Genomic DNA, 72089 nt, shown 5'->3' on the forward strand with positions numbered 1-72089 from the left:
CTTCAGGATATTCTTGACCACTGTCCAGTGTTCCTTGCCGGGATTACTTTGGTACCTTCCTACCAAACTCACGACAAGGTTTACATCAGGTCTGGTACATAGCATGGCATACATAATAGATCCTATGGCTGAGGCATAGGGGATGACGCTCATCTCTTCTTTATCTTTTGCCGTGGTCGGGCATTGAGCCGAGCTCAATCTCACATCTTGCAGTACAGGCAAGAACCCTTTATTGGACTGATCCATTTTGAACTTCTTCAAAATCTTATCAAGGTATGTGCTTTGTGAAAGACCTATGAGGCGTCTCGATCTATCCCTATAGATCTTGATGCCTAATATATAAGCAGCTTATCCAAGGTCCTTCATTGAAAAACACTTATTCAAGTAGGCCTTAATGCTGTCCAAGAATTCTATATCATTTCCCATCAAAAGTATGTCATCTACATATAATATGAGAAATGCTACCGAGCTTCCACTCACTTTCTTGTAAACGCAGGCTTCTCCATAAGTCTGCATAAACCCAAACGCTTTGATCATCTCATCAAAGCGAATGTTCCAACTCCGAGATGCTTGCACCAGCCCATAAATGGATCGCTGGAGCTTGCATACTTTTTTAGCATTCTTAGGATCGACAAAACCCTCTGGCTGCATCATATACAGTTCTTCCTTAAGATGCCCGTTAAGGAATGCCGTTTTGACGTCCATCTGCCATATCTCATAATCATAGTATGCGGCAATTGCTAACATGATTCGGACGGACTTAAGCTTCGCTACGGGAGAGAAAGTCTCATCGTAGTCAATCCCTTGAACTTGCCGATAACCCTTAGCGACAAGTCGAGCTTTATAGATGGTGACATTACCATCCGCATCCGTCTTCTTCTTAAAGATCCATTTGTTTTCCATCGCTCGCCGATCATCGGGCAAGTCAGTCAAAGTCCATACTTTGTTTTCATACATGGATTCTATCTCGGATTTCATGGCTTCTAGCCATTTGTTGGAATCTGGGCCCGCCATCGCTTCTTCATAGTTTGAAGGTTCATCGTTGTCTGACAACATGATTTCCAGGACAGGGTTGCCGTACCACTCTGGTGCGGAACGTGTCCTTGTGGACCTACGAAGTTCAGTAGCAACTTGATCCGAAGTACCTTGATCATCATCATTAATTTCCTCTCTAGTCGGTGTAGGCACCACAGGAACATTTTCCTGAGCTGCACTACCTTCCGGTTCAAGAGGTAGTACTTCATCGAGTTCTACTTTCCTCCCACTTACTCCTTTCGAGAGAAACTCCTTTTCTAGAAAGGATCTGTTCTTGGCAACAAAGATCTTGCCTTCGGATCTTAAGTAGAAGGTATACCCAATGGTTTCCTTAGGGTATCCTATGAAGATGCATTTTTTCGACTTGGGTTCGAGCTTTTCAGGTTGAAGTTTCTTGACATAAGCATCGCATCCCCAAACTTTTAGAAATGACAGCTTAGGTTTCTTCCCAAACCATAATTCATACGGTGTCGTCTCAACGGATTTAGACGGTGCCCTATTTAAAGTGAATGTAGCTGTCTCTAGAGCGTATCCCCAAAATGATAGCGGTAAATCAGTAAGAGACATCATAGATCGCACCATATCCAATAGAGTGCGATTACGACGTTCGGACACACCGTTACGCTGAGGTGTTCCAGGCGGCATGAGTTGTGAAACGATTCCACATTTTCTTAAGTGTGTACCAAATTCGTGACTTAAATATTCTCCTCCACGATCCGATCGTAAGAACTTTATCTTTCGGTCACGTTGATTCTCTACTTCATTCTGAAATTCCTTGAACTTTTCAAAGGTCCCAGACTTGTGTTTCATCAAGTAGACATACCCATATCTACTTAAGTCATCAGTGAGAGTGAGAACATAACGATATCCTCCGCGAGCCTCAACGCTCATTGGACCGCACACATCAGTATGTATGATTTCCAATAAGTTGGTTGCTCGCTCCATTGTTCCGGAGAACGGAGTCTTGGTCATTTTGCCCATGAGGCATGGTTCGTATGTGTCAAATGATTCATAATCTAGAGACTCTAAAAGTCCATCAGCATGGAGCTTCTTCATGCGCTTAACACCAATGTGACCAAGGCGGCAGTGCCACAAGTATGTGGGACTATCGTTATCAACTTTACATCTTTTGGTATTCACACTATGAATATGTGTGACATTACGCTCGAGATTCATTAAGAATAAACCATTGACCATCGGGGCATGACCATAAAACATATCTCTCATATAAATAGAACAACCATTATTCTCGGATTTAAATGAGTAGCCATCTCGTATCAAACGAGATCCAGATACAATGTTCATGCTCAAACTTGGCACTAAATAACAATTATTGAGGTTTAAAACTAATCCCGTGGGCAAATGTAGAGGTAGCGTGCCGACGGCGATCACATCGACCTTGGAACCATTCCCGACGCGCATCGTCACCTCGTCCTTCGCCAGTCTCCGCTTATTCCGCAGCTCCTGCTGTGAGTTACAAATGTGAGCAACGGCACCGGTATCAAATACCCAGGAGTTACTACGAGTACTGGTAAGGTACACATCAATTACATGTATATCAAATATACCTTTAGTGTTGCCGGCCTTCTTGTCCGCTAAGTATTTGGGGCAGTTCCGCTTCCAGTGACCCTTCCCCTTGCAATAAAAGCACTCAGTCTCAGGCTTGGGTCCATTCTTTTACTTCTTCCCGGCAACTGGCTTACCGGGCACGGCAACATCTTTGCCGTCCTTCTTGAAGTTCTTCTTACCCTTGCCCTTCTTGAACTTAGTGGTCTTATTGACCATCAACACTTGATGTTCTTTCTTGATTTCAACCTCTGCTGACTTCAGCATTGAGAATACTTCAGGAATGGTCTTCACCATCCCCTGCATATTGTAGTTCAGCACGAAGCTCTTGTAGCTTGGTGGGAGCGACTGAAGGATTCTGTCAATGACCGCCTCGTCCGGGAGGTTGATCTCCAACTGGGACAGGCGGTTGTGCAACCCAGACATTTTGAGTATGTGCTCACTGACAGAACTGTTTTCCTCCATCTTACAACTATAGAACTTGTCGGAGACTTCATATCTCTCGACCCGGGCATGAGCTTGGAAAACCATTTTCAGCTCCTCGAACATCTCATATGCTCCGTGCTTCTCAAAACGCTTTTGAGCCCCGGTTCTAAGCTGTAAAGCATGCCGCACTGAACGAGGGAGTAATCATCAGCACGTGATTGCCAAGTGTCCATAACGTCTTGGTTCTATGGGATGGGTGCTTCACCTAGCGGTGCATCTAGGACATAATCTTTCTTGGCTGCTATGAGGATGATCCTCAGGTTCCGGACCTAGTCCGAATAGTTGCTGCCATCATCTTTCAGCTTGGTTTTCTCTAGGAACGCGTTGAAGTTCATGTTGACATGAGCGTTGGCCATTTGATCTACAAGACATATTTTGCAAAAGTTTTAGACTAAGTTCATGATAATTAAGTCCATCTAATCAAATTATTTAATGAACTCCCACTCAGATTAGACATCCCTCTAGTCATCTAAGTGTTACATGATCCGAGTCGACTAAGCCGTGTCCGATCATCACGTGAGACGGACTAGTCATCATCGGTGAACATCTCCATGTTGATCGTATCTTCCATACGACTCATGTTCGACCTTTCGGTCTCTGTGTTCCGAGGCCATGTCTGTACATGCTAGGCTCGTCAAGTTAACCCTAAGTGTTCTGCATGTGTAAATCTGTCTTACACCCGTTGTATGTGAACATAAGGATCTATCACACCCGATCATCACGTGGTGCTTCGAAACGACGAACTTTAGCAACAGTGCACAGTTAGGGGGAACACTTTCTTGAAATTATTATAAGGGATCATCTTATTTACTACCACTGTTCTAAGTAAACAAGATGCACAAAACATAATAAACATCACATGCAATTATATAGTAGTGACATGATATGGCCAATATCATATAGCTCCTTCGATCTCCATCTTCGGGGCTCCATGATCATCTTCGTCACCGGCATGACACCATGATCTCCATCATCATGATCTCCATCATTGTGTCTTCATGAAGTTGTCACGCCAACGACTACTTCTACTTCTATGGCTAACGCGTTTAGCAATAAAGTAAAGTAATTTACATGGCGTTCTTCAACGACACGCGGGTCATACAAAAAATAAAGACAACTCCTATGGCTCCTGCCGGTTGTCATACTCATCGACATGCAAGTCGTGATTCCTATTACAAGAACATGATCTCATACATCACAATATGTCATTCATCATTCATTACAACTTCTGGCCATATCACATCACATAACAATTGCTGCAAAAACAAGTTAGATGTCCTCTAATTGTTGTTGCATCTTTTACGTGGCTGCAATTGGGTTCTAGCAAGAACGTTTTCTTACCTACGAATAACCACAACGTGATCTTATCAACTTCTATTTACCCTTCATAAGGACCCTTTTCGTCGAATCCGGTCCAACTAAAGTGGGAGAGACAGACACCCGCCAGCCACCTTATGCAACTAGTGCATGTCAGTTAGTGGAACCGGTCTCACGTAAGCGTACGTGTAAGGTTGGTCCGGGCCGCTTCATCCCACAATACCGCTGAAGCAAGATAAGACTAGTAGCGGCAAGCAAGTTGACAAGATCTACGCCCACAATAAAATTGTGTTCTACTCGTGCAATAGAGAACTACGCATAGACCTAGCTCATGATGCCACTGTTGGGGAACGTTGCAGAAAATTAAAAAAATTCCTATGGTTTCACCAAGATCCATCTATGAGTTCATCTAAGCAACGAGTCATGGGAGAGAGATTGCATCTACATACCACTTTGTAGATCGCGCGGAAGCGTTCAAAAGAACAGGGTTGAAGTAGTCGTTCTCGTCGTGATCCTATCACCGGAGATCCTAGCGCCGAACGGACGGCACCTCCGCGTTCAACACACGTACGGTCAGCGTGACGTCTCCTCCGTCTTGATCCAGCAAGGGGGAAGGAGAGGTTGATGATGATAGCTCCAGCAGCATCACAACGGCGTGGTGATGGTGGAACAACAGCACTCCGGCAGGGCTTCGCCAAGCACGTGATGGAGGAGGAAGAGGTGTAGCAGGGGTAGGGAGGCGCCAGAACTTCAGGGTGCGGCTGCCCCCTCCCCCCTCCCTTTATATAGGCCCCCAGGGGGGCGCCGGCCCTAGGAGATCCAATCTCCCAAGGGGGCGGCGGCCAAGGGGGTGGAGTACCCCCCAAGTCAAGTGGGGCGCCCCCCCCCCCCACCCTAGGGTTTCAACCCTAGGCGCAGGGGGTGGGCCAAGGGGGGCGCACCAGCCCACTATGGGCTGGTTCCCCTCCCCACTTTGGCCCTTGGGGCCCTCCAGGATGGGTGGCCCCACCCGGTGGACCCCCGGGACCCTTCCGGTGGTCCCGGTACAATACCGGGTGACCCCGAAACTTTCCCGATGGCCGAAACATCACTTCCTATATAGTTTTCTTTACCTCCGAACCATTCCGAAACTCCTCGTGACGTCCGGGATCTCATCCGGGACTCCGAACAACATTCGGTTTGCTGCATACTCATATTCATACAACCCTAGCGTCACCGAACCTTAAGTGTGTAGACCCTACGGGTTCGGGAGACATGCAGACATGACCGAGACGGCTCTCCGATCAATAAACAATAGCGGGATCTGGATACCCATGTTGGTTCCCACATACTCCTCGATGATCTCATCGGATGAACCACGATGTCAAGGGTTCATGCAACCCCGTATACTATCCCTTTGTCAGACGGTATGTTACTTGCCCGAGACTCGATCATCGGTATCCCAATGCCTCGTTCAGTCTCGTTACCGGCAAGTCACTTTACTCGTACCGTAATGCATGATCCCGTGACCAGACACTTGGTCACTTTGAGCTCATTATGATGATGCATTACCGAGTGGGCCCAGAGATACCTCTCCGTCATACGGAGTGACAAATCCCAGTCTCGATCCATGTCAACCCAACAGACACTTTCGGAGATACCTGTAGTGCACCTTTATAGTCACCCAGTTATGTTGTGACGTTTGGTACACCCAAAGCACTCTTACGGTATCCGGGAGTTACACGATCTCATGGTCTAAGGAAGAGATACTTGACATTGAAAAAGCTCTAGCAAAACGAACTACACGATCTTGTGCTATGCTTAGGATTGGGTCTTGTCCATCACGTCATTCTCCTAATGACGTGATCCCGTTGTTAATGACATCTAATGTCCATAGTCAGGAAACCATGACTATCTGTTGACCAACGAGCTAGTCAACTAGAGGCTTACTAGGGACGTATTGTGGTCTATGTATTCACACGTGTATTACGATTTCCGGATAATACAATTATAGCATGAATAAAAGACAATTATCATGAACAAGGAAATATAATAATAATCCTTTTATTATTGCCTCTAGGGCATATTTCCAACAATTGCCTCCTGTAGTGCTTCCTTGCCCCTGCCCCTGATTCTGTGGCTTCTAACCAGCATTTTGAGCATTTTGCTTCCCCCGTTTCTGGCCTCCCTATCCATATTTCTGGTGCTACTCAGCAAAACCCTCAAATGATTCTTGCTCATGCAGCTGGTTTCCTCCCCCACTGCCCAGGGCCTCCACGCCATTGCGGCATCTGTGGGGGAGGTGGATAGTACGCTCCAAGGAACCATGGCGGCGGGATCTGCTGACCTCCAGGGAAACCAAATCCGAACTGAAACTAGAGTGGAGGAGGACCGAATTGCGGATCGAATTGCTGCTAGTTACTTTCCTGATGGGGATCAGCTTGTTTGCTTCTAGGGTTTCCACCTTTTCCTCTTCCTCTTCCTCTCCCCTGGTTGTCCGCCATAGCTTGGATCTTCGAACGGAGCTCTGGGTCGATCTCGACGCGGGTGGCTGTTTGAGAGGGGTCGAGCAGATCAGAAGCGGCGGCGAGGTGGTAGTCATCGACGGTGATGGAGTGGGTGGAGTGAATGTGGCTGCGGAGGCGGCTTTTCTCGATCTAGACCAAGAGTTGGGGTTTGGTTTCCTCCCCCACTGTCAGCCACAGCTGACAAAAATACTCCCTCGCAGCCAAGTCCTCTTCCTCTTTTGCCCCTAAATCCAAGTCAGCAACGCCTGCAAACTTGCGGTCCCTGACAGGTAGGGTCGGCCTGGCAGCATAACAAGGGAAATCCCCCACGGTGACCACAGGCCCGACATCCCGGCGAACTGCTCCCGGCTCCGACGGGCGCAGAGCTCGATGCTTCTCCGAGAACTCGATGCGGCGGCGTGCTAAATGTTCCCCAGCGCATCGAAGAGGAGTCGCGAATTCGAACCTGAAGCTTTTCCCTACCGAGCTTGGTGATTGAGGCATGGTGGATTCGCAGCTCCGCGGTGAAATCATCATGGAAGAGGATTCTGCAGCGACCAAAACGCCCTCCATTTCGCCCTCTGTTGCGGCAGGTGTTACACTGCTTCTGCCTGTGCCCATCTAATCACCTCCTCCGGGGAGGCGGTCGACCCCGGCAGCATGCAGGCCATCTCGTCCTCCGATGCCTCCACACAAATCCTCACGACTAATTTCCTCAGTGAGTCTCTGCTCCCCGGCCGCCGCATCGACCTCGCCATCCTTGCACTGTGCTCCTCCTCCATCGCCCTCTCCTCCGCCGAAATCTCCCCCTCGCTGATGCGACATCTCAGATCTGGGATTCTATGATGCCCTCTCATCAGCGTGGGAGGGGGACAGAACGGTGGGTGGCGGCGAGGTGTTGGAGACGAGAGGTGGAGACGCGGGGCCTGAGCGCGGCGACGGCGAGCGAAGCGGTGGGGACTGCCGTGGCGGAGCGCGGCGACAGCGGTGGTGGCGGTGGTAGGTGGAGGTGGAGGTGGAGCTCATTTCAAAATCTCCTCGGCATCACCATGACCGGTTACCACCTTTACCTCGCCCTCGGCCACCCAGCGACGCCCGCGTTGGCCGTCTCCCGTCGCAAAAGTCGTCGTGTGTGTCGTCGGCTCATCCTATAGCTTTTAAAATCGTTGGTCACCGGTTGAAACTTTTCAATATAATTGGGACGCGTTTCGTTGCCCGCATATAGGCCAACCAGGCCCGCCCGAGAAGAATCTGGCCTGTTTGGTTGGCTGCGTTTTCTGTTGGGTCTGCATCGCACGAAGTTTAAAGCGCCTTTGGACCTGGCTCGCTGGAAACACTCAGACCTCTGTTGCAAAAAAAATATCTTGCAAAAATTTCTGCAACATGACTCGTGTTACAGAAATTTCATGCAACATGACCTATGTTGCAATGATAAAAGGATGACGCTCAGTCGCTCAATTTGTCAGATCAGTTGCAATTTCTTTTTTAAAACAAGGCCAAAAACTGTAACTGAGCTTTTGCTGCAAAAATAATTATTTTACCATGTTGACCTATGTTGCAAAAAAATTCGAGAGAAAAAAAAATGCAACTTGACCTATGTTGCAAAAATTTCTGTAACATGACCCATGTTGCAGAAATTTTTCACAACACAACCTGTATTGCAATAATAGAGGATGACACTCAGTCAATAAATCTGTCTGATCCTACGGCTCGCGAGGCGGCGGATCCGACGCGTAGAGTTGTCCGATAAAATAATCATTTGAACCAAAGTCTTTACGAGACTCCGGCTCCGAGTCAAACATGATTTTTCTTTCTTTTTGGTGGGGCCATGGGGTCATATAAGGAGTCCGAGAGAAACAAAATCCTTGCAAATTTGGCGTCCCGAAACTGACGAGTTTTCGTTCACCCTAAACGCCACGAAAGGCCACCGAATCGCCTCCTCCCTCTAGAGGTACTGCCCGCTTGCCGCGCCGGCTCCGGCTCCGGCGCCGAGTTCCCCTCACGTCCAAATCTCTAGTCCTGCTCGCCGCCTCTTTTTGACCCAACGCGGCAAGACGAGGTGAGGGATCCGCCGGCCATCCGCCCGGCACAGGGGCAGTCTGCGCGTTGGTCAGGGGAGATTCTCCGATTCACCGTCGCTATCGAATCGCGCCACCCCCGAGGTTCTTCCCATCTCACCCCGCCTTTGTTCATGTGTACATTAGCTACTTCCAGATTTTATCCAGGGCTCTCAGAAAACTACTTAAGAGTAGAGTGCTCTAGCGAATTGGTTGAAGGTCTGTTCTGTCCGATTCAGTCTGTAGCATCCGCTAATTTCCAGCGCTCAGATTGAACTTTCCTGCTTATTTTAATTTGAACTGCGAAAACATCTTATATTTAGGAATTTGAACTGGACGAGGATCCCTGACATATGTCAGGGTGCCATTCGACCGGTGGCATGTGGGCCCACATGTCAGTGGCCCAATGGCACGTGCCATACGTCAGGGAGCTGGATCCTGTAGAACTAGCAAGCTGGCCCATGCATTTGCGTGGCTAGACTTACTATTGGTCTTATTTCTCTACCAGTCTTTTTTCATTTAATTTGATGAGATATTAGCATCATGTAGCACACTTATAGCTTAATTTATTAAATGTCTATCTTTATAAAACATGATTAAATTTTGATACAAATCTATGTTTCTGTGTAAAGTTGTTGGTATCCATCCTGATGTGTGGGAACAAAAGTTCTAGAGAACCAGGGTCTCTAGTTTCCCCTGTTCTACTCCTTGTTATCCCTCCACACTTATGTTTGCACCAATATATATTTAGGATTTTTCACAGAGAAAATTCTAAAAAATTGCCGATTCATATCCAAACCTTTTGATCGGTTCCACCATCCACCTCATTACTGGGCTTGTATCGCAAAAAAAATTTATTAGTACATGTTATATATACAAACATGATAAAACTAATATAAAAATCAAAGTTTCTTTGTGAAGTTGTTTGTATCAATCTTGATGTGTGAGAACAGATGACTGAAACAACCATGTCTCTAGCTTCATCTATTCCACTCCTTCTGACCCCTCTACATTTATTTTTGCATGGTATAATTTTAGGATTTTCACCGAAAATTCTAAAAATTGATGACTATACATCCAAACCTTTAGATTCCACCATCCACCTAATCACTGGGTGTATTGGAATTATTTTATCTTGTTAGTACATGTCATATATATATGATTGCACGTCTTCTTGTTGTCGTAATGTAATTTTCTATATAGCTTTCGGATCTGAACCAACATATCATTGTTGACGATGTTTCAAAACTAAATCGACCTATTATGTAACTGACATGAATGGATCTTCGCACCTTTTTCTTAACCACTATCTGTATCCGTACTTCACCTGTGTCTTATATTTCTAATTTGTAATAAGCGCTTGGCGGAGCTACGCTGGGGCGAAGCCCAGCTGAAAATAGTTAAGGAAGACAGAAAAACTGGGCTAAAGACCAGGTGTTATGTGTAATTTCTGAGCCTGGCCTACCCAACAATTGGCCGTAGCTCCGCCACTGTTTGCAAGTATTTGCCGGTACTGGTAAAATGATGTTTTCAATTTTATTTTCATATTCGCATTGATATGGCATTTTAACTATTGGAGAAGTTAGTAGCCCAAATGTGCATCTCAAGGGAACACCATTGGTATTTGCTGAAAATTATGTGTTTAATGCAAAGCCATATAATTCCATGCCGATCTTGATATTTCTCCTCTTGACCAGTCTCTATTTTCCACGGCCAAAACATGTTTTCCAGCTCCCACATTACCATTGATTATTATTTAAAATGAAATAAAAAGACTGCAGTGAAAGGTGTGTCTTGGTAAACATGATCAAATTCTATAAAAATTTATATTAAGTTATCATTATTGTAGAAGACATCTGAGTGGGAACAACATGTCACTATTGGGCACCAAGTCTAGTTTCCCTACCATGCAAAACCATATAATTTTGAACTAATCTCCAAATTTTCCTCTTTTACTACTTTTCATCCATTGTTGTTTGTGTTTCCACTTATAATTTCTGAGAAACTTTCCACCAAGGATTAAATCTAAGCATTGATATCTCATACATAAACTTTCTGTTCTCTTTTTTGCCCGCCTCATCACTATGAGTGTTTGAATTGTGTTTTCCTGATTGGATAATCATGCCCCCATGGTCTTATTCTAGTTGTCTATATATGTAGCCTGGTCATCCGAGGCAAATAAATTGATAACAGACATTTTCTCATGCTCAATTTTTGGCATAGGTTCTTCTTTTTGTGACTATGCTGTTTTATATCAAATTATATTTTAATCAACTGGCAAGCAGATTGCTCCTTTATTTGAAGTTTTGCTTCCTGAATACTCCGTATATGCTCAATTTTATATTTAAAGACCATTGCTAAATTACGATGAAAACTGATTTGCTAACTTATTTCATTTATTTCAAATTTCATATATAGCACGTCTCTTCTATATCATGCTTCCTTGACGTACCTGCAGTGCTCTGCTTGCTACCGTGTTTTTTTGGGGCGGGTGGCTGTCCTATTTACAGTTTTTTTGTTGTCGCATGACCTATCATTCTATTTACGGCCAGTCTTTGCCTAGTTCTTTTTTTCCCAATTGCCTAGTCTGTATTTGTCGTGTCATACGTACTGTGAGCTAGAATTTCCATTACACTAATCGATTGTTCCTCACCCACAGATATCTGGTAAGAAATTGGGTTTCATCATGGAGCAGGATGCCCTGCTGGCTTCTTCCCAGCAAGCGAAGCTACCCTTGGCTCTGTTTATTTTTGAAAGCAACAAGAAGAAGCAGCTCCTGTTTGACCCCTCCACCAAGAAGATCCGTGGCATAATCAGCGTGGCGTTCGCAGATGCCACCTGCGTGTTCGAAAATGGCGGGTGGCTGCTCATGCTCCAGCACAAGCAACATGGTTTCCAGGAGCAGCAAGAGCAGACCATCTTCCTTGTGCATGCCAGCACCGGCAGGCGGCTGGAGCTGCCGGCGTGCCCTTCTGTCATTGACGGGCTCTTCGTTTTCTACGTCGGCTCCAGTGAGGTGCCTCTGGTTGTCGTGTGCATTGAGACCATCTCCGGGGTCCCAACCGTCTATGTTGCCTGCCCTGGGGACATATACTGGAGCGTCTACAAGAACATTGAGGATGGCTCCCACCTACCGCTGGATCCACACAGACGCATCAAGTGCACCCTCATTATCGATGCCGTCTTGCTCGGGAAGCAGGCCGTCTGCGTCGACTACCATGGGAAGATCCTGATCTTCGACGTCACGGAGATGAGCTGGAGGAGGACCGCTCTTTCAAAGGGGTGGAACGAAAGGGATGCTCACTTCCTTGTGGCATCCAGTGAAGAAGTTGTGCTCATCTCGTGCCGTCGCTTTCGTGGACGGTTCTGCGACTTCAAATTCTTCAAGCTGGATGCTGAAGCACTGGAGTGGTCACCTCTAGATGACACGGAGCTTGATGGTTGCAGCTGGTTTCTGTACAGAGGTCGCTCCATCCTTGCGAGGGAGGAAGGCAAGAGGAAAGTCTACACCTTCTATCCAAGCCAGTGGGGTGGCTCGACACCGATCGACGCCGACAGCTCGAGGAAGAGGAAGGTAGCCCATATGAAGTCATTGTCTTCCAGAGAGAAGTCGGTTACGAATATATTCATGCATGATTTAGAAGACGGCGTCGTCAGGACGGTTCTCCCGGCTTCAATTGTGACTGAGGAACGGCATTGGCTCCGGTCTAGTGTCTTTGGTGGACCATTTCAGTAATCGTATGTAATAAAATATGTTGTCTCAAGTTACATTACTAAACTTGAGTACCAACACAAACTTGCAAATAGGAAGATTTTATTGTTTTGCTTTGGAAAAGCAGGTTCAACAACATTGATTGATGTACAGTTACTCTTATCACAAGTTCACAAAGTCTTGCAAGCTGCAAAATTAAGCAAGGCTGAGACAACCAACACAATAAAGATTACATGAGGCACGCATGCTTCACTAATCCTGTTGCTAGACCAACCACCATTAAATCCTGTATATCATCTCAAGTGGATGCACCCAAAGGCCAGAGACTCCCCTTTCTCTGCACGCTGAAGTGAAGAACCTTGTAGTCATAGATAACCTACAAAAAAGTTGAAAACTTCAATCATGTTTAAAACAGAAATCATCACTACGGCACTTCCAAATTGGATGCAAATGCGGGAAATGAAACCAAACCTTCTGATAAAATCTGTCATTCTATTGGCTATCTTTGTATGTAATTTTCGAAGGTAAAGCGAGAAGGGAGAATACATGAATATCAGCAAAAGGAAAGATGGTCCGGACCTCCACCGCAAATCTTGAAAGTCAACACTGATGGTGCCTTTCTGAAGGAATCAAATTCTGGAGGCTGGGGCTTTGTTATCAGGAACAATTTTAGTATGGTAATAGCAGCTGGAGTCTCATGCCGTTAACACAGCCATCCAGATGGGCTGCCACCGAGTGATTGTGAAAACTGAATCTGTGCAAGTGAAGACAGCGGTGAGCAATGAAGACTATGATCTTTCTGCATTATGAGCTATCTTCAAAGATATTAAGTTTCAACTGAGAGTGGATTTCAATGATGTAACTGTTGTATCTTATCCTTGGACTTGTAATTTAGTTGCACATTGTTTAGCTGCGTATGATGCTAAACTAGGAGTTGCCAAATGCGAGATTTGGCTCGGCCAGTATCCAGACCTTGTAAATGACGATGTTGTTGGCTACTTGTCCAGCCCTTGTACTTAATGGAATGCATCGTGTTCCCTTCAAAAAAAAAAATGGATGCACATATCCACCCAGATTTGGGCCCTAAGCTTTCGGTTCAGCCCAGCTAACTAATTAGGGCCTGTTCGGTTTGCAGGGAGCTCCTAGTCCGCGCCTTAAGCGCCGGCTAGCAGAACCGGCGCCCACGCGGCCTCCAAGTTGGGCCGGCCCAGGAAACGCTTCGTACGCAGAAAACCCCCCAAAAAAGTGGGAGACCTCCTATACGCCGCCCGTGTGCGTCCGAACGTCGCGGCTTCGCTGAAGCGGTGCGCACACGGGCCGGCCCAGTTATCAAGCGGTGAGCAAAAATTCGGAAAAAATAGAAGCGCTCATGCGGTATCGAGCTTCCGACCTCACGGTTGATTGTAGCGAGGCTAGCCAGCCGGGCTAGCGACCTCGAACGACATAATCACAGCGCCACGCTAAAAGTAGAAAGGACAGCGGCAAATCTTCAAACATCTTTACAATATACGTTGAACAATTTTTTGAATACGGTGAAACTTTTTGTAAAAATACACTGAACAAATTTAAAATATACAAATGAACATTTTATAGTATAGATTGAACAATTTCCTAATATACGATGAACAAAATTTAAATACACAACGAACATTTTCTAATATATGTTGAACAATTTAATAATATACAATGAACATTTCTTTAATACATGATGAACATTTCGATAATGCAATGTGAACTATTTCATAATATACGATGCACATTTTCTTAATACGATGAAGATTTTTGTAATATGCGGTGAACTTTTTATATAATACGCAATAAAGAGAAGAAGAACAGAAACAGAAAATAAAAATAAAACGTAAAAGAAAGAAAAATGATAAGAAAAAAGGAACTAAAAAAATCGGAACAAAACAACTGAAAAACAGCCACAAGAGTGAAAACTCTGCAAGCCAAAAACGAAAAAAAAAACCCGAAGAAACAAGGAAACAGCAGCGAAACCAAAATCCGTACAAGGGCCGGCCCAACTGGTGACTCTCTTCAGCGAAGGCTCATCCTTTTGACGCCTGCGGGCGTCAAATAGGATCCCGAACAAAATTTAAATACACAACGAACATTTTCTAATATATGTTGAACAATTTAATAATATACAATGAACATTTCTTTAATACATGATGAACATTTTGATAATGCAATGTGAACTATTTCATAATATACGATGCACATTTTCTTAATACGATGAAGATTTTTGTAATATGCGGTGAACTTTTTATATAATACGCAATAAAGAGAAGAAGAACAGAAACAGAAAATAAAAATAAAACGTAAAAGAAAGAAAAATGATAAGAAAAAAGGAACTAAAAAAATCGGAACAAAACAACTGAAAACCAGCCACAAGAGTGAAAACTCTGCAAGCCAAAAACGAAAAAAAAACCCGAAGAAACAAGGAAACAGCAGCGAAACCAAAATCCGTACAAGGGCCGGCCCAACTGGTGACTCTCTTCAGCGAAGGCTCATCCTTTTGACGCCTGCGGGCATCAAATAGGATCCCGCAAAAAGTGGATACCTCAGGATTCGAAGTCAGCCAGCTCGCTACACGTCCACACCTCGCTAAACACTCGACCTACCGGCCGTGAGTGCTTAGATTCAGCGCGAAACAGGGAAATAACATTGTCATGACGCTATTTGTTGCACATAAAAATCGCATCAATTTTTTGGGAACAAAAAAAATTATGGCTAGAAAAGGTTCATGGATTTTGAAAATAAGTTCATCAATTTTTAAAAAGGTTCATAGAAAATGAAAAAAAAATCATGGATTTTCAACAAAAATCTACAAATTTGAAAAAGGTTCATCTACATGAGAAAAGTTCATTAAATTCGAAAAAAGTTCACTGAATTTGGAAAAAAAGTTCATCAAAATTTGAAAAAAGTTCACTAAGTTAGAAAAAACTTCTTTGAAATTGAAAAAAAGTTCAATGAAAATTGAAAAAAGTTCATTGAAATTGAAAAAAGTTCAGTGAAATTGAAAAAAATTCATCAAATTTGAAAAAAGTTCATTGAAATTGAGAAAAGTTCAGCGGATTTGAAACAAATTCACTGATTTGAAGAAAAGGTTCAAGAATAATAAAAATAAATCATCGAGGCAGGAAGAATAAAAAGACAAACGAAAAACGAAAACGAAAACGATAAAGCAAAAAGGAAGGGAAAAGTAAAAGGATAGATGAAAAGCCATGAAAGCATGCCAGTCAGCACGTCTAGCTGCGTGGCACGGTGGTAGCTGCATGTAAACTCGAACGGGAGGTCTGGAGTTCGATTCCCGTCGGCGATCGCTCCTATTTTTTGCCTCTACCAAACGGAAAGGAAACATGTGAAGAAATAATAGGAATGTAACCAGGAGAAGGAATGGCGAATCTTATTTGGCGCTTTTTTTAGAAGAATTCTATTTGGCGCTTATGCGCCCGCTCGCAAACTGGCGCCTGCAGGGCGCGGCTAGTTGAGCCTGGCCCATCTTCCGGTTTCTTTCTAGAAAAAGCTGATAAAAAGTTAGCGTTGACGCAGCAACCACTCGGACAACAACACGCCTGTGATAGTTTACTTCGTTTTCCTGTTTTTACTAGTAAGCATGCACGTGCAATGCACGTCCTAATTAATATATATACTTAGTCAAAGATATTAAAACTTCTAAATTTCAAATTTTTTGTGAAACAACATAGCTATCTTTTTTTTACATCAAAACAACATAGCTACCTCATTCAAGTGGAAGGAAACATTATAATCATCAATCATATACATATACATTTTTTCTTGGGCGACGTATCTGGTGAAAATCCATGATCAGTGAATATGAAAACTTCTATGTAGAGCATTGGATCGGCAATGATGGTGGCATATCACATGTGGGCATCCTAACCATCCACTTAAGCATGTTTTGGCTAATTTTTTTTAAATAATACATTTTTTTATTAATTTTTATAAATATTACGCTGGGTAAATTTTTTTCAAAAATAATACACCATCGGCCCGCTGCAGGCCGACTGGGCCTAGTCAGCCCACAGCAGGCCGATTGGATTCCAATCGGCCTACAGCTGGCCGACTGGCCCCTGTCGGCCCACTGTGGGCTGATTGGGTCCTGCCGGCCCACTGTGGGCTGACTGGAGCTAATTGGCCCGCTGTGGGCTAATTGTTTCTGCAAAAAAATAGGCATAAAAATATGTGTTTAAAAAAATGTTAATTATGTAATTAAAAAATGTTAAACGTGTATAAAAAAATGTTCTTGATGTATAAAAAAAATGTAAAATATATATGCAAAAATGTTGACATAAAAAGTATGTTTTAAAAAGTGTTAATCATGTATTTAAAAATTGTTAAATATGTGTATAAAAATGTTCCTGTTTATACAAAAAATATAGAATGTGTATGAAAAAAAGTTGGCACCAAAAAATTATGTTGGTGAGTTGGTGACAAAAAATAAATCAAGGTTGTGAAAAAAATATGATTGGTTGCTCTTTTTGTATGGAACTGGAACATTTTTTTCAAACATATTTTTTTGGTGTCAACTTTTTTTCATACACATTCTATATTTTTTTTATAGATAAGGAACATTTTTTATACACACATTTAACAATTTTTAATCATGTATTTGAAAAAATGTCAGCTTTTCAAACATATTTTTCAAACATAATTTTTTGGTATCAACTTTTTTTCATACACATTCTATATTTTTTGTATAAATAAGGAACATTTTTTATACACACATTTAACAATTTTTAAATACATGCTTAACACTTTTCAAAACATATTTTTTATGTCAACATTTTTGCATATATATTGTACATTTTTGGTATACATGAGGAACATTTTTTATACACGTTTAACATTTTTTAATTACATGATTAACATTTTTTTAAACATATATTTTATGCCAATTAGCTCCAGTCGGCCCACAGTGGGCCGACAGGATGCAATCAGCCCATAGTGGGCCGACAGGGGCCAGTCGGCCAGCTGTAGGCCGACTGGATTCCAATTGGCCTGATGTGGGCCGACTAGGCCCAGTCGGCCTGCAGCGGGCCGACGGTGTATTATTTTTGAAATTTTTTTATCCGGCATAATATTTATGAAAATTAATAAAAAAATGTATTATTTAAAAAAATAGCCATGTTTTGTAGATAACCCCTCTTAATAATTATAAGTAAATTATTTGCACATATGTTTCTACTTTGTAGAAGTTGTCGCGCCACTGCCGAAGGGAGTCGAAGCAGTCGAAGGGAGCGCCAGTGCCACATGGAGGTGTGTCGGCAGCTAGCCTACCTTCTAACGTCATGGAAAGATGCCCCGGAGGAGTTGGGCGAGCCGGTTGCCGAAGCTGATGCGAGCTAAGAGCGCAGCTACCCCGACGCGACGGCCGCGGCTCTGCCCACGTGATGGTGTCCACTCACTCGCAGAAGAATCCATTGCACCCTACATGCTTGTTTCATACTCCATTCGTTCCTAAATATAGGTTTTTCTAGATATTTCAATAAGTGACTACATACGGAGTAAAATGAGTGAATCCACTCTAAAATATGTCTATATACATCCGTATGTGATAGTCCATTTAAAATTTCTAAAAAGACTTATATTTAGAAACGGAGGGAGTAATATTCATGGGTCAATCTCTCAACACGTTATAGCTACATTGAATTTTCCTAGCTCTTCAGAGCTAGTGCAAGCGTCTGAACTGGGGCCTTGGGGGGTCTCCTGAATTTGTATGCACTGAGCTCTTTTGATTTGTTAAAAGTGACAATTACAGTGCATTTTGTTGGAGCCTTTTCACATCTTTGATTTGGAGTGAAACATAAAGATAGAAAGGAAGCTAAATCATTCATCTTGCAAAGAGATGATTCACATGAATTAAATACCCTTAGTGTAAGAGGAATAGAGGGGAGATGATTGGCATAACGCAGTGGATGATATTATTAAGCATCGAGGGTGAGTACATATTGAGTACAAGACTTAAAGGACAAAACTCCTACAAGAGATGCAATGGAAAAAATTCTTATCTAATCCCGGACAATCCCTAACTATCAAATATATCTCTAACACTTGGTTTGATAAAATAAGCTTTGACAACATACTACAGTTCTTTCAAATTGAAGGTTTAACAGGGCCACGTGTCTCTCCCGAGAGAATGTTGAAGCTCTAGGCAACATTTCAAAGTTAAGGTTTCAACTAATAATAATCAAAATGAATATGTCGAAAGCACAAGAAATTCACATATGTTTATAATTACATCAAGTATTTCACTTAAATTGATAAATTACAAAGAATGTAAGCTGATAAACTATGAATTTCCATGTCTTCTTCAATAGAGAAAATCACTATAGATCCAAAGTTTACATACCTTTAAATAAATAATCTTTTAAAGCCATATGAACCCAACTAAAAGAACACCATGACTGGCATAGCTTGAATCTTTGCTTAGTCCCAGAGAAGAAAATTTTGCAAAGGCTACAGTGAGAGCGATCAATATCCCCTTATGTAAGAAAAAGAAACTTGCAACTTCACGCGGCCAACACACATATGAAATACACCCATGAGCCAATTCAAAAATAGTGTACATGTAAATATAGTGTACATGTTAGATTGAGATTTTTTTTAAATAGTCACTAACCAAATCATCATCTAATGTTGACAACATGTAAGCATCTGCAGGAGCTACCACAGGTCCATCATGCATTTATCTATTTGGAAGGACAAGGCCAGCAGTAGCATAACACAAAGCATGGATTGGATCATGGGTTTTGCCAACTGAAATTTCAGCCAATCTGCAATCAGTATACATATAAGCAAGAAATCGATGGAATTAACACTTTTGAAATAGAAGAATTATGGTAGACAAATAGGAACCCATTTTAACATCTCGTACCAGCCTGTTGATTGAAAAAGGATGATCTGCAGTCAGTACAGTAGATCATGAGTTTATCTTCTATCTTTGCATATTCGTGTTAAAGAGAGAAGAATAAGAAATGATAATGTAGGTAAAAGAAAGAATTTTTATTGTAGGTGACCATAAAATAGCATTCTTCTGTTTTGTACTAAGAATATACCCCCTCCATAAAGAAATATAAGAGTGTTTAGATCACTAAAAATCTAAACACTCTTATATTTCTTTACAGGGGGAGTACTAATCAAGCAAACAGTGGTAGGAATTTCATTAAGTCTGTGAATCCCTCCATTACCCATAAGCAGAACATACCCAAGTATGGAGTGAAAACCTGTGTGAAAAATGTGAGACTTGCTTTCTAAACTACTAAAAATCTAAGCAAAAGTATAAAGGAGCCAAAGTAACAATCAGATTTCCCTACATTGATTATCCAGAAATGTAACATTATTTGTTGTAAAAAAACAGAAAAATAGAAATGGCGGTGTTTTCGTTCCTACAGAAATGGTATTAAATGTATGACTTGTTCTCACACCAGACAAAATCCATGTACTACATGTTGGTGTTTCTTGAGTTATCACCAACTTTCATTGCATTTTACTACAAATCATGCACACTACATACATGTATAGAAGAAAGCAAACCTACTTTTAGGTGTTGAATATTTCCAATAGCTGGAGTGAACCCCACACTTCATGGAAGAAATACCGCTGAAATCATTCACCTGTGTATTGCCACAGAGGCATTCCTAGAAACACCACGACCAGCCACGCACCAAAAAGACCAGTTCAGCTCCTTATATTTCCTAATGGGCATAACATGACCGGATCACCACCTCCTCCAACAACACATCAGGGTGTTCAGTCTCATCTGCTGTTATTGGACAATACTCAAAGTTTGATACTCTGAGGCTTACGAATCAAGGAAGAAAGGAGATTCAGAGAAAAAGAGTCAATGCCAACTTACCAACCATGTGATGAACTTCTCATGGTAGTAAGATAAAGTACTACTCTTCCGAATTATTATGTGGGTAACCTCATTCCAAATAAATAATTTGGTAATCTTTGAAATCATCTGTCCATAGCCTGAATTTGTTGTCATCCACCAGATTCTACACAGGAAGAGAGTAAATTGTTAGGGAGACAGGTTAGTGGCCACCCAAAAATCCTATACTTACGGGCAAGACCTACGGGAGCCCACTTACGGACTCCTCCCTGCACTAACCACTCCCCCCTTATTTTCAGGGCCTGGGTCACACCCTCTCGAGATTTCCAATCAAGATTCAACGCATCAGTGTGTAACTTAATTCCATAGAAATATGCGCGTAAGTGTAGCATCTCTCCCACTTTACCCTAGACCTTGAAGATGTTGTTTCACCAACTAACGGTTGATTCCTGGCAGCATTTCATTGGGACTCTGCACCAAATTTTGCATGACTAAAGAAAATCACTTCCTATCCCAAAATTGACTAAAAATCTCAAATGTATTTCAGTAAGACAAGAACCTGAAGTCCAAAATTAATTTATCCTCAGACTAACCATTTCTAATTTATTTCTGCACTGAAAATCATAACTCGACCAGAAAACAAATTAATTTATCCAAGATTCTGGGGCAACATGAACATTACAATTCGTGGATAAATTGACAGGTTCGTAGCATAGCAACAGAATTCCAACAATGTGCATGTACCACTCCAATTTGTTCATACAAATTGTCAAACATCGGAATCATCAAGAAATATGTTATGATGCTCACCTCCAGATTTCCTTAAACATTTTCATTTGTACTGATATGAGAAGCATGCATGTGACCAAACAGATCATGTGTCCCCAGAAATGTGTTTGCAAATGAACCAACAAAATCTGAACTGCCAAATTATCTGGAGTGGTGCATAGGAGCACATTATATCAAATCTTCGTAGAATATGGACAACATGTGCCACGAGAACCAAAAATAGAAAGAAAATGTCTGTCCTTTCATTGATATAGAAATTGTATTCAGGAAAAGATGATAGGGGGGAAATCCATTCACTGCTTGTTTGTGTTCATTGATATAGAAATTGTGCAAGCATTTTGAAATTCAGTAATAAGACTTGGGCAGGAGAGCACTGACCGGCAGTATGCTAGTGTCAGAGAGCTCTGAGTCGCCGCGCTGCGCGCTCACGCACGACCTTGTTCGTCAGTGGCCGCCTCGCATGCGCCCACATTCCCGGTGGCGGCTGTGGCAGCTCCCGCACGCCTCTAAATTTGTCGAGATGAGGCGGGCAGGCGGCGAGGGCCTTGATGCTGTCATCAATGCACTTGATAATGTGAATGGTAGGAGTACATGGACATGCGACGCATGTACTTCCAGAAACCACTCACCTTACTGAAAAACTATGGATTATGGCATTACGAGATCCTCCTGAGAAACAGGCACCAATATTTCAGCAAAACACCTGTTCCATTATGTTATCATCTGACATTCGGGATGTCATTCTTCAGTTATTTTCGCAGATTTTCACATGGGGCTGCATTCCCATTATCAGGCAGGTCATTGAATGGAGAACACTCCTCTAAAACCATAGGGCGAAGTGAAGAATTCAGTACAAGCATATAACTGAAGATAAAAACTTGATCACAACGATCATGATTTTGACGGGCAGGTATGGAGGGTCGGCGGCGACGTGAGCTGAAATGTGTGGACCGGACGTGAGCGGGCGGCGCCTGGGCGCAGGAGCCGGCGTCCAGCGGCGGAGGAGCGCGTAGGAGCCGTTGTGAGTGTGACGCCCCCGATTCAATCGTACACTAATCATACACGCAAACGTGTACGATCAAGATCAGGGACTCACGGGAAGATATCACAACACAACTCTAAAACATAAATAAGTCATACAAGCATCATAATACAAGCCAGGGGCCTCGAGGGCTCGAATACAAGTGCTCGATCATAGACGAGTCAGCGGAAGCAACAATATCTGAGTACAGACATAAGTTAAACAAGTTGCCATAAGATGGCTAGCACAAACTGGGATACAGATCGAAAGAGGCGCAGGCCTCCTGCCTGGGATCCTCCTAACTACTCTTGGTCGTCGTCAGCGGTCTGCACGTAGTAGTAGGCACCTCGAGTGTAGTAGGAATCATCGTCGACGGTGGCGTCTGGCTCCAGGGCTCCAGCATCTGGTTGCGACAACCAGGTAGAAGGAAAGGGGAAAAGAGGGAGAAAAGCAACCGTGAGTACTCATCCAAAGTACTCGCAAGCAAGGAGCTACACTACATATGCATGGGTATATGTGTAAGGAGGCCATATCAGTGGACTGAACTATAGAATGCCAGAATAAGAGGGGGATAGCTAATCCTGTCGAAGACTATGCTTCTGGCAGCCTCCGTCTTGCAGCATGTAGAAGAGAGTTGATTGAAGTCCTCCAAGTAGCATCTCCAAGTAGCATCTCCAGTCGCATCTCCAGTCGCATCGCATAGCATAATCCTACCCGGCGATCCTCTCCTCGTCGCCCTGTAGAAAAGCGATCACCGGGTTGTCTGTGGAACTTGGAAGGGTGTGTTTTATTAAGTATCAGGTTCTAGTTGTCATAAGGTCAAGGTACAACTCCAAGTCGTCATGTTACCGAAGATCATGGCTATTCGAATAGATTAACTTCCCTGCAGGGGTGCACCAACTTACCCAGCACGCTTGATCCCATTTGGCCGGACACACTTTCCTGGGTCATGCCCGGCCGCGGAAGATCAACACGTCGCAGCCCCACCTAGGCACAACAGAGAGGCCAGCACGCCGGTCTAAACCTAAGCGCGCAGGGGTCTGGGCCCATCGCCCTGAGCACACCTGCACGTTGCGTGGGCGGCCGAAAGCAGACCTAGCCTAGTGGCGTTCCAGTCCAATTCGGCGCGCGCCGCTCCGTCGCTGACGTCTGAAGTGCTTCGGCTGATACCACGACGTCTGGATACCCATAACTACTCCCGCGTAGATGGTTAGTGCGTATAAGCTCGTAGCCAACTCAGATCAAATACCAAGATCTCGTTAAGCGTGTTAAGTATCCGCGAACGCCGAACAGGGCCAGGCCCACCTCTCTCCTAGGCGGTCTCAACCTGCCCTGTCGCTCCGCCTCAAAGATCCACTCGCGGGTGCTCCACCAGCCGACCCGACTTTAGTCTCCACATGTATCATGTATAAAGTATAGTATATACCCGTGATCACCTCCCGAGTGATCACGGCCCGATAGTATAGCACGGCAGACGGACAAGAATGTAGGGCCACAGATGGAATACTAGCACCCTATACTAAGCATATAGGATTGCAGGTAAAGGTAACAACAGTGGTAACAAGGACAGGCTATGCATCAGGATAGGTATAACAGAAAGCAGTAACATGCTACACTACTCTAATGCAAGCAGTATAGAGAAGAATAGGCGATATCTGGTGATCAAGGGGGGGGGGCTTGCCTGGTTGCTCTGGCAAGAGAGAGGGGTCGTCAACACCGTAGTCGATCACAGGGGGTACCGGCAGCGGCCTCGGGGTCTACCGGAAAAAGTAACGGAGGAGGAACATAATAAATAACAGAGCAATCAAAGCATAACATGACAAATGCGGTGCTAGAGGTGATCTAACGCAGGGATAGGTGATACCGGTGAAGGGGGAAAACATCCGGGAAAATATCCCCGGTGTTTCGTGTTTTCGGGCAGAGGAGCCGGAGGGAGAAAGTTGCGAGTTCGATAGGTTAGGGGGGTGTGGCGAACGAACGGACTGCGTATCCGAATTCGTCTCGTCGTTCTGAGTAACTTTCATGTTGAAAATATTTTAATCCGAGTTACGGATTAAAAGTTATGATTTTCTAAAGATTTTATTAATTTCTAGAATTTAATTAATTATTTAATTAATTTGAAAAATAGATTAATGACATCAGCATGATGTCATGCTGACATCAGCAGTCAACAGAGTTGACTGGTCAACCTGACCAGTGGGTCCCACTGGTCAGTGACACATTTTAGTTAACCGATTAATTAAACTAACCATAATTAATTAGGGGGGTGGGCCCCACTGTCATTGTTTGATTAATTAACTAATAGTTAATTAGGTTAATCTAATTGTGATTAATTAGCTTAATTAATTCTTTAACTAATTAATTAATTTAATTATTATTTATTTATTTATTTATTTTTATTATTATTATTTTTAATCTTTTTTTTATTAAAACTTTCTGGGGGGTGTGGGCCCCCACTGCCATCGGCCCACAGGGGCATAACGGGCGCGCAGGCTTTCGGGGGCGGGCGTGCGTCCGAGCGGGCACAACGGGCGTCGAGCGCCGTGTGCAGGGGGGTGCGGGCGCAACCCCGAGGGCGCGCGGCGCACGCCGGCGCCGGCGGCCAGGCCAAGGGAGGCGGCGGAGGGACGACGGCTAACGCAGGGCGGAGGGGTCGGAGCTGGGGTGGCCGGCGCGTGACCGGGAGGGAGCGGGGCCGTCGCGGGGAGGCAGGAAGAGGCGGGCGCGTGCTCGCGCACGATGGCGCGTCGCGCGGGGCGAGTGCGGTGGCCGGACGCGCGAGGGGCGCACGACGCGCGCCGTCGGGCGTGGCGACCGCTGTGCGGGGCCGCGGCTGGGTGCGGACGGCGTCGGCGACAGAGGGAAAGGGGGGAGAGGAGGGAGCTCACGGGGGAGAAAGTAGGGTCAGGGCAGCGGGGTGGCGAGGAGGTCGTCGGGGACGACGTGCGGCGGGGAAGCAGGCCGGCGGGGGAGGGGCTCCGGTGAGGCGGCGTTCTCCGGGCGCGGGGCGGCGAGGTCATGGCGGCGATGGGCGACGGGATCAGGGGGGTTTTCCCCGATCCAGATCCAGCCGAGGGAGGGGGAGGAGGCCGGGAGGTGCTGCGCCGGCGAGGTGGTGGCGAGACGAGGACGAGCGGCATCGGGGCGCCGGGGTCGAGCTCCCGATCCAGTACGGGTCAAGGGGGCAGGCGCCGTGCGGGAGGAGACGGAAGGCGGGCTGGCGTGGTGGCTCCGGCGACGGGAGGCCTTCGGCCGGCGGCAGACAAGGCGGGCCGTCGGGGGCGACGCGGTAGGCGCGGCGGGGTTGAGCCCCTCCCCGATCCAGATGGGATCGAGAGGAGAGGGGGAGAGACGGGGGTGAGTGGGGGCGAGTGGGTGGTGTCGGGGCTAGGGTTCGGTGGGGAGTGGGGGTTAAGGGGCCATGGGGTGGGCCGGCCGGTTGGGCCGTGGGGCGGCCTGGTGGCCAGCTGGGCCACGAGGCCCAGCGGGGGGGGGGGTCTGTTGTTTCTTCTTTTTTTTAGCTTTGTTTTTTTAACTTTTTATTATTTTCCTTTTTTCCTTTTTGTTACTATTTATGTTAGTTTTATAAATTATAAAATTAGTTCCTAAAATTGTATTACTACTTATTCTAATGCCACAATAACTTGGGCGCCCAAACAATTTAGTTTAACATTTTATATATTATAAAACGAATTTAATTACTGGTTTTAGCTACTGTTTATTTATTTTAGAGCATTTAGCTATTTTATAAAAGTGTGGTTTCTCCACCATAATTACCTATGCAATATTTGGTTCACTCTGAACATTTTAGTTTTAATATTTGAAAACTTTTATTGTTTGCTTGATTTTGAATTTGAATTTGAATTGATTTCGAACTAACGTGAGAGTAGCAACAGTAATTGAAGTGACGTGGCACCATTAGCAGAGAATTACTGTAGCTTAATTATCCGGGCGTCACAGTGAGGCACGCTGCCGGGGGAGCGGGGGCGGCTGGGCGCGGCGTTGCCTCTGCCGGAGGAACGACGGCGGTCGCGCGCGGGCTCTGCCAGAGGAGCGGGGGTGGCCGGGTGCGGCTCTCTGCCGGAGGAGGGACTGCAGAGTGCGATGCATTTTTCTCCCGCTGAAAAACAAATAGAAGAATGGATTGAGAGGGAAAGAGACGCCATGGTGGCTAGGTACTGATGGATGGAGCAGCCTGTTCCATAGGAGATATGGCCGGACGAGGGCGGACGTGGCAGCAGAGAGTTCACCGACGGCAGGGAAGAGACCGGTGTTCCACATTGGGCAGCGCGCCACGGTTTCGGGTGCGGCCACGTTCGCCGGTGGCCGCCTCGCGTGGGCAAGTCCCACACGGTGGCGACGGCGGAGGAGGATGGAGGCTCGGCCGTGGAGCGGCGGCGAAGGAGGGCGTGGATGGGCAGGCGGCGGCGGCGGATGCCCGGCCGTGCTCTGGTCGTTGGGAGGAGGAGGTGCGGGGCGTGGGGAATCGTGGTGCGGGGCGTGCGTGCGCAGCGGGGGTTTTTGTTCGAACGTGTGGGCAGGGTTAAGATTCGAGGATTAGTGACTTGATGCGTGGCTTGTTGTGTTAAACACAAAAGGATTATAGGCCATTAGATATTGTAGATGGACGGATATAATTGTTTGGATCTGCCCCTCTCTTGCTTTTATAGTGGTAGTAGATTCTTTCCAAAGATCGTGATGCCCGTGTATTTTTTCTTTTTCTTGTTTATTCTCTGTTTCTCTTTTGTTTCCTTTTTCTTTTGCAAATGCGCGAACATTTCTTATTTTTATTTTTATGAATCAATGAACTCTTTTTAAATTTTGTGAGCTTTTTTGAGAATTGATGAACTTTTTCAAAATGGATGAACTTTTTCCAATTTTAATGAATTTTTTTCAAATCAGTGAACTTTTTTCAAAATCCAGTGAACTACTTTTTCAAAATGGATGAACTTTTTCAATTTTAATGAACTTTTTTTTTAAATCCGTGAACTTTTTCAAAACCCAGTGAACTACTTTTCCAAAATGGATGAACTTTTTTCAATTTTAATGAACTTTTTTTCAAATACGTGAACTTTTTTTTAGAATCAATGATTTTTTTGCAAATCCGTGAACTTTTTTCAAAACCCAGTGAACTACTTTTGAATTCGTGATTTTTTTTCATTCAAATTGGATGAACTTTTTTCATAACCTCGTGAACTATTTTCAAATTCGAGATTTTCTAAATTCAGAATAGATGAAAGTTTTTTCAAGTCAATTAACTTGTACTGAAGAAGAGGTTAAGTAGACTATACACAAGAAAGTCAAGAGTGGTCCAGTGGTTAGGACTCTGTGCTGTTGACTTTAGCGGTTGGAGTTCGAGTCCTGATTCTCCTGATTTATTCTGTAATTTTTTCATCGCGTTGGATTTTTCAGCAGATTTCTGGCCGGCCCGCTACGTCGCGCCTGCGAGCGCCAGCAGCGCTAACGGGCGCTTGAAGCGCTGAGTAGGAGCTCCCCGAAGGAATAGCGCGAGTGAGTGTCAAAACAGAGGAACGAAAAGTACGGAAAAGATTTGGGATATGAACGTTCGGACTGTGGGAAAACTAAGCAAAGGAAATAAATAGAGGCGTGTGATGGACTACAAAACTGGGACCCATCAGTGCAAATAAACTAGAGACTTTGGGCCTGTTTGGGACCGCTCCGCTTCACCAAAATCAGTTTCGCTTCACTAAATCCACTTTGGAGCAGTTTCATCCAGAAGTTATAGCACTATCCAAAAAAATGTTTGGCTTCCTTCTAGCTCCAGCTTCAAGAATGAAAAATTTGGTGGAAAGAATCTATTTGATTGATTGAGGTGGGAGAAACGAAGGGGTATCCACTTACTGGTGGCAGTGGTGGGTAATTTTCACCCAACTCCAACTTCTAGAGTTTTTTGAAGCACCCCCTAAGGAGCTTCATAAAAAATGAGAAGTTCTACCATAAATTCTAGTTTTTTTGTGGAGCGGCATATCGTGGAGCTATCCTGTTTGGCTCGTGTTTTCTGAAGCGGAGCTGAACTTTAAGGAGCAGAGTAGTCCCAAACAGACTCTTTATTCCACGCATGTGGCAGACGTGGGTCCAGAGATAAAGTCTACAGAGGCAAGACCATGGTCTGAGCTGACGTTTCCTACGTTTCGCCTCGGACTTCCGCCCAAAAAAAGAGCTCGCCGTGATGTTTTCTTTTCTGTGAAAGTAGAGGCAATAGAAACTTTCCGCCGGAAACTCAGCGCTGCATTCCCTTGTACCGAACGCTAGTTCTAATAACTTTCCTCTGTTTTCAGTTCCTGCAATTTTCCAGCAAAAATCCTTCATCCCGAACAGGGCCCTTACTGATGAACATATTCGTGATGCTCTCTGCTTGGTCATGTTGTCTTTCGTTAACACAACTTCCATACACATATACCACACCAAATTTATTTATTTCGGCATCAAACCACTTCGTACGTCTGCCTCCCGGGTCACCGCCGCACACCAAAGACCTCGTCAATGCAGTCAATCCCCTCGCCGCCATCAGAGGAGGCCCTCCAGTGGCAGACAGCGGCCGCGGGGCGTCCTTTTCCTCTTCTCATGCATCTTCTTCCCCACCTCCAACCCCAGTCTTAAATCACCGTCATGGCCGCCACCTTTCCCTTGCCTTCCCGATCCACAATGTTGTCGGGGCCTCAATGTTGCCTCAGGTGCGGCGCCATCACCGCCAAGGGCAGCGGGCCTGAGCGAGGTTCATGGGAAGATTCAACCACACAATACAGCGACACAATTGGGTACGTCCGGTAAGCGATTACCAGGGTGCCGTGGTTGATGCTCTTGGCGGTTGTGGTCTTTTTTTAGAAAAGGAGGATCACCCCCTGCCTCTGCATCTGGGAGATGCATACGGTCACTTTATTGATTATTCTTGAGGACCTTACAAAGTATTACAATAATATGCATGAATCCGCCATCTTGGCAACATATGCCACTACTCATATTCATATGATGAAGGGGTGCTACCTGGGCCAAATACCCGGACCACTCACCTAAGCCTATCATCAAAAGCCAGAAGCCCCGACCGAGCCACATACCGGGTCTGGGGCATAAACTGGCCTGATGCATTCACATGTGTCGTCGCCGCCATCTTCCACAGGTCCGTCTTTCGGAGCAGATATTGAGGCTTCTACCTTGTCAGGCCACTCTGCCATCGACGCCACCATGACGCCAGACAACTGCCTCCTCCTGCGTGAGTCCATCACCGCGCATCGGGCGCCGAGTCTCCACTTTACCATGCCGCCGAGATCCACCGTCATCAATGTGTAGGATGAAGCATCGCTCCACCAAAAAAGCCGCCCACTGGTCCCTCGATCCCGTGTAAGCCTCCAAGAATGATGCCCCCAAGGAGGAAGCGACACCAACGCGTCGCCGTCATCCGATCTACTGATCTAGGGTTTCCCCTGGAGGTAGCGGATAGAGGTCTGGAGCTTCTCCACGGTGATGCCTTCAAGAAGTTAATGACACAAAAGGGTGCCGCCAACGCCGGTCTCGGCATCAAGCCGAGTACGAGGTTTTCACCCGGATCCGCACGAAGAACCTCCATCAAGCATCGTATGCACGGGTCGCCGCCGATCTAAGACACCGCACATCGAGCAGGCTGCACCGGCCAGATCAGATCTGTCCGGAGGGCACACCACGCATGGTGCCGACCCGACCACCAGGCCCTCCATGCCGCCACCACCGATCCGAGGTCAGATGGTCTGTCGCCGCCGCCGGACGCCGCCAAGGCCGCTGCCCGAAGCAGGGCCGGCTGCCGCACCCGCCACCATCGCCACCCTAGGCTGAGGCAACCGCCGCCGCTGGAAGGCAGCCCACCGTGCCACCAAGGCCAGATCAGCCGTGCCACCCACGCCGCGGGGCTCCGCACCGCCCCCATGACGTAGGAGAGAGGGAAGGCCCCCGCCACTGTCGTCAGCCCCTGGGCTATAGGTCGGCAGCGTCCTTCGGCGGCGGCGAAGGGAGGGACGGAAGGACTGGGAGCCCCCGACGGCTAGGGTTTGCAATCCCGCCCGAGTCGCCCGAGCGGGGGCGACGCGCGGGGTGGGGGGTCTAGATCTCTCCTCTTGGCGGTTGTGGTTGAAGAGATCGACAAGGCTCGGAGGAGAAAGAACCCCAACGGAGGGGCAGAAGGTGACGCTTCACTGCTAGTTCCGCGAACGCGGTTTCATTTGCATATATCTACGTCAAAATTACTCAAAAGCGTGTGTGTGACGACCATAAGCTAGACAATCGGTGTATTGCAGCAGTGTTCTTGGCAAGTGGGGACAGCAACACATGGAGATTTTGTTTTACGTGGTGTTCTTTTGGGTACCAAGTCTTGATTTCTGATGTGAAAACTCACATTTGACTTTTATTGATTGTACCTGGCAATGGCTGATCTCTATTGATTTCCTTGCTCAAGGCATTGTTTGAAGATTAATCGGACTTTCTCGGGGTGAAAACCCATTATCTGACCTTGATGGTTGATCGTGCGACGACGGCTAAGGTTCCTCAAACTGGTCTTCGATTCCCTGCACACCTTAATAATTGAAGAGACAGTGATAATGGATAGGAATGACGAAGTGAGTATTCCAGCTTCGGAACCAAATAGTTCTTACATTGGTCCTCGACTACTTTACCTGTTAGCAGAAAATTGCACTCTTATGGAAGTCGATCTTTAGGCCAAACTCAGGTATGGTGCGGCGACAGCAGCCTCCCATCGAACCTCTCCCGACGAAATCGGAACGAGCCGTCAGACGCCCCCGGCGTCCCCCTGCCTCTCTTACCCTAAACGCATGACGCGCCCCTGTGTGTGCATTGTGTCCGTCGTGCATGAGAAAATAACAAACTTATAGAAAAATGTAAGTGGCCTCGGGAAAAGACCCGAATGCCAACGGATCTTGGGTTGCCACACAGCGGCTCACGTCGGAGCTTCCAAGCCCGCCTACCAACATATTCCTACCCTGCCGAGCGGTTCGGCCACACCAACCGGGTATGCCCTCCGTGGGCCCTATTCAACTCATCAGGCGCGCGGTCGGTGTGTCATCATGGGGCCAATGAAGCAACCCCAAAATACATAGCACAGTGCAAATGGTACTGACAGCGAGTCCCACATGTGAGACAGCTCCGCGGGAGCAACGCAAGCCCGGCTGGCACGAGCCACCGCCCTCCCGTGCCCGGGTGGGGCCGAGAAAGCAGCCCAAGACAAAACCGCACGAGGCGACGGTGCTGACAGCCGGGCCACGCGCGCATGAACCGGTTTTCACACGCCATGCAAGCACTCGGCTAGCGCGCCTGTCGCGACCGACCCAGCCCGGTGAAGGGCGATGATGTTGTCAGGTGAGTCCGGCTGGCTCGTCGTGCGCAAGGTAGCTCACGGGAGCACCTGACTTCGCCCAATGGTGCTGGCCCTGGCACGCACTCGCAGTTCACCCATGATGGACTACAGAAGCGGGCCACTCGGGCGCGCGCTGTCCAGGCAGATCGGATGGCATGGAGAGTCCACGAGAGGCCCTCGCGGCACACTACCACGGAACGGACGACACAGAGGCTCATCGCCCTCAAAGAGCCCTAGGAGGCAGGGTATCCAGCATCCTTTATAGGAGTAATAGGCAAGACATAAGAACGTAACTTTAAAACTTTCATCATAAAGAGAGGTGATTTACTAGCATGGAGATGTCTATAACCACAAAGTATAGTCTTTTGGCCTCCTAAGGGCATCCCTAGCAGATCCCTTACAAGTTATATATGAGGAGAAAAAGATTTAGGGTTTAAGGGGTATCTAGCAAATCCCTTATATGCATTTTCCCCTAAAAATGACTTGCTTCCCCCAAACCTCTTCCCACTCGCTCATTTTTATTTCAGTTGCGGGCGTTCTCAGGAAAGTCACGCCCACTCTCGCTCGCCCGCAGCTTCACTGCCCTACCCTGACGTCATTGCCTCGCCACTTCCCGCACCAACCTCAATGACCAGCAGATTGGGTAACCCTTCCCTCGTCGCACCCCTGGGCAACCTCACCGGCGCTGAAGACCCACTGCCGACCGTGAATTTGGCGGCACAAGAAAAAAACCTCATCAACGGTGGTTCGTCGGCGGCAGTTTTCACCACTCAAGCCATCGCGACCAGCGCACCGCCCTTGCAGACGCTGATCGGCAAACGGGGCCGCGCGTCGTCGGCCGAGGCGGCCGACATCATGACAAAGACGACAAAGAAGAAGAAGGTTGCTGCCTCTCCGTTGCTTCCCCTTCAACCTCGTGCGACGTCAACGACTACTACGCGACATCCTGTGGCTCTGCCGCTACCCCTTCACCTCTTGCGCCCGAGGAACCCCCGGATTTAGACGAGTTCATGAACAAGGACGACATGCGTGAGGATATGCCTGCATAGTTTTTTTTCGTTTTTTGGTTTGCAATTTCTTAGGAAAATGATGGATGATTTAGTATTGATTGCTAGGTTGTTTCTTTGCTTTTGCTTTTGTAATGAGCAATTGAATGATGTTTTTGTCGCTTTCGTGGAATAATTTAATGTAAGACACTCATTCAGCTTCATCGGCATTTCCATGTCAATACCATATCCGAACAAGAAATGTCGAGGTGGTGTAGGAGGTCGAGGAGGTGGAGGAGAGTCAAGTTAACAAGAAGAGGAGTAGGTCGTGCAACTACAAGATTGAGGAAGATAGATGTTGTACGTGAAGGTTGGCTCGCCATCTCTCTTGATGCCATGGTCGGTGTCGACCGCACAAAGGAGAAATGTTGGCAAAGGATCGAGGATACTACAATAACAATGTGGCCATTCCCTCCAACCACACAGTCGGGTCTCTCACACATGGTTGGACTTTGACCCAAGACCAATGCAACCAATGGGCATGATGTGTTGCACAGGTCAACCTCATGCCGCCAAGTGGAGTTCTCATCAACGAGTATGAGCCTGTCATGTAATATTTTTACAAATAAAGGAACAAGAAAAACGGCTCCAAACCGTTTACTTTGCACCATTGCTACTCGGAGATTGATGTATATGAGAAGTGGGCAAGAAGAAACTTTGAAACCACACCAAAGAGGCAAAGTCTCAACACCAATGTTGATGATGATGACTTGGTAGAGAACCCATCCACTCCTCATGTGTGTCGGGATGGATCAAAATATGCAAGGCATGCCAAGAATAATGATGGTGTTGGAGCATACGAATAAGAGTTGTTTAAAAATGGTGAAGGTGAAAAGGGCATTGACGACCGTACGGAAGGAGGAGAAGATGACTAGTTTCTATGAGATGAAGTTGATGGAGGAGAAGTGGAAGGCAAAGGCAACGGTTGAGGATAGAAAGGTGCTAGCGGGGAAGAAAAACTTGAACTTGAGGAGGAAAAACTTTAATTGAAGGCCGAGGAAAAAGTATTGAGATTGAGGAGCAAAAGTTTGCCATGGCGGCCAAGGAGCAAAGGAACTAGAGGGTGGCCGATGACGTGCTATCATATGGATGGATCCTAGCAAAATGCACGAGAAGGCAAGAAAATATTGGGACTTCACTCGTGGGACATCTTGACTAAGATGTGTGGTGGCGGCAGCAATGATGATGGCGGTAGTTTTCTAGAATGAAATCGATGAACATTATGTATGCTTGTAGCAGAATTAGGATGCGGTGCATTAGAATGTCTATGTACCCCCTCCGTACCAAAATAAGTAAGACACTTATTTTGGGAAGGTGGGGGTATGTGTTGGTGTGATGAATTTGTTTCAATTGTTTGAGCAAACGTTTGGACAAATCAGCAAAATAATTTTTTTTAATATAGAATCTGAGCAAACGTCATGTTCTTACTAAAATTTAGAGAAATGAGATATGGAGAAGGTTTTGGACATTCAGGATAGTGGATCTAGTAGAGATGCCCTACAAACATTCATGCTTTCCCCAAAAAAAGTCATTGCGGAATTGTTTGTCTAGCTCTGCCACTGCCGGCGAGCACCCTCCCCCTTCCTCCTCTAACGGTCCAGCCGTCAGCCCTGCTAATAATATGAAGAAATGAACTAATACATGCTCCCATATGATCCATTTTTCAAAAAAAAAAAAGTACAAGAAAAACGTACGTAGCAGCACCAGAAGTTACACTCGGCAGACTAGGTCCCAGCCTCCCAGGTAACTAAGGACGTATTAGTTCTAGGTGATTCCCTTTTATCCTCGGCCTTTGGCTACAACACTTGTGACACTTTCTTTTGCTGTAATCAGTGAATGTGAATGCAGCGCTGACTGCTTGTTACACTTGACTGCATTCCCTGCAACGCACTCCACCAGTTGGCAGAAACATTTGTACAGAAGCATTGCACCGAAGCATTCAATTTGACTCATGCTCATCTGGCCGAAGGATGAACGAATACTCAGAGACGGGGCTTCATCACTACCCAGGCAGCCGAACACCACATGTGAAATACTTCGCCCTCGCAAGGCCTGATGTTATCGTGACGATTGTGTACGTAGCTGAACCTGCAGTGACAATATAGCTGTAAGAATTTTTTCTAATCCTCGGCACCAAAGAATTAACAATAAGAAAATGAAAGAATAAAGAACAGACTGATGGAGTACATACGTACCGAGAGCAGTCGGCGTCCGCTACCATTGGAGCAGTGAAGACTCTACTGTCGTCTGTTTGATTAGGAAGAACAATGCCAGTCCTCCCGGGCACAATGAAGATGTCTGTCCCGGTCATTCTGGTCTCTGGAAACGCGGGTGGATCACCAGGGACAACTCTGTAAATGCCAGCCAAATTTGGTAAAACTCCTCCACTTTTTACTATGTAAAGATTGCCAAGATTTTCAATCAGAGAAAAGCTGTTTCCAATTGGTTCCACAGCACCCTCCCACTCTATGAGATGTACTCCCTCCGTTCTAAATTACTTGTCTTGGATTTGTCTAGATACGGATGTATGTAGACTTATTTTAGTGCTAGATACATCCGTATCTAGACAAATCTAAGACAACTAATTCGGAACGGAGGGAGTAGTAGACCATCTTCCTCCTGCGTCACCGAGCAGAGACATCCATTGTTGGATAACCAAAACAAAGCATTTTGGTGGATGATGAGGCTGTGTATGCCTAAATGTCCGCATACTACAGCATTCTGCTGCCAAACACCATCCATTCTTCTTAGCCAAAATTCAGTGACGATATCTGCTTCTCCACCACCTTCATCTGCATTATCATCAGCATCTACTTCAGCAAATATCCTTTGCCTAGCGAGCACTACAGTAAGATCTGAACCAGGGGTTCCATTGAAATAACCCTGTTCAATTTCCATCCCCACATGGAAGTTCAGTAAACGCTTCTCTGACTTCACTTCCCACAGCGAAACATAAGTGCCTTCTTTGAGCAGAAAAAAATATCCATTTGAATATAGCACATCTGCGGTGCCAACTGGCAAACTACTAGTGAATGCTTTCATCGTGTATGGAGAAAATAGAATGCTTCTCGGAAGTTCCAGATTAGTGATGATTAGAACTGGCCCTGAAATTTCTTCTTCATCTGGTTTTTCAGGGGGCAGCACAGCAAGGGAGGCCGGCAGCAAAGCCATCGAATTCATCCGATGTGTGAGTAACGGCTGGCATTCAAAATAGAAGTAACTGGTTATTGTATTGTACCTTACGCGTTAAATAGGGATACAAGTTTACAAATGCATCTGTTGAATATAAAAGAAGCATTCATTTAAAAGAATTTGGATCAGTACACTAGCACATTGACCTTGTAGTTTAATTGTGGCAATACAAATAGCTAACCATCAAGTTTAATTAACCTTTTAGTTTAATCACTTGCAATGTACATCTAGAGAACAAACTACCAAGATAAGCCCACTAAAGTAATCTTAGTTGCATCCACTTCTACATGAATATTTAACTGATGAAAGCATTGCATAAGCAGTTCACTGGTACAGAGTTGACAAAAATAACAAGGTACATACTCTCTCCTTTCCAAATTGTTTAAACTTCTACCTTTGCCCTAGGCCAAAATATTCGAATTTGCCCTCATCGAATATATAAAGTACAAAAAATGTGTTTTATATTGATAATACTTCCTACTTGGTCAAAATTTAAAAGGTTCACTTAGAACAAAGCTAAATCTTCAAATAATTTGGAACATACACGTAGTTGCTTACGACATTCGGCTTTGTCTCCTACCTCCTTCTTCCTCACGGTACGCGGTCCCCGTTTGTCTACCGCCACAGCGTCTCCTACCTCCTCCTATATGTCGATGATATCGTGTTCACTGCCTCCTCCAGCAGTTCATTCGGCGCATCAGCGACAGGCTACACTAGACGCTAAGAAAGTGCTTCCAGCGACAGGCTACACTACACTATACTCCCTCCGTCCCAAAATTCTTGTCTTAGATTTGTCTACATACGGATGTACCTAATACTAAAACATGACTTGATACATCCGTATTTGGACAAATTTAAGACAAGAATTGACACAAATAGGTAAACATTTTTGCACAAGCTTTTAATAACTCAGTTTAATCGGCCGCGATGTACAAGTTATTGAGACAAGTCCATAAACAGTACTCCCTCCGTCCGGAAATACGTCATTGAAATGGATGTATCTAGATGTATTTTAGTTGTAGATACATCTATTTTCATTCATTTTGATGACAAGTATTTCCGGACGGAGGGAGTAATACTTAGTTGCACTACATAAATATCTAGCTGATCAAAGAATTGCATAAGCGTATCATGGATACGGGTTAACAAAAATAGCCAGGTACATATTCTCTCCATTTCAAATTGTATGATAAATCTAACGAAATTAATTTCATGTTGTACATGTTGATATATTTTTCTGTAGACTTGATCAAACTGAATAAGATTAACTTAGGACAAAGCTAAAAGTTCAAATAATTTGCAAGAAACTCGGAGTTGCTCACGACACTCGGCTTCATCCCCTACCCTTCTTCCTCCCGACACTCGGCTTCATCCCCTACTGTCCTTCATCTCGACATCTGTTGGACCACTGGCTGGCTACAGTGCCTACCTCAGCGACTCTTGTCTCCTGGTCGCCGGAGCGGCAACCCATCGTGTCCCAGTCTAGCGCAAAGCATGTGCACTGTGCCATGGCTAATGCCGCAGACTAGTGCACTTGGCTCCGGTATCTGCAATGCTGATAGCGACGCGGTCGTCTACTGCAACTAGTTGCGTGTCTCTCCACCAAACTTGTGCACTACAGTCGCAACAAATGTGGAGCTCAACATCCACTTCATATGTGAGAAGGCTGCCATCGGTATTGCCTAGCTATTCTGTAAACTTGCGACGCAAAAATGGCTAAACGAAGCCATTCGATTGATCAGTAAACAAGTGAGGCCGGCAGCATAGCCATCGTATTCATCCTATGTGTGAGTAACGGCTGGCATTCAAAATTGGAGTAACTTGTTATTGTATTGTAACTTACGCATTAAATAGGTATACAAGTTTACAAATGGATCTGTTCAATATAAAAGAAGCATTCATTTAACAGAATTCGGATCAGTACACTAACACATTGACCTTGTAGTTTATTTGTGGCAATACAAATAGCTAACCATCAAGTTTAATTAATCTTTTAGTTTTATCACTTGCAATGTACATCTAGAGAACAAACTACCAAGACAAGCCCACTAAAATCATCATCTAACTGATCAAACCATTGCATAAGCAGTTCATGGGTACAGAGTTAACAAAAATATCAAGGTACATACTCTCTCCTTACCAAATTGTTTAAACTTCTACCTTTGCCCTAGGTCAAAATATTCGAATTTGCCCTCATCGAATATATAAAGTAAGAAAAATGTGCTTTATGTTGATATACTTTCTACTTGGTCAAAATTTAAAAGTTTCAGTTAGAACAAAGCTAAAACTTCAAATAATTTGGAACTACACGTAGTTGCTTACGACATTCGGCTTTGTCTCCTACGTCCTCCTTCCTCACGGTACGCACTCCCCGTTCATCTACCGCCACGGCGTCTCCTACCTCCTCCTATATGTCGATGGTATCGTGTTCACTGCTTCCTCCAGCAGCTCATTCAGCACATCAGCGACAGGCTACACTACACGCTAAATTGACATGAAAGATTTGGGCGACCTGAGCTTCTTCCTTGGCATATATGTTCCTTGGCATGTACGTAAGTTCCACCTCTGGCTACCATGCCTACCTCGGCGACTTGGTCGCCGAACCGGCAACCCTCCCGGTCCAGCACAATGGATGTGCACTGTGCAGTGCAGTGGCTAAGGCCGTAGCCGAGTGCAAAGCTAAAATGGCTAAACATAGAAATCATTCAATCCATGAGTGAATTAATTCAAGCCGACTTACCGAGCACGAGAACGTGAACGGCAGCGGCGGAGGGAGCCCCACTCCCAATCCCATGTGCGAGGGGCCTGGAGCTTGGCGTGCGGAAGCAGGGGAGAACGCGCAGCGCCGTGAGGTTTCCTCAACGCCGACGCCGAGACGGCGACGGCAGCGGCGGGGCCCCAGCACGGTGGGTGCCGCGGAAGCAAGGTGGGCGGAGAAGAGGTTCTCGATCCATCGAGGCGGAGAAGAGCGCGCCGCGCGGAGAGCCTCCTGCGCGGGGGATGCGGAAGTAGGGGAGCGCGCCACGCGCTGCGGAGACTGAGGCGACGAGGGAGGCGGGCGGGCTTCAAGGAAGTCAAGCCGGTCGAGCAACTCCGGGGCTGCGCAGGCGGGGGGGAGCGGCCCGATCCCCCGAGGCACAGACGGCGGCGGCGAAGCGTGCGCCGCGCGGCGGAGGTGGAGGCGGTGAAGAAGGGCGTCCCGAAGGTCGGAGACGGGGGACGCGGCGGGGGAGAGGGCGCGGCGCCGGGCAGATCTGGGCGAGGGAGGAAGCTCGTCCCGGCGCAGTCGAGGCCCGCGGTGGCGGAGGCGGAGGCTGGCCTCCCGCGCGGCGGCGACGGAGCCGCACGCGGACGCCGGGCGGCCCATCATCCCCGCGCGGGTGAGCTCGGCCCTTCGATTTCGTGGGATGGGGGGGAATTCGTGGGATGGAGGGCGATTTCGTGACCAAACCCTAACCCGTCAGGAAGAATGGGTCGAAGCTGCGGGGATTAGAGGTGCGAGGATGGAGCTGGGAAGCGGGGATGCGGAAGAAAAGAGAGGGAAGCCCGAAATCATCCTTCAAATCTCAAATGAGTTGTCGCTGCGGGTGGACCCCTAGCCGCATATCTCTCTCTCCTGTGGGACCCACCCAGCAACGGGCACCAGATTGTTCAGCCCTACTTGCACCAAACACAAACTGTATTTTTCAGAGAAAATAATTATAAATTGCACAGTTTTACTTTTATTCTTTGAGATCTAGACTAGAAACTCAGTTAACTGTTTTAGTCGTGGGTGGTGTTTAAAACCGTTGGATTTTGATTCAATGGTAAATCCATCTTTTATTTTATTTTTTGCTTTCTCTCACCATCATAGCTTGCCTCCGCAGCACACGGCATCTGCCTCATTATCTGGTAAAATATCTCGGAAGCAAAAGTAAGAAGAGTGATGATATAGGGAAACCATGTGCGGTGGCTTGTTGTGTGGTTTACAGTCTCATGGTTCGTTTTCTTGGTTTTTGTTATCATCGTGCATTTGGTGGTGTCTGATGTTGTTGTCGAGGTGTTTTTGATGGGCGTCAGTGACGGAGGCAGGATTGCCTATAATTTGATCTCAGGGAGGGCCGGCTTAAAGAAAAATGAAAAAATATTCACTGTTCACATGCATAATACAAAGGAAAGTGTGATCATGGGGAGGGCCTTGGCCCCTGCTGGCCACCCCCTGCCTCCGCCACTGATGGGCGTAACTTTTGTCCATGTGTTAGTGTTTTGCAGTTGTAGCTTGTTGGGAGGGTTTGATGGTTTGCATGTGCGGGCTGAAGAGTAGTCCGCATGTGGTCAATTTTGCATTGTTTTCGCATTGTTTTTCATCAACTCTTTTCTCTTAGTTAATCGATGAAGCAAATATTTTGCCTCTAAGTTGAAAACAAAGAGACACTGGTACCCATGAACACAATATTATTTCGATATTGCTCCATTTTCTTGGTCAACACCTCCTCTCCCATAACCCTTAACTTCTCCTGCTAAATGGCTGCCTTGCGCTCCTCAACCATGTGTCAGGTGCCCTTTCTTGTTTTCTCTTTTTTTCTGAAAAGGAGGCGTACCTCCGGCCTCTGCATCTCTTGATGCACACAGCCATTTATTAAAATAAAATTTCCCGAAGGTTCGAACAAGAAGTCTCAAAAAGAAACAAAAATCTTAATAAACAAAGAAAAGCCACAAGCGGCCAAAAATAAAAGCCACAATCGGCGCCAGAAAGAATAGGAGACTAAACGCCTATCCTATTATTGGACCGTCATCCAAACCGATTATATGTATCCCGTGCAACCATCTCCCATCGGCTGCACCCAATATCCATATGCTCCATGTGGTCCGCACGGCTGAGTAATGACCACGTACGGATCCAAGTAGACACTCTGAAGATGACCTGCAAAAAGTTGGTGATGGTTTGTCTGTTAAAGGCAACGTCATTGTTTCCTCTTAGCCTCCATTTCCTTCCTTGTTGTGATCATCTTGTAGCATCTCCTTGTACAGAAATCATCTTCTCCTTTTCTTTAGTCTCCTCTTCTCTTGCTTCCTCCCCGGAGTCCTCATCTGCATTCGCGCCCCGGATCTTGGAGTGGAACTCCCCCCTCCCCTCACCGTCATCTTCATCGCCAACATATTGTACATCTTCAAACTTGGGAGATGAGAAATGACTTGACTCCCAGGTTAAGATAACGAAGGGAACACATAATTAGGGCCTGCTCCAACTTTACTCAGTCAAGACACACGTAATCCCACCATACCATACCATACCATACGAGCATACATATATATGCAGTACAAGCAACACGTCCTAACAAGTCTCAAACCAGCTACCGAACCTATATCTGGGGGATACTACGGCCTACGCCATTGCCTTGGGCATCATATTCACAACACCAAAACTCGATGCTTCGGGCATCCGATCTGATCTGATCAACCGCGTCCATCGTCGCCTCCTCGATTCGATGTTCGTCGAGGGCAAAATGAAACCAAACCCACAGGAAGACCCGGAGGAAGCTGCGCTTCCGGGCTCACAACAGCACGTGCTCGACGTCGCTGGGAAACCGCTGAGGCTGGCCGCGGCGTGGCCAGCTGGGTGGAGACGGTGGACGGATCGACGCCGAAGCTTGCTGCATGGTTCTCTTCTTGGGCTCTTCAGACGACGCCGCTCTCTTCTTGCGCCCGCTCCATGACGGCATCGCTTGATTCAGATTTCTCCTGTTGGTGTGCATGGGTGGTGCTTCAAACACCTCAGGTTCGCCGTCGAGGTCGACGGGGTTTGAAGCTGAAGCCCCCATCTGAAGCTGCTCTCTGCGGGTAGGAGGCGCTGCCCAGCACAGTGGGTTCACTGAAACAAAGAATAGACACACATACAGAGTTATGTCAGGAAACAGCAATGGCATGATTGGGAAAAGAATATGTATGCATCACATTGCCAAGTCAGTAAAAAACATTATAGATGGTACGAAGACCAAGAATGATGAATGTAGAACATACTCCCTCCGTAAAGAAATATAAGAGCGTTTAGATCACTAAATCACTATAGTGATCTAAACGCTCTTATATTTCTTTACGGAGGGTGTAATAGGTAGTGCAACTCATGCACTCGTTCATTGCTCCATGCTCATTTAACAATTTTCCTTGGAGGATGAATGTTAGTAACACACATGTTTCCAAAAGGCATTTGCCACGGTTACCATTTCCACAATCATACTTGATTTGAAGCATGCACTATCTGGAAGCTCAGGGGATTGATAAGAAAATATTTCTGAAAATGTATAGCAGAAAGGGCTAACAGTACAGCAAATCTTAGTCTGAATTCACACACCTTCAACTGGCTCAAGAATGTCCGGCAATTCACGAGTTGTTGCTGAATATTTACGCTTCCTGACATAATCTTCTTGCAGAGGCTTTGGGGTAGCAAACGAGAACTGGCCTAAATAAACCCCTTGTCGAACGTAGAATGGATTCTCTGCCAAGTACCTGAAACATCAAAACGACGATTGTATCGTTTCTGGGAAGAACTTGGCTATGTAGTGCTAGATCAATCGGGTGCCATAAGTAACAAACGCTAGGTGAAACAGAATATGAATTCATCAGCACACCTCTCAATTTCAACCATTGACCTCAACGTTGTCCCAGCTGGAGAAGTGTAATACCTGAGAGAAGCAAAATAACTCAAATATTGTTATGATCAAGTATGTTGCATGTTGGAATACCATAAGCAAACAACTTTGGAGAACATATTTCATGATTACTAGAGATTTAAATTGGCATCAGCAAAACTGATAAACATATAAATGGTTGCTCAACAGCAGACAGGGTTATCCTCCTTTTCAGAAAGAAAAAAATGGCTGTTCAAACTGACATATTATAAGAAGCAAATGTTTTATTCTATTAAGAAGCATGAAGTATTCCTTAAAACGAGGCATGGAGTACAGAAACTGTGTAGTTTCATGAATCATAGTTAACAGGGATAAACCACAAAGGGCATGCTAGTCCTTTACCAGTTGTAACTAAGCAAAGAGACTGATCAAGAACCAGATAAAGCATTCCATGAGTGATACGGTGCAAAAGCTATTAAGTACAGTGGAAGGACTAGTTTCTCAAGAAAATACAGTTGAGGGACTGAACATGGAAATGACCAAAAGACTTAATAATAACAAATCACAGGTATTAGTGCAAATGCAGGAAAAGGAACAGGGCATACACATCTGCAAACTTGCTGCAACCCTCCCCCCTGATTCTGACCTCCCTATTCCAGCCAACAGGAGTCTGGGCAATGTTTGGCTTGTCAATTGCCCACACCCTACTTCCATCTTGTGACATATCTTCTGGATCATCACATGATAAAACACGGTTCCATTCACGAGCCCTTGCACACACAAAAAGTTCCTCGGAAATAGTCTCACGCAGCTCTTCATATTTCTCCTTTGTTGGAACGACCCTCCATTTGAAGCACTGGGCGCACTGTACAGTATAGTGCCCAATAGATGGTAAAACTCTGGAGTGTCCACCATACTTTGTCTTCGGGGGTATTTGCTGCAGTGGAGTAGAGTCATATATGGGCTCGGCTACTTGGAATTCCCTTTGCTGGCGACGTGTGGTCTGCGGATCATAGAGGACAAGCTGCTTTGATGCGTCTTCTTCAATTGAGTAATCCTTGTCAGTATAGTCATCATCATCATCACTGTCACTAGTAATAAGCCTCTTTCTTGAACGCTTGCGAGGATGAACCATCCCTTTCTCAGGGTTATGACCTCGAAAGTTCCTCATGAGATAACTCTCTTGTCCTGTAACAATGGCCAAAAGGTTCAATAAACAAAAGCATGGTTTCAGTACATTTATCACACATTGTTCCAGGTAAAAAAACATGCTGCACAATCAATTATATCATATCGCAGTTGCAAGAAATCAGTACATTTTACGACTCCATTATTTACCGCCGCCGAAAACATAAGACAGAAACACAACCAACTCTATCATATTAAATACACCTGTAAGGCTGCACTAACTACAATTATGCCTTTGGTAGGACTACAGTTACCTCATAATCATCGCTGCACTCAATAAGTGAATTCGACAAAATTAGAATGACTCTATTATCCGAAGACTATCTGTAAGATGCAGTTATGCAGTGGCATGCAAGATATTGCACATTTATATTGACGGAGAACACCACATTACACTAAAAAAAATTGAGGCACAGTACCAGGCGAAGCAAATGTAGTACCAAAACCCAATGAGTTCCCTGGATGCTCTTCATAGGTTACACAAAACAAAACATGTCATTACCATCACACACCAAAGCCATGCATCAGTTGGTCAGCCACACATGCTCGCATACAACCAAACCAAACAAGACGACCCTGATCCAGTACGAGGCCGCAGTACAAGTTAGAAGAAGATAAATCCGCTCTAAATCGTCACTGCAAAGGAGCATCCCAAAATCGACGAGCCAGGGCGGGGACAAGATGGGACAAAGTAACGAACGGACAACGCAGCGAGGGCACCACCACCAAATGGACCTACCACAGAATGTCGGAGACAAATTAAAGCTAGCAGGAGGCGGTAACTCGCGCCGGAACAAGAAGGATCTCCCCTGACAGTGACAAGGGCGGACCTTTGCGAACCTAAAACCCCACCCACCCACCCACAAACCCCGCCGGGCGACACGGAAAAGCAGGGTTCGAGCCTTGGGGCGAAGCGAATCGGCCGAAGATACCACGGCGATCCTCGCACGAACCGCGGCGGCGAGCCGAGACCGTCCCTGGCATACCCTACACGCCGGCGAGGAATCGAGTGCATGCCGCCGTCCGGCCAGCCGCGCCGGACTCTCCGACTAGCACGCGCGGTCACGGAGAGAGAGAGAGAAAGAGAGGAAGGGTAGGGGTAGGCGCCGACGTACGCTGGGTCGGCGGGGGAATGCGGCGGGCCGGCGGCCGGGGAATCCGAGGCGGAGGGAGCGAGGAGGCGGCGGAGTTGCCGGCTCGTGAGGAGCGGGAGGAGCGGGTGCGCTTTCTGTTGTTGCGGTCTTCTTTCTCTCTCCACTGCCACTCTGCAGGGATGAAGGAAGGGAGGAAGGCAGCACGCAAACTCTCTCGTCTCCGCGCGATGAAAAAGGCGAGTGGGTGGGGACTGCGGCGAGGCGTCTTCAATGCGGACCGGGCTGCGGAGTAGTTCATCAATGCGCTACAGTGCGGCCGTCAAGGAGTGTGCGTGCCACCGTGTGGGGCGTGGAGTTAATTGCACAGAAGTACCACAATTCGGGCATCACATGCAGATTGGTATCACGATTGCTAATTTTTGCGTGTCAGCACCAACATTCGTCCAAATTTTTGCAAATCAGGCTAAAACGCGTATTTATACGTATTGACAGTGTATCTGACAGTTGGGGCCCGTCTGTCAGGTGCCGACGTGGCATATTTTTTGCAAAAAACCCCCTTACTTTATACGGGAAAAATGTTTACCGTGAGAGAATTTTTTTTGCTCAGACTTGTTCGAAAGTTTTCAACGAACTGGACAAATAAATAAAGTAAACGAAAAATCGCGCGCGCCAGGTTTCGAACCTGCGACACGCGGGCGTAGCGTGCTAGCCACCCGGCCAAAGGGCTGCTCATGTTTCTATCTAGGCAGGACATTATTTATACAATAGCCGAACGCTGGCCGGTAGTTGGGCCAACTAAGGCCTGTAATTGTTTTTTCGTTTCGCCTTTTACTGACGCGCGTGCTGGGCTCGTTCGCCCGGATTTCTTTTCTATTTATTTATCGTATTATGCTTTATTTTTTTCTGGTTTTGGCTTATTTTTAGGTTTTTCTTTCTTTCTTCTTTTATTCACTGGGTTCGTTCTTCTTCTGTTTTTAACATACTTACTAAATATTTTTTTTAGATAGGCTTCAATACATGATGTTTTCAAATACATGATGAACATGTTTTTGAATTTGCATGAACATTATCTTAATGTACGCTGAGCACCTTTTCTGCGTATAGTGATCATTTTTTAATGCTTGATGAACTTTACTTTGCAAACAGTGAGCATTTTTTAATATATTGAACTTTCAGGTTGAACATTTTTTTAATGTATACGATGAATTATTTTGTAATTTAGGTTGAGCATTTTTTAATATATACGGTGATCTTTTTTGTAATATAGGTTGAACATTTTCTTAATACATGATGAATTTTTTTTGACAATGTGTATTTGAGAAAATGTTCAGCATGTTTTAAAAACTTATTGCGTAAAATCATTCTAGCATTTAGAGAAACACATCAATTTTTTAATAAAAGGTTCACTGTTTTAGTGCACTAATATGTAATCGCAAAAAAAATATTAATATTATGATTAAAAAATAAGTGATTCAGGGCACGCAGCAGTGCTGGGCTCGGCCGCCGGCCCAGCGTGGCTACTATAATATAAAGGCGGACCCGCCTGTAACTTAACATAAGCGTCGCTGTGGCCTGGTGGCTAGCGCGATCCGCCCGCGTGCCGCAGGTCGCAGGTTCGAAACCCGGCGCGCCCGATTTTTCGGTTCACTTTATTTATTTGTCCAGTTCGTTGGAAACTTTCAAACAAGTCCGAACAAAAAAATTCTCTCACGTTAACATTTTTCCCGCAAAAATACCGGGTATTTATGTTATTACGTATAAAGCAAGGGGTTTTTTGCAAAAAATATGCCACGTCAGCACCTGACAGACGGGCCCCAACTGTCAGATACACTGTCAATACGTATAAATACTTCGGTTCACTTTATTTATTTGTCCAGTTCGTTGGAAACTTTCAAACAAGTCCGAACAAAAAAATTCTCTCACGTTAACATTTTTCCCGCAAAAATACCGGGTATTTATGTTATTACGTATAAAGCAAGGGGGTTTTTTGCAAAAAATATGCCACGTCGGCACCTGACAGACGGGCCCCAACTGTCAGATATATTGTCAATACGTATAAATACGCGTTTTAGCCTGATTTGCAAAAATTTGGACGAATGTTGGTACTGACACGCAAAAATTAGCAATCGTGATACCAATCTGCATGTGATGCCCAAATTGTGGTACTTCTGTGCAATTAACTCTGGGGCGTGTGGGTGAGCCGAAATACTGGGGAAACTTCACCCCACCCGCGCCTGTTATCTCGCCCACGATGACACAATCTAGTCTGGTTAATTTTAAAAAAAAATGAGGGGTAGTCTAGTTCAGTTGGACTGTTGTGTTGGGGTTTCTCAAGTCCAAAATTAGGCGGTTGTTTTACTAGTTTTTTTTTGCGGAAGTTACTAGCAGTTGTTTGGAACACGACCATAGAGAATTAAAAAAAATTGAGCTGACCTAAAGGGTTTTCTTCAAATCTTAAAAGTGTGTGCATGCTCGTTGGAGAGAACGAGCGGCCGCTCTGCCACATGCAGAACCAAAGGTAAACGTGCCGCATAGGCGTAGCCTGCGCGGTGCGCCGAGTGCCACTCACCCCACCCGCACTTGTTATCTCGCTCGCCCGAGATGACAAGATCTAAGCTGGGTTGGACTGTTGGGGTTTCTCAAGTCCAAAATTAGGCGATTGTTTTGTTTGAACACGACTTTGAAGGGTTTTTTTCTTCTTCTTTTCGAAATGATCATAGAGGGTTTTGGAGAGAACCAGTCTCGACTAGTTTTCCGGTGACTAGTTTTTCTTTCTTTCGCTAAAGACTACTTTTTCTTTTAAGGTGACTCTATACAGGTCGTCATCTGGGAAAAAAAACTCCATACAGCCCCTTGTTTTCATGAGAAAATAGAGAAAGTATGATTATAAAGATCAGGCTTCGTCCAGCTCTCGTGCCATTGGTGACAGAGGTGGCCATGGCGGTTTCCACTACTAGGGAAAATCTTATACATAAAATCTTACCAGTGGCGCTCTTTAAAATATAACGCTACTGCTATTTAGCAGCAGCGCGTTTTAGAAAAACGCGTTGCTGAAAGAAAAATAGCAGTAGTGCGTCCCCTCTAAACTGCGCTACTGCTCTAATTGTCATGACCTCGCCGTCCAGCTAGTTATAGCAGTAGCGCCCTATACCGCACCGCGCTACTGTTGTAGATGTTAGCGGCAACGCACTTCTATAAAACTCGCTACTGCTCAGTTCAGCCCATAAGTTTAGTCCCACCTCGCTCCACGAACAGGGTGTTTACCACCTTAAATATGTTACTTCTCAAACTATCACAACCACTTGGTCTTCGCTGAACTCTATGTGTAGAATTTGTGGCCGCAATATGAGTCTTCTCCGGTTCCTACCGAAGAGGACTCATATTGACAATTCAGATTGTACACAAAAAGATCATTGATGGCCAATCTATTTTTGCATTGACAGACAATGTATTTTTGCATACTTACACTTAGCAGTAGCTCTTTTTATAGCAAGGCGCTACTGCTAGCCCAACTTAGCAGTAGCGCGTATACTCGCCTAGCGCTACTGCTATTCTCCTTAGCTGTAGCGCTTTTGCGTACACACGCTACTACTAACCCTACCTTATCCCCCACACAGCCGACCTCTCTCTCACTCCTTCTCCCTCTCAGTCACTCTCGCCCGCGCCGATAACCGTCGTCGTTCGTCACCGCCGCCGCCGTCGTCCGTCCACACCGAGGTACTCCCTCCTTCCGTCCCTCCTCCTCCCACCACGCCTTCCTCCCTTCGCCTGCGGCCGCCCCCTCCTCCCTCCTCCATCGGCAGCCCTCCTCCCACCGCCCCTCCCTCCTCCTCCTCCGGCCGGCCCCTCCCCCTTCTCTTCCGGCCGCCCCCACCCCCTCCTCTCTCCTCCCTCCCTCCCTTGTCTCTGTTCTTGCAAATCGTAGGTAATTTAAATGTAGATTTTAGAATGTAGACTGTAGGGTTTTTTAATAGAATGATTTTTTGACTATTTTAGGTGTTTTGAATAAAATAGAAATAAGAAAATTTAGGGTAGAACTAGGGTAGTAGAATTTTTAGCAAGTGTTTAATAGAAATAGTTTATTTAGTAAGTGATTAATATAACTAGTTTATTTATATTAAGTGCTTAATAGAACTAGTTTATTTAGTAAGTGCTTAATAGAACTAGTTTATTTATAGTAAGTGCTTATTAGAACTAGTTTATTTAGTAAGTAGTTAATAAAACTAGTTTATTTAGTAAGTAGTTAATAAAACTAGTTTATTTAGTAAGTAGTTAATAAAACTAGTTTATCTAGTGTTAGGATTATATATAAGATATTTTCAAATGTTTTTTTTTCATATTTTGAACCATTGAAATGCAATGACCATCGATAAATATCCTATGTGTTTGCTGGAGTGTTGATTAATTTCCGTTCCAGCAAATTTCAGGCACTCGATATGTCCTTTTTAGCAAAGGTCATGCTGGATTTTTTGGGATTTGCCATTGAGTTATAATCTTTGAATTTTGAACACAGGAGATGTCTGATGATGATGGGATCCCGGAGTGCGGGTACTGCTACGATGACCGGGGTGTGTGCGACAGGTTTCCTCACCTGCAAAATGATAGGTTTTTCACCGTGAAGCTAGAAGAGACCTTCGATGTTTGTACTGTACGCAACTACAAGCATTTCATCGTAATTAATATCATCACTTGTGCTTCTTTTGTTCAACATGTAATTTATGGATTTTTTTTCAATTCAGCTAGTACATCCTGTGCCATGCTAGACCATATGTATTGGAGAAGCTTGGTTTTGGTTTAGATGACTTTGAGAATGTGGAGACGAGGAGGGCTCACTTAAGAACTAAACATGGTTACGAGTTTCTGGTTAAGTTCTACAATGCGGTCGATCGCTCCCATTTCGCTTACTCTAATTGGGAAGCTGATGTAGGGCGGAACCCTAGGGGCCGATCTTTCACGTTTGGAGCGTCTCCAACGTATCTATAATATTTTATTGTTCCATGCTATTTTACACATTTATATCATTTTTGGGACTAACCTACTAACTGGAGGCCCAACCCGTAGTGTTTTTTTTTGCCTATTTCAGTATTTCGAAGAAAAGTAATATCAAACGGAGTCCAAACGGAATGAAACCTTCGGGAGTGTGATTTTTGGAACGAACGTGATCCAGAGGACTTGGAGTGCAAGCCAAGAAGCAGCTGAGGCAGCCATGAGGGTGGGGGGCGCGCCCACCCCTATAGGGCGCCCCCTGTCTCGTGGGCCCCTCGGGCGTCCACCGACCTACTTATTCCTCCTATATATACCCACGTACCCCAAAAACATCCAGGGAGCCAACGAAAAATAATTTCCAGCGCCGTAACCTTTTGTATCCACGAGATCCCATCTTGGAGCCTTCGCCAGCGCTCCGTCGGAGGGGGAATCGACCACGGAGGGTTTCTACATCAACACCATAGCCCCTCTGATGAGTTGTGAGTAGTTTACCATAGACCTTCGGGTCCATAGTTATTAGCTAGATGACTTCTTCTCTCTTTTTGGATCTCAATACCATGTTCTCCCCCTCTCTTGTGGAGATCTATTCGATGCAACTCTTTTTGCAGTGTATTTGTCGAGATCCGATAAATTGTGGGTTTATGATCAAGTTTATCTATGAGAAATATTTGAATCTCCTCTGAATTCTTTTATGTATGATTGAGTTATCTTTGCAAGTCTCTTCGAATTATCAGTTTGGTTTGGCCTACTAGATTGATCTTTCTTGCCATGGGAGAAGTGCTTAGCTTTGGGTTCAATCTTGCTGTGTCCTTACCCAGTGACAGCAGGGGTTGCAAGGCACGTATTGTATTGTTGCCATCGAGGATAAAAAGATGGGGTTTATATCATATTGCATGAGTTTATCCCTTTACATCATGTCATCTTTCTTAATGCGTTACTCTGTTCTTATGAACTTAATACTCTAGAAGCATGCTGGATAGCAGCCGATGTGTGGAGTAATAGTAGTAGATGCAGGCAGGAGTCGGTCTACTTGTTGCGGACGTGATGCATATATACATGATCATGCCTAGATAATCTCGTAATTATTCGCTTTTCTATCAATTGCTCGAGAGTAATTTGTTCACCCACCATAATACTTATGCTATCTTGAGAGAAGCCACTAGTGAAACCTATGGCCCCCGGGTCTATATTTTATCATATAAGCTTTCAATCTACTTTTATTTGCATCTTTACTTTTCCAATCTATATCATAAAATACCAAAAATATATTTATCTTATCATACTATCTCTATCAAATCTCACTTCCGCAGGTGGCCGTGAAGGGATTGACAACCCCTTTATTGCGTTGGTTGCGAGTTCTTTGTTTGTTTGTGTAGGTGCGTGGGACTTTTGAGGAGCCTCCTACTGGATTGATACCTTGGTTCTAAAAAACTGAGGGAAATACTTACACTACTATTGCTGCATCACCCTTTCCTCTTCAAGGAAAACCAACACAAGCTCAAGACGTAGCAGGATCCTACGGGGGAACACGAAGAACGCGCAGAAGAACACGAGGGAAAACACGAGGGAAAAACAAGAGAAACACTCAACCGACACGAACTTGATCACACAAGTGCTAGATCATCGAGGCACAAAGTAACACAAGATCCAAAGGCAACAAGGGACGATACAAGAGTAACCGTTCTTCTCCGTGAGGAGGTCTTGATTGTCTTCTCCAGATGGAGGCCTTGAATCCGGATGGATCTTCTCCAAAGAGGTGCGGTCCCTCACGAGGAGTACATCCGGTACGGATGAGCAATACTCTACCTCAAATGAGCTATCACAATGCTAACCCTAAAACGTAGGTGGGGATGGAGTATATATAGTCTAGGGGCGAAGAGAGGTACATGGGCCTCGGCCCTTACACTGTTTGCAGACAGGGAGGGCCGGATGTCCGGGTGCGGGCCGGATGTCCGGTGGCTCGCGAGGGGCCGGATGTCCGGGCTGGTGAAGATGGCCGTTCTGTTCTCTGGACGGGCGGCGCCGGATGTCCGGGCGGAGGGGTTGGATGTCTGGTGCTTTGGGAGGCGACGGATGTCCGGGGTGATGACCGGATGTCCGGGCTGATGGGGCAACCTTCTGTGCTCTCTGGATGTCGGGGCCGAATGTCCGGGCAGTTGGCCGGATTTCCAGTGAGGGGGGCCGGATGTCCGGTCTGGACGCCGGATGTCCGGTCCTTGTAGCTTCTTGTGCAGAGTCCTGGTCATGTAGATCTCTAGGGGTCGAATGTCCGGTGCCTGGAGGCTGTTCTCGCCTTCTTCTGTTGGTTCTCTTCTTCCGTGGACTTGGGGTCTTGACCATCTGCATGTACATTCTTGGGAGGATCCTCTTGATACCTAATCATGCACAATATTCCTGATTTAGGCAGTAACCATGTCTCGAGAGGATCATATGAGATATCTCTAAGGAGAGAAGTCACCTCGGTCGCGAGAGATCTAGCTCGTGCTCTAGTCATGGGTCCTCTTGGTGCTTGGTGAGACGATGGAAGGTCCATGGGGATGACCGAAGGATGCTCCGCATCATCTCCCCCCCCCCTTGGGAAAGATCCGACCTTGGATCGAAATCCTCATCACCATGGTACGGGGAGAGATCGGAGATGTTGAAGATGTCGCTCACATTGTACTTGTCGCGTGGGAGGTCGATCTTGTAAGCGTTGTTGTTGTAGCATGCTAGCACCTTGAAGGGTCCATCGGCTTGAGGGAGAAGTTTGGACTTGCGTTCATTGGGGAAGTGGTCCTTGCGAAGGTGTAGCCACACGAGGTCTCCAATGTTGAATATCATGGGATTCTTGTTGATGTTGAGCTTGGTCGCGAGTCATTGTACTTGGCGCTCGATGGTGTGCCTTGTATCTTCATGCATATTCTTGATGTAGCTTGCACGGGCACTTGCATTGAGGTTGGTGCGCTCTTGTAGAGGAAGGGGTAGAATGTCCAATGGGGACAACGGGTTGAAGCCGTAGACGACCTCGAAGGGGGACTTGCCGGTAGTCGAATGTCTTGCACGGTTGTAGGCGTACTCGGCGATGGGTAGACATTCCTTCCACTCCTTGATGTTCTTCTTAATCAACACACGAAGTAGAGTGGAGAGTGTACGGTTCGTCACCTCTGTTTGGCCGTCGGTTTGAGGATGGTAAGCGGATGAGAACAAGAGCTTGATTATGAGCTTGGCGCATAACATCTTCCAAAAGTAACTCAAGAACTTGACGTCGCGGTCGGAGATGATTGTCTTTGGTACTCCATGGAGTCGCAAGATTTCCCTACAAAAGAGATTTGCAACGTGTGAAGCATCATCTATCGTGTTGCAAGGAATGAAATGTGCCATCTTAGAAAATCGTTCCACAACAACGAACACGGAATCCTTTCCATTTTGAGTTCTAGGCAAACCAAGTACAAAATCCATGCTAATGTCTTCCCAAGGTTGATAAGGAATAGGAGGCATGTAAAGACCATGGGATTGAGCTTTAGACTTAGTTTGCGACATGTAGAGCATCGGTTGGTGAAGCGTGAGACGTCGCGGAACATCTTGGGCCAAAAGTAGTTCTTGGAGAGCGTGGTGAATGTCTTGTCGCGACCAAAGTGTCCCATGAGTCCGCCTCCATGAGACTCTTGCAAAAGGAGCAAATTAAGAGAAGACTCGGGAATGCATAGTTTGTTAGCTCTCATAAGATAACCATCCTTGACGTAATATCGTTCCCAACATGTATGGTCAAACATTGAGCATAAGGAGTAGCAAAAGATGAATCATTAGCATACAAGTCTTTTATGTGCTCAAAACCAATAACATTCAACTCAAGTTTAGTGACAAGCGTGCATATGCGTGAAAGTGCATCCGCGCCGGACTCTCCGACTAGCACGCGCGGTCACGGAGAGAGAGAGAGAAAGAGAGGAAGGGTAGGGGTAGGCGCCGACGTACGCTGGGTCGGCGAGGGAATGCGGCGGGCCGGCGGCCGGGGAATCCGAGGCGGAGGGAGCGAGGAGGCGGCGGAGTGGCCGACTCGTGAGGAGCGGGAGGAGCGGGTGCGCTTTCTGTTGTTGCGGTCTTCTTTCTCTCTCCACTGCCACTCTGCAGGGATGAAGGAAGGGAGGAAGGCAGCACGCAAACTCTCTCGTCTCCGCGCGATGAAAAAGGCGAGTGGGTGGGGACTGCGGCGAGGCGTCTTCAATGCGGACCGGGCTGCGGAGTAGTTCATCAAAGCGCTACAGTGCGGCCGTCAAGGAGTGTGCATGCCACCATGTGGGCGCGTGGAGTTAATTGCACAGAAGTACCACAATTCGGGCATCACATGCAGATTGGTATCACGATTGCTAATTTTTGCGTGTCAGCACCAACATTCGTCCAAATTTTTGCAAATCAGGCTAAAACGCGTATTTATACGTATTGACAGTGTATCTGACAGTTGGGGCCCGTCTGTCAGGTGCCGACGTGGCATATTTTTTGCAAAAAACCCCCTTGCTTTATACGTAATCACATAAATACCCGTTATTTTTGCGGGAAAAATGTTTACCGTGAGAGAATTTTTTTTGCTCGGACTTGTTCGAAAGTTTTCAACGAACTGGACAAATAAATAAAGTAAACGAAAAATCGCGCGCGCCAGGTTTCGAACCTGCGATACGCGGGCGTAGCGCGCTAGCCACCCGGCCAAAGGGCTGCTCGTGTTTCTATCCAGGCAGGACATTATTTATACAATAGCCGAACGCTGGCCGGTAGTTGGGCCAACTAAGGCCTGTAATTGTTTTTTCGTTTCGCCTTTTACTGACGCGCGTGCTGGGCTCGTTCGCCCGGATTTCTTTTCTATTTATTTATCGTATTATGCTTTTTTTTCTGGTTTTGGCTTATTTTTAGGTTTTTCTTTCTTTCTTCTTTTATTCACTGGGTTCGTTCTTCTTCTGTTTTTAACATACTTACTAAATATTTTTTTAGATAGGCTTCAATACATGATGTTTTCAAATACATGATGAACATGTTTTTGAATTTGCATCAACATTATCTTAATGTACGCTGAGCACCTTTTCTGCGTATAGTGATCATTTTTTAATGCTTGATGAACTTTACTTTGCAAACAGTGAGCATTTTTTAATATATTGAACTTTCAGGTCGAACATTTTTTTAATGTATACGATGAATATTTTTGTAATTTAGGTTGAGCATTTTTTAATATATACGGTGATCTTTTTTGTAATATAGGTTGAACATTTTCTTAATACATGATGAATTTTTTTGACAATGTGTATTTGAGAAAATGTTCAGCATGTTTTAAAAACTTATTGCGTAAAATCATTCTAGCATTTAGAGAAACACATCAATTTTTTAATAAAAGGTTCACTGTTTTAGTGCACTAATATGTAATCGCAAAAAAAATATTAATATTATGATTAAAAAATAAGTGATTCAGGGCACGCAGCAGTGCTGGGCTCGGCCGCCGGCCCAGCGTGGCTACTATAATATAAAGGCGGACCCGCCTGTAACTTAACATAAGCGTCGCTGTGGCCTGGTGGCTAGCGCGATCCGCCCGCGTGCCGCAGGTCGCAGGTTCGAAACCCGGCGCGTCCGATTTTTCGGTTCACTTTATTTATTTGTCCAGTTCGTTGGAAACTTTCAAACAAGTCCGAACAAAAAAATTCTCTCACGTTAACATTTTTCCCGCAAAAATACCGGGTATTTATGTTATTACGTATAAAGCAAGGGGGTTTTTTGCAAAAAATATGCCACGTCAGCACCTGACAGACGGGCCCCAACTGTCAGATACACTGTCAATACGTATAAATACTTCGGTTCACTTTATTTATTTATCCAGTTCGTTGGAAACTTTCAAACAAGTCCGAACAAAAAAAATTCTCTCACGTTAACATTTTTCCCGCAAAAATACCGGGTATTTATGTTATTACGTATAAAGCAAGGGGGTTTTTTGCAAAAAATATGCCACGTCGGCACCTGACAGACGGGCCCCAACTGTCAGATACACTGTCAATACGTATAAATACGCGTTTTAGCCTGATTTGCAAAAATTTGGACGAATGTTGGTACTGACACGCAAAAATTAGCAATCGTGGTACCAATCTGCATGTGATGCCCGAATTGTGGTACTTCTGTGCAATTAACTCTAGGGCGTGTGGGTGAGCCGAAATACTGGGGAAACTTCACCCCACCCGCGCCTGTTATCTCGCCCACGATGACACGATCTAGTCTGGTTAATTTTTTTTAAAAAAATGAGGGGTAGTCTAGTTCAGTTGGACTGTTGTGTTGGGGTTTCTCAAGTCCAAAATTAGGCGGTTGTTTTACTAGTTTTTTTTTTGCGGAAGTTACTAGCAGTTGTTTGGAACACGACCATAGAGAATTAAAAAAAATTGAGCTGACCTAAAGGGTTTTCTTCAAATCTTAAAAGTGTGTGCATGCTCGTTGGAGAGAACGAGCGGCCGCTCTGCCACATGCAGAACCAAAGGTAAACGTGCCGCATAGGCGTAGCCTGCGCGGTGCGCCGAGTGCCACTCACCCCACCCGCACTTGTTATCTCGCTCGCCCGAGATGACAAGATCTAAGCTGGGTTGGACTGTTGGGGTTTCTCAAGTCCAAAATTAGGCGATTGTTTTGTTTGAACACGACTTTGAAGGGTTTTCTTCTTCTTCTTTTCGAAATGATCATAGAGGGTTTTGGAGAGAACCAGTCTCGACTAGTTTTCTGGTGACTAGTTTTTCTTTCTTTCGCTAAAGACTACTTTTTCTTTTAAGGTGACTCTATACAGGTCGTCATCTGGGAAAAAAAACTCCATACAGCCCCTTGTTTTCATGAGAAAATAGAGAAAGTATGATTATAAAGATCAGGCTTCGTCCAGCTCTCGTGCCATTGGTGACGGAGGTGGCCATGGCGGTTTCCACTACTAGGGAAAATCTTATACATAAAATCTTACCAGTAGTGCTCTTTAAAATATAACGCTACTGCTATTTAGCAGCAGCGCGTTTCAGAAAAACGCGTTGCTGAAAGAAAAATAGCAGTAGTGCGTCCCCTCTAAACTGCGCTACTGCTCTAATTGTCATGACCTCGCCGTCCAGCTAGTTATAGCAGTAGCGCCCTATACCGCACCGCGCTACTGTTGTAGATGTTAGCAGCAACGCACTTCTATAAAACTCGCTACTGCTCAGTTCAGCCCATAAGTTTAGTCCCACCTCGCTCCGCGAACAGGGTGTTTACCACCTTAAATATGTTACTTCTCAAACTATCACAACCACTTGGTCTTCACTGAACTCTATGTGTAGAATTTGTGGCCGCCATATGAGTCTTCTCCGGTTCCTACCGAAGAGGACTCATATTGACAATTCAGATTGTACACAAAAAGATCATTGATGGCCAATCTATTTTTGCATTGACAGACAATGTATTTTTGCATACTTACACTTAGCAGTAGCTCTTTTTATAGCAAGGCGCTACTGCTAGCCCAACTTAGCAGTAGCGCGTATACTCGCCTAGCGCTACTGCTATTCTCCTTAGCTGTAGCGCTTTTGCGTACACACGCTACTACTAACCCTACCTTATCCCCCACACAGTCGACCTCTCTCTCACTCCTTCTCCCTCTCAGTCACTCTCGCCCGCGCCGATAACCGTCGTCGTTCGTCACCGCCGCCGCCGTCGTCCGTCCACACCGAGGTACTCCCTCCTTCCGTCCCTCCTCCTCCCACCACGCCTTCCTCCCTTCGCCTGCGGCCGCCTCCTCCTCCCTCCTCCATCGGCAGCCCTCCTCCCACCGCCCCTCCCTCCTCCTCCTCCGGTCGGCCCCTCCCCCTTCTCCTCCGGCCGCCCCCACCCCCTCCTCTCTCCTCCCTCCCTCCCTTGTCTCTGTTCTTGCAAATCGTAGGTAATTTAAATGTAGATTTTAGAATGTAGACTGAAGGGTTTTTTAATAGAATGATTTTTTTGACTATTTTAGGTGTTTTGAATAAAATAGAAATAAGAAAATTTAGGGTAGAACTAGGGTAGTAGAATTTTTAGCAAGTGTTTAATAGAAATAGTTTATTTAGTAAGTGATTAATATAACTAGTTTATTTATATTAAGTGCTTAATAGAACTAGTTTATTTAGTAAGTGCTTAATAGAACTAGTTTATTTATAGTAAGTGCTTAATAGAACTAGTTTATTTAGTAAGTAGTTAATAAAACTAGTTTATTTAGTAAGTAGTTAATAAAACTAGTTTATTTAGTAAGTAGTTAATAAAACTAGTTTATCTAGTGTTAGGATTATATATAAGATATTTTCAAATGTTTTTTTTCATATTTTGAACCATTGAAATGCAATGACCATCGATAAATATCCTATGTGTTTGCTGGAGTGTTGATTAATTTCCGTTCCAGCAAATTTCAGGCACTCGATATGTCCTTTTTAGCAAAGGTCATGCTGGATTTTTTGGGATTTGCCATTGAGTTATAATCTTTGAATTTTGAACACAGGAGATGTCTGATGATGATGGGATCCCGGAGTGCGGGTACTGCTACGATGACCGGGGTGTGTGCGACAGGTTTCCTCACCTGCAAAATGATAGGTTTTTCACCGTGAAGCTAGAAGAGACCTTCGATGTTTGTACGATACGCAACTACAAGCATTTCATCGTAATTAATATCATCACTTGTGCTTCTTTTGTTCAACATGTAATTTATGGATTTTTTTTCAATTCAGCTAGTACATCCTGTGCCATGCTAGACCATATGTATTGGAGAAGCTTGGTTTTGGTTTAGATGACTTTGAGAATGTGGAGACGAGGAGGGCTCACTTAAGAACTAAACATGGTTACGAGTTTCTGGTTAAGTTCTACAATGCGGTCGATCGCTCCCATTTCGCTTACTCTAATTGGGAAGCTGATGTAGGGCGGAACCCTAGGGGCCGATCTTTCACGTTTGGAGCGTCTCCAACGTATCTATAATTTTTTATTGTTCCATGCTATTTTACACATTTATATCATTTTTGGGACTAACCTACTAACTGGAGGCCCAACCCGTAGTGTTGTTTTTTTGCCTATTTCAGTATTTCGAAGAAAAGTAATATCAAACGGAGTCCAAACGGAATGAAACCTTCGGGAGTGTGATTTTTGGAACGAACGTGATCCAGAGGACTTGGAGTGCAAGCCAAGAAGCAGCCGAGGCAGCCATGAGGGTGGGGGGCGCGCCCACCCCTATAGGGCGCCCCCTGTCTCGTGGGCCCCTCGGGCGTCCACCGACCTACTTCTTCCTCCTATATATACCCACGTACCCCAAAAACATCCAGGGAGCCAACGAAAAATAATTTCCACCGCCGTAACCTTTTGTATCCACGAGATCCTATCTTGGAGCCTTCGCCAGCGCTCCGTCGGAGGGGGAATCGACCACGGAGGGCTTCTACATCAACACCATAGCCCCTCTGATGAGTTGTGAGTAGTTTACCATAGACCTTCGGGTCCATAGTTATTAGCTAGATGGCTTCTTCTCTCTTTTTGGATCTCAATACCATGTTCTCCCCCTCTCTTGTGGAGATCTATTCGAAGCAACTCTTTTTGCAGTGTATTTGTCGAGATCCGATAAATTGTGGGTTTATGATCAAGTTTATCTATGAGAAATATTTGAATCTCCTCTGAATTCTTTTATGTATGATTGAGTTATCTTTGCAAGTCTCTTCGAATTATCAGTTTGGTTTGGCCTACTAGATTGATCTTTCTTGCCATGGGAGAAGTGCTTAGCTTTGGGTTCAATCTTGCGGTGTCCTTACCCAGTGACAGCAGGGGTTGCAAGGCACGTATTGTATTATTGCCATCGAGGATAAAAAGATGGGGTTTATATCATATTGCATGAGTTTATCCCTTTACATCATGTCATCTTTCTTAATGCGTTACTCTGTTCTTATGAACTTAATACTCTAGAAGCATGCTGGATAGCAGCCGATGTGTGGAGTAATAGTAGTAGATGCAGGCAGGAGTCGGTCTACTTGTTGCGGACGTGATGCATATATACATGATCATGCCTAGATAATCTCGTAATTATTCGCTTTTCTATCAATTGCTCGAGAGTAATTTGTTCACCCACCATAATACTTATGCTATCTTGAGAGAAGCCACTAGTGAAACCTATGGCCCCCGGGTCTATATTTTATCATATAAGCTTTCAATCTACTTTTATTTGCATCTTTACTTTTCCAATCTATATCATAAAATACCAAAAATATATTTATCTTATCATACTATCTCTATCAGATCTCACTTCCGCAAGTGGCCGTGAAGGGATTGACAACCCCTTTATTGCATTGGTTGCGAGTTCTTTGTTTGTTTGTGTAGGTGCGTGGGACTTTTGAGGAGCCTCCTACTGGATTGATACCTTGGTTCTAAAAAACTGAGGGAAATACTTACACTACTATTGCTGCATCACCCTTTCCTCTTCAAGGAAAACCAACACAAGCTCAAGACGTAGCAGGATCCTACGGGGGAACACGAAGAACGCGCGGAAGAACACGAGGGAAAACACGAGGGAAAAACAAGAGAAACACTCAACCGACACGAACTTGATCACACAAGTGCTAGATCATCGAGGCACAAAGTAACACAAGATCCAAAGTCAACAAGGGACGATACAAGAGTAACCGTTCTTCTCCGTGAGGAGGTCTTGATTGTCTTCTCCAGATGGTGGCCTTGAATCCGGATGGATCTTTTCCAAAGAGGTGCGGTCCCTCACGAGGAGTACATCCGGTACGGATGAGCAATACTCTACCTCAAATGAGCTATCATAATGCTAACCCTAAAACGTAGGTGGGGATGGAGTATATATAGTCTAGGGGCGAAGAGAGGTACATGGGCCTCGGCCCTTACACTATTTGCAGACAGGGAGGGCCGGATGTCCGGGTGCGGGCCGGATGTCCGGTGGCTCGCGAGGGGCCGGATGTCCGGGCTGGTGAAGATGGCCGTTCTGTTCTCTGGACGGGCGGCGCCGGATGTCCGGGCGGAGGGGTTGGATGTCTGGTGCTTTGGGAGGCGACGGATGTCCGGGGTGATGACCGGATGTCCGGGCTGATGGGGCAACCTTCTGTGCTCTCTGGATGTCGGGGCCGAATGTCCGGGCAGTTGGCCGGATTTCCAGTGAGGGGGGCCGGATGTCCGGTCTGGACGCTGGATGTCCGGTCCTTGTAGCTTCTTGTGCAGAGTCCTGGTCATGTAGATCTCTAGGGGTCGAATGTCCGGTGCCTGGAGGCTGTTCTCGCCTTCTTCTGTTGGTTCTCTTCTTCCGTGGACTTGGGGTCTTGACCATCTGCATGTACATTCTTGGGAGGATCCTCTTGATACCTAATCATGCACAACATTCCTGATTTAGGCAGTAACCATGTCTCGAAAGGATCATATGAGATATCTCTAAGGAGAGAAGTCACCTCGGTCGCGAGAGATCTAGCTCGTGCTCTAGTCATGGGTCCTCTTGGTGCTTGGTGAGACGATGGAAGGTCCATGGGGATGACCGAAGGATGCTCCGCATCATCTCCCCCCCCCTTGGGAAAGATCCGACCTCGGATCGAAATCCTCATCACCATGGTACAGGGAGAGATCGGAGATGTTGAAGATGTCGCTCACATTGTACTTGTCGCGTGGGAGGTCGATCTTGTAAGCGTTGTTGTTGTAGCATGCTAGCACCTTGAAGGGTCCATCGGCTTGAGGGAGAAGTTTGGACTTGCGTTCGTTGGGGAAGTGGTCCTTGCGAAGGTGTAGCCACATGAGGTCTCCAATGTTGAATATCATGGGATTCTTGTTGATGTTGAGCTTGGTCGCGAGTCATTGTACTTGGCGCTCGATGGTGTGCCTTGTATCTTCATGCATCTTCTTGATGTAGCTTGCACGGGCACTTGCATCGAGGTTGGTGCGCTCTTGTAGAGGAAGGGGTAGAATGTCCAATGGGGACAACGGGTTGAAGCCGTAGACGACCTCGAAGGGGGACTTGCCGGTAGTCGAATGTCTTGCACGGTTGTAGGTGTACTCGGCGATGGGTAGACATTCCTCCCACTCCTTGATGTTCTTCTTAATCAACACACGAAGTAGAGTGGAGAGTGTACGGTTCGTCACCTCTGTTTGGCCGTCGGTTTGAGGATGGTAAGCGGATGAGAACAAGAGCTTGATTCTGAGCTTGGCGCATAACATCTTCCAAAAGTAACTCAAGAACTTGACGTCGCGGTCGGAGATGATTGTCTTTGGTACTCCATGGAGTCGCAAGATTTCCCTACAAAAGAGATTTGCAACGTGTGAAGCATCATCTATCGTGTTGCAAGGAATGAAATGTGCCATCTTAGAAAATCGGTCCACAACAACGAACACGGAATCCTTTCCATTTTGAGTTCTAGGCAAACCAAGTACAAAATCCATGCTAATGTCTTCCCAAGGTTGATAAGGAATAGGAGGCATGTAAAGACCATGGGATTGAGCTTTAGACTTAGCTTTGCGACATGTAGAGCATCGGTTGGTGAAGCGTGAGACGTCACGGAACATCTTGGGCCAAAAGTAGTTCTTGGAGAGCGTGGTGAATGTCTTGTCGCGACCAAAGTGTCCCATGAGTCCGCCTCCATGAGACTCTTGCAAAAGGAGCAAATTAAGAGAAGACTCGGGAATGCATAGTTTGTTAGCTCTCATAAGATAACCATCCTTGATGTAATATCGTTCCCAAGATGTATGCGTCAAACATTGAGCATAAGGAGTAGCAAAAGATGAATCATTAGCATACAAGTCTTTTATGTGCTCAAAACCAATAACATTCAACTCAAGTTTAGTGACAAGCGTGCATATGCGTGAAAGTGCATCCGCAACTAAATTTTCCTTACCCTTAATGTACTTGATCACATAGGGGAAAGATTCAATAAATTCACTCCATTTGACATGACGCTTGTTTAATTTAGTTTGACCTTTTAAGTACTTAAGCGTTTCATGATCGGTATGGATGACAAACTCATGAGGTCTAAGATAATATTCCCAAACATGTAGCACATGCACTAAAGCATACAATTCTTTGTCATAGATGATATAGTTAAGTTGAGCACGGGAGAGTTTTTCACTAAAATATGCAATGGCTCGTTTTTCTTGCATCAAAACTCCGCCAATTCCGGTACCACTTGCATCACAATGAACCTCAAAAGTTTTGTCAAAATTAAGCAAAGCAAGAATCGGAGCATGAGTAAGCAAAGACTTGAGCTCATCAAAAGCGGTGGATTGCAAAGATCCCCAAACAAAAGGAGCATTCTTCTTACTCAAGGCATGCAAAGGAGCGGCAATAGTGCTAAAATCCTTCAGAAAGCGATGGTAAAAACCTGCAAGACCAAGAAAGCTACGCACTTGTTGCAAATTGGTGGGTTGGGGCCAAGTTTTAATAGCTTCAATTTTAGATTCATCAACATGGACACCCTTGGAAGAAACGACAAAACCCAAGAAAACTAGCTTGTCAACACCAAACGTGCACTTTTTCATGTTGGCATAAAGACGTTCCTTGCGAAGTGTTTGCAAAACAGCCCTAACATGCTTTAGATGCTCTTTCATGGATTTGCTAAACACAAGAATATCATCAAAGTAAACCACAACAAACACTCCAATATAAGGTCGAAGCACAAAATGCATAAGACGCATGAAAGTACCGGGAGCTTCCGATAAACCCATGGGCATAACCAACCACTCGTATAAGCCAAATTTGGTTTTGAAAGCAGTTTTCCACTCATCACCTTCTTATATGCGAATTTGATAATAGCCACTTTTAACATCAATTTTTGAGAAAAAGGCGGCACCGCTAAGTTCATCAAGCATATCATCTAAGCAAGGAATGGGATGCCTATAGCGAACGGTGATGGCATTAATGGGTCTACAATCGGAACACATGCGATAACTTCCATATTGCTTAGGGACAAGTATAACCGGAACGGCACAAGGACTTAAAATTTCACGTACATGACCGTTGTCGATTATTTGTTGTACTTGCCGATGGATCTCCTTTGTTTCTTTGGGGTTGACGCGGTAGGGAGCTTTGTTTGGTAGGGGCGCTCCAGGGATGAGGTTGATTCGATGCTCAATGCCTTGTATAGGAGGTAGACCCGGAGGTAGCTCATCAGGAAAACATCTTGGAATTCCTACAAAAGAGATTGAAACACTAAAGGTAGCTCGTGAGAGGTGTTAGTTTTTGGGTCCCCATCCTTGCACACAAGGACAAAGTGCATAACACTCGATGGGTCCTCACACACTTCTCTCATCTCACTTTTTGTGGCAAATAGGACTAGGTTTTTCTCTCTAGGCGAAGAGGCGCTCAAGTTTGGCTTGTGGCTCTCACTCACTTTTTGGTGGATCACTTTCTCACTCTTCTCTCCATGATGGGTGGCTTGCTTGTCGGCTATCACTTGACTAGGAGACATAGGTCGTAGCACATATTCCTTCCCTTTCATCTTGAAGCTATAGTGATTGGTACGCCCATTGTGGATGACACCACGGTCGAATTGCCATGGTCGACCAAGAAGGAGGTGGCAAACGGACATCGGGACGACATCACACTCCAAAGTGTCCTCATATGCACCAAATTTGAAGGAGACTTGGACCGTATTCTCAACTCGTATAGTGCTGGAGTCACTTAGCCATTGGACTTTGTATGGGTGTGGGTGCTTCATCTTGACCAATTGAAGCTTGGAGCATAGTTCTTCACTTGACAAGTTGTGGCAACTACCTCCATCGATGATGACCTTGACGGACCTTCCATTGATGCCGACCTTTCTGTGGAAGATGTGGCATCTTTGGTCTTCTTCTTGTTGATGTTGAAGAGTCAAGACCTTGGAGAAAACGAGAGCAGGGCTCGAACCCTCATCACAAAAGACTTGATCATCTTCATCCTCATTCACTCGTCGGTGCATGGCCACTTGCTCAAGGGCTTCCATCTCCTCGTCACTCATGGAGTCATAGGTGCCATCATCATTGAGGATCATGGTGCGCTTGTTTGTGCATTCATAAGACTTGTGGCCTCGACCGCCGCAAGTGAAACACTTGAAGGAGCTTGTCTTGACGGTCTCATCGGTCGGAGTAGATGATGAAGCGTGCGGCTTGAAGTTGCTTGTAGTAGGAGTAAGACAACTTGAACTTGTCAAAGTTTTCTTGTAACTTGACTTGTCGTCGTTGCTTGGAGAAGGCTTGGTTGATGTAGAGGTTGGTGGACTTGTTGAAGCTTGGTTGTTGGAGAAGCCGTAGGTCTTGGATGAGTACTTGGCGTACTTGAAGTCATCTTGCACTTGACGTTCCGCCTTGGTCGCCTGATGCACGAGCTCAATGAGGTTGGAGTAGGGTTGGAAGTCAGCGATCTTCTTGATGGGATGATTGAGACCATTCAAGAAACATGCCATAGTTTGCTCATCATCTTCCGTGACACTGGCTCGAATCATGGCTATCTCCATTTCCTTGTAGTATTCTTCAACACTCTTTGTTCCTTGCTTGAGGAGTTGGTGATTCTTGAAGAGATCGCGGTTGTAGTATGTGTGCACAAAACGTGCTCGCATGAATTCCTTCATTTGAGCCCAAGTGGTGATTGGAGGTTCACCTCTTGCTTCTCGGCGCTCAAGGACTTGTTCCCACCATATGAGCACATAGTCTTGGAACTCAAGTGATGCCATAGCGATCTTCTTGTCTTCCTCATAGTTGTGCAAACAAAAGATTTTGTCGACCTTCAATGCCCATGAAAGGTACTCTTCGGGGTCATTGCTTCCATTGAACTTGGGCATGGTAAATTTTAGCTTGCCGTAGCATTGCTCTTCATTGTGTTATTGACGATGGTGATGATGACGCCCTTGACGTGGAGGGTAATCATCCTCATGTTGCTCTTGGCGTGGAGGAAGTCCAAGATCAACCTGCTCTTGTTGAACTTGAGGTTGAGGTGGAGCTTGACGAGCTTGTGGAGGAGCTTGAGGAACTTGACGTTGCACTCGCGGTTGGTAGTTCCTCTCTTGGATTTCTTCTCGAAGGGCTTCCTCTTGATTGCGCCGTTCGCGATTGCGGTTGGCCATGGCTCGACTTGATTCTTGAAGGGCATGTTGCGCCTCAAGAGCTTGCGCTTCATGTTGTTGTCGTTGAAGACGTTGAGCCTCGGCATCTTGTTCCTCTTGGTGTATACACGCTTGTTCTTCCTCTTAGCGTCGTTGTCGTTGTCGTTCTTGAGCTTGAGCAAAAGCGACTTGGTGTGGTTGAGGACGAGGTACTTGCTCATCGACTTGCTCTTATGAATGCTTGTCGTGTAGCGGATTGCGAGATGCATGACGGTCTTGACGCGCGGCTTGTCGAAGAGTGTTTGATGACGGTGTACTTGACCTGGAGAAGGAGTCGTCGGAGTGTCGACTTGAGTGGCTCCGTCTTGAGTATGAAGAAGTTGATGGAGGACGGTTCACCAACAAGGCGCGGATCTCGTCCATTCTTGCAGCATTCTCTTGCTTGTGAGTGTCGAGCTTGTTGTCGAAGTAGTCCTTGGTACGTTGCTCGGAGAGTCACAAGTCGGTGGCGAGGTTGTCGGTGCGGTTAGTCATAGCTTGTTGCTATTGATGCAACGCTCGTTGTGCGCCAAAGAGGTGGCTCTTGGTGATGTGTGATGACATGTCTTCGTCTTGCTCTATGAAGAGTGGGTTGGTAGAAGTACTCGACCTATCCATCATTCCAAGCAAAATGTGAGTGGTAGAAAGAGAAGAACTTATACCAATGTACCTTGACCGATGTTGACGATGAATCAAGTTCACTCAAATGCGGACAATGAAATAGCACTATTGGTACCAATTCTTGTCGGTTCTCACACCTACACAAATAAAAGCTTATGGTGGAGCTTGGTTAGGATGGTGGCACAAAATTTGATGCAATCGTAAGTGAGCTTCAATAATGTTGGAAAAGATTCACAAATTTGCAAATGCAACAAGTAGACCAAGCAAATGGAGGTACACAAAAACACATACGCAAATAGATAAGTGGGATTGTGCAAACCAAAAGTGAGCCAAAATGTGGAATCCACGAAAATGATCTTGTTGCACAATACACAAGAGACGCTATCATGATTGCACAGTAGGCGGATACGGAACTTGTGCACAACCTACTTGGCAAAAATGCAACGATCTCTATCCCAAGTATGCTATATGTATGGTATTTTGGTGCTATGATCCAAGATGATCGAGTATGACAATCTTAATGTAGTATGATGCTATGGTTCTTGCTTATAAGCTCTTTGCTTATCTTTCCTCTTTGCTTAAAAGCTTGTGTGGCTCTTTCACTTTTGAGCTCTTTTCTCATGCAAAACTTCACGAACCAAGATAGCAATTGTGTATGCTATGACAACTTTGTGACACAAAAGTTGATGCCAAGATATGCACCACGATGGTATGGTATGTATGCTATGGAGTATGATCACTAATGTGCACAAGTCACGTTGCCGACAATACTCAATGGCTAGTCTCGATGGGTAAGCTACGCACAAGTAAGGCCATGTGGGTATCAATGCAATTGCAAGGTATGACAAAGATGTCGTCGAAGTTACCGTCCTTGGCGATGATGAGTAGTCTATGGAGATGAGCGGTGGTGATGTTAACGTCGAACTAAGGATGGCAATTTTACCCACGGGTACGGGTACCGTACCCGCATGGGTAGGGTATGGGCACACTTTTATACCCACGGGTAGTACCCATATCCTACCCATTAAGTCATGGGTAGGGTACATGTATAGTCTTGTACCCACGGGTATACCCATACCCTGCCCGTTGGTGAACTAATGTTAAGTTGTCCTCAATTAGTCATTAATTTGTCATGTGACTCGTCTACTCCTATTGACTTAAGAGTATGTTGTGATTTCTAAATTTTGATATTGGTCAATTACTCATCAATGTGTTATTGAGCTGACATAATTGATTTTTTGTCAATTGTGCTATCAATGAGCGTAAAATTGTGAACAACTTGTGTACTATTTGTTCTACCTGCTGGGTACCCAATGGATACGGGTACCCGTTGGGTATGGGTATGGGTAAAGTTTCATGTCCATGGGCACGGGTATGGGTAGAATTTTGTGCCCACTGACTATACGTGTATGGGTATGGTATTGCTCTACCCTGCCCATACCCTACCCATTGCCATCCTTACGTTGAACCGTACCTATATAGCCGAAACACAATAGGACACGAGAACCACAACCCAAAATCTCAAAGACCAAAACGTGTCAAAATCATCATAGGAGGTAGCGGTGAGCGGTGGTGGTGCTTGCGAAAAGTGGTGGTGGTATGCGAAAGTAAGCGTGGGCACCGGGGCAAAATTGGGCGAAATTAGGTGGAAAATGGCGCGGGAGGTTGGAGTTGCTGCTGCCAGGGGCCGGATGTCCGGGCCAGCTGCCGGATGTCCGGGACGTCAGATGTTCGGTGGACACCGGGCGGATGTCCGGGCTCCTGGATCGGGGACGAACACGATGAACTCCCCGGGAAAAAGGGCAATTGTGGGGCAAAGTTCGGACGAATTGGTGGATGAAAATCGCGGGAGATATGGGGAAAAGCTAGATCGACTCGATGCAAAGTAGACCCATGGATCAAATCCAACAAAACTTCATCACACCAACAAATTAAGCTAGAAAACACGGGGTAGGGGCTTCAAAAACGTGATCAACGTGACTCATGATACCAAGATGATGTAGGGTAGAACCCTAGGGGCCGATCTTTCTCATTTGGAGTGGATCCTATGGGGGAACACGGAGAACGCGCGGAAGAACACGAGGGAAAACACGAGGGGAAAACAAGAGAAGCACTCAACCGACACCAATTTGATCACACAAGTGCTAGATCATCGAGGCACAAAGTAACACGAGATCCAAAGTCAACAAGGGACGATACAAGAGTAACAGTTCTTCTCCATGAGGAGGTCTTGATTGTCTTCTCCGGATGGAGGCCTTGAATCCGGATGGATCTTCTTCGAAGAAGTGCGGTCCCTCACGAGGAGTAGATCCGGTACGGATGAGCAATGCTCTATCTCAAATGAGCTATCACAATGCTAACCCTAAAACGTAGGTGGGGATGGAGTATATATAGTCTAGGGGCGAAGAGAGGTACATGGTCCTCGGCCCTTACACTGTTCACAGACAAGGAGGGCCGGATGTCCGGGCGTCTGGCCGGATGTACGGTGGCTCGCGAGGGGCCGGATGTTCGGGCGGAAGGGCCAGATGTCCGGGCTGGTGAAGATGTCCGTTCTGTTCTCTGGACGGGCGGCACCAGATGTCCGGGAAGAGGGGCCGGATGTCTGGTGCTTCGGGAGGCGCCGGATGTCCGGGGTGATGGACGGATGTCCGGGCTGATGGGGCAACCTTTTGTGCTCTCTGGACGCCGGGGCCGAATGTCCGGGCAGTTGGGCGGATTTCCGGTGAGGGGGGCCGGATGTCCGGTCTGGACGCCGGATGTTCGGTCCCTGTAACTTCTTTTGCAGAGTCCTGGTCATGTAGATCTCCAGGGGCCGGAAAACCGGGGTCATGGCCGGATGTCCGGTGCCTGGAGGCTGTTCTCGCCTTCTTCCGTTGGTTCTCTTCTTCCGTGGACTTGGGGTCTTGACCATCTTCATGTACATTCTTGGGAGGATCCTCTTGATACCTAATCATGCACAACATTCCTGATTTAGGCAATAACCATGTCTCGAGAGGATCATATGAGATATCACTAAGGAGAGAAGTCACCTCGGTCTCGAGAGCTCTAGCTCGTGCTCTAGTCATGGGTCCTCTTGGTGCTTGGTGAGACGACGGAAGGTCCATGGCGATGACCGAAGGATGCTCCGCATCAGAAGCTCTCTACAAGGCATATGGATTTGAGGAGGGAATGCGAATAAGATTTGATATTCGTCCCGAAGATTATGATGATGATGATAATATCGACATCTGGGTGGATGTGGATATGCCTCCAGTTTTACCTAGATGTGAGTTTGTCAAACTAATTTGTTAAGTTCAGTGCTACGTCTTGAGCTTGCGTTGGTTTTCCTTGAAGAGGAAAGGGTGATGCAGCAATAGTAGCGTAAGTATTTCCCTCAGTTTTTGAGAACCAAGGTATCAATCCAGTAGGAGGCTCCTCAAAAGTCCCACGCACCTACACAAACAAACAAAGAACTCGCAACCAATGCAATAAAGGGATTGTCAATCACTTCACGGCCACTTGCGAAAGTGAGATCTGATAGAGATAATATGATGAGATAAATATATTTTTGGTATTTTATAATATAGATTGGAAAAGTAAAGATGCAAATAAAAGTAGATGGAAAGCTTATATGATAAAAGATAGACCCCGGGGCCATAGGTTTCACTAGTGGCTTCTCTCAAGATAGCATAAGTATTACGGTGGGTGAAAAAATTACTGTCGAGCAATTGATAGAAAAGCAAATAATTATGAGATTATCTAGGCATGATCATGTATATAGGCATCAAGTCCGCAACAAGTAGACCGACTCCTGCCTGCATCTACTACTATTACTCCACACATCGACCGCTATCCAGCATGCATCTAGAGTATTAAGTTCATAAGAACAGAGTAACGCATTAAGAAAAATGACATGATGTAGAGGGATAAACTCAAGCAATATGATATAAACCCCATCTTTTTATCCTCGATGGCAACAATACAATACGTGCCTTGCAACCCTTTCTTTCACTGGGTAAGGACACCACAAGATTGAACCCAAAGCTAAGCACTTCTCCTATGGCAAGAAAGATCAATCTAGTAGGCCAAACCAAACTGATAATTCGAAGAGACTTGCAAAGATAACTCAATCATACATAAAAGAATTCAGAGGAGATTCAAATATTTCTCATAGATAAACTTGATCATTCTGGCGGAGCGCCGGCGAAGGCTCCAAGATGGGATCTCGCGGATACAGAAGGTTACGGCGGTGGAAATTATTTTTGGTTGGCTCCCTGGATGTTTTCGGGGTACGTGGGTATATATAGGAGGAAGAAGTAGGTCGGTGGCCGCCCGAGGGGCCCACGAGATAGGGGGGCGCGCCCTCCACCCTCGTGGCCGCCTCGGCTGCTTCTTGGCTTGCACTCCAAGTCCTCTGGATCACGTTTGTTCCAAAAATCACGCTCCCGAATGTTTCATTCCGTTTGGACTCCGTTTGATATTCCTTTTCTTCAATATACTGAAATAGGTAAAAAAACAGCAATACAGGCTGGGCCTCCGGTTAGTAGGTTAGCCCAAAAATGATATAAATGTGTAAAATAAAGCCCATAAACATCCAAAAAGGGGTAATATAATAGCATGAAACAATCAAAAATTATAGATACGTTGGAGACGTATCATTCAGTAATTTATGTTGTTAATTTAAAAATATTTGGTGTTCGTCCATACTAAACTTATTTATTTATAATTGTGAGTTTATTTCTTATCTTCAAGAAATACTCGGAAGGTAGTAGACAACACATACTACAACTATGACTCCAAGCATAATTGTGAGGAGAAAGGTTATCTTGTCTCATTCATAGAAGATGTTGAGGCCTTCAAAACCAGTCACTCTATCAGCCCAAATTATACTAGATACGTGCCACTAGTCCATAAATTGCTTGATGGTAACTTCATTGCCAAAAACTTGGTAAGATTTTGTTAATTATGGTAACTTCATTGCATACATTATTCTTAAGTAAACTACATTGCTAACTATATATGTTACTATTTCGTTTTTGAATAGAGGCTCCCGAAGCAGGTTGTGCCTGACATGCTATTTACCGAAGGTGATATGCATATGGTTAGCTTACGACCAACTCCCTCGGAGCCTTACCATACTGCATACTCAATTTCTTCAAATGATGGAAGGCTCAAAATCAAAGAATGGAGCAAAGTGATGAATGCGCACAGGCAAATAATTGGAGACAAAATGAATGTGCGCAAGCCACAAGTTGGAGATAGGTTTATGTCCATTCTCCATTATGGCGAATGACCGGTTTATCTGTTTTATGGTATTTAGCTAGGAGAGAGGAGTAGGTCCTAAGTATTAAGAACAATTAGTTAGTGTTGATTATATATGACTACAATGTCTTAGACTTGATGGTGATGCTGAGTAGGAGTAGTGATTATGAGTACTATGATGATGATGATGATGAGTTGTTATTATAACTAGTGATGAAGTTGTTATATGATGTCTCATCATGGACGAAAATGATGATTATGAGGAGTTATATGATAATGATATATTATGATGATAAGTTGTTAATGATATGATGATGATGATGATAAGTTATTATGTCTTTGGGTGAAAGAACCGCGGATTAGTTTCAAATGG

The 72089-nt window shown here is 45.5% G+C and overlaps 3 protein-coding genes across 3 annotated transcripts; 1 reads left to right on the forward strand and 2 right to left on the reverse strand.

Moving 5' to 3' along the window:
* Positions 1–8754: 8754 nt before the first annotated feature.
* LOC123159894 (uncharacterized) lies at positions 8755–12870 on the forward strand. The gene is made up of 2 exons (XM_044577702.1): positions 8755–9052; positions 11607–12870. Exon 2 carries the CDS (start codon positions 11634–11636, stop codon positions 12681–12683), a length of 1050 nt encoding a protein of 349 aa, XP_044433637.1. The 5' UTR covers positions 8755–9052; positions 11607–11633; the 3' UTR covers positions 12684–12870.
* Positions 12871–34232: 21362 nt separating this feature from the next.
* Positions 34233–39440, reverse strand: LOC123159998 (uncharacterized). The gene is made up of 3 exons (XM_044577803.1): positions 38667–39440; positions 34930–35932; positions 34233–34822 (listed from the first exon to the last, which is right to left on the reverse strand). The coding sequence occupies exons 1-2, from the start codon at positions 39294–39296 to the stop codon at positions 35297–35299; spliced, it is 1266 nt and encodes a 421-aa protein (XP_044433738.1). The 5' UTR covers positions 39297–39440; the 3' UTR covers positions 34233–34822; positions 34930–35296.
* Positions 39441–41155: 1715 nt separating this feature from the next.
* On the reverse strand, positions 41156–45127 carry LOC123159081 (uncharacterized). Its single transcript, XM_044576884.1, has 5 exons — positions 44838–45127; positions 43140–43722; positions 42535–42588; positions 42258–42412; positions 41156–41777 (listed from the first exon to the last, which is right to left on the reverse strand). The coding sequence occupies exons 1-5, from the start codon at positions 45112–45114 to the stop codon at positions 41461–41463; spliced, it is 1386 nt and encodes a 461-aa protein (XP_044432819.1). The 5' UTR covers positions 45115–45127; the 3' UTR covers positions 41156–41460.
* Positions 45128–72089: the final 26962 nt, after the last annotated feature.

The sequence above is a fragment of the Triticum aestivum genome, chromosome 7B (genome assembly GCF_018294505.1).
Source record: "Triticum aestivum cultivar Chinese Spring chromosome 7B, IWGSC CS RefSeq v2.1, whole genome shotgun sequence".
In the NCBI taxonomy this organism is placed as follows: domain Eukaryota; kingdom Viridiplantae; phylum Streptophyta; class Magnoliopsida; order Poales; family Poaceae; genus Triticum; species Triticum aestivum.

Excerpts from the sequence above, each read along its gene's own strand:
- LOC123159081 (XM_044576884.1), bottom strand. The coding sequence starts at position 45,114 with ATGAACTACTCCGCAGCCCGGTCCGCATTGAAGACGCCTCGCCGCAGT. Across the intron at positions 43,723-44,837 it reads CATTCCCCCGCCGACCCAGC|GACAAGAGAGTTATCTCATG; the intron begins GTACGTCGGCGC and ends CCATTGTTACAG. Across the intron at positions 41,778-42,257 it reads CATTCTTGAGCCAGTTGAAG|TGAACCCACTGTGCTGGGCA; the intron begins GTGTGTGAATTC and ends TCTTTGTTTCAG.
- LOC123159894 (XM_044577702.1), top strand. The coding sequence starts at position 11,634 with ATGGAGCAGGATGCCCTGCTGGCTTCTTCCCAGCAAGCGAAGCTACCC.
- LOC123159998 (XM_044577803.1), bottom strand. The coding sequence starts at position 39,296 with ATGATGGGCCGCCCGGCGTCCGCGTGCGGCTCCGTCGCCGCCGCGCGG. Across the intron at positions 35,933-38,666 it reads CGTTCACGTTCTCGTGCTCG|CCGTTACTCACACATCGGAT; the intron begins GTAAGTCGGCTT and ends TTTGAATGCCAG.